Source organism: Rhipicephalus microplus, chromosome 2 (assembly GCF_043290135.1).
Source record: "Rhipicephalus microplus isolate Deutch F79 chromosome 2, USDA_Rmic, whole genome shotgun sequence".
NCBI classification, from domain to species: domain Eukaryota; kingdom Metazoa; phylum Arthropoda; class Arachnida; order Ixodida; family Ixodidae; genus Rhipicephalus; species Rhipicephalus microplus.
The window spans coordinates 143,705,186-143,777,274 of NC_134701.1; the positions used below are offsets into that span (position 1 = coordinate 143,705,186).

General features: G+C 47.5%; 2 long non-coding RNA genes across 3 annotated transcripts; one reads left to right on the plus strand and one right to left on the minus strand.

The window, feature by feature from the left end:
* Positions 1–15,148: 15,148 nt before the first annotated feature.
* LOC142796397 (uncharacterized) lies at positions 15,149–60,040 on the minus strand. 2 transcript variants are annotated; one of them, XR_012893813.1, is made up of 3 exons: positions 59,894–60,040; positions 28,082–28,207; positions 15,149–15,461 (listed from the first exon to the last, which is right to left on the minus strand). It is a non-coding gene; the product is annotated as an uncharacterized LOC142796397 (long non-coding RNA). The 2 variants fall into 2 exon arrangements; XR_012893814.1 differs by lacking the exon at positions 59,894–60,040 and adding an exon at positions 40,182–40,291.
* On the plus strand, positions 27,142–37,856 carry LOC142796398 (uncharacterized). Its single transcript, XR_012893815.1, has 2 exons — positions 27,142–27,781; positions 35,892–37,856. It is a non-coding gene; the product is annotated as an uncharacterized LOC142796398 (long non-coding RNA).
* Positions 60,041–72,089: the final 12,049 nt, after the last annotated feature.

Genomic DNA, 72,089 nt, shown 5'->3' on the forward strand with positions numbered 1-72,089 from the left:
TATCTATCTATCCAGCCGCTTACGTCTGGGTGCTCTTGTGATAGCGTGCACAAATATTGGTATAGGAGGATGAGATAATTTCCCGAATAGGACGCGATAGTCAAGACGTGAGTGCTTTCGTAATCCCGTCACGCGCGCCGTCAAACACCTTCCACTAGAGAGTGGCACAAACCTGCGGGCGGGCAAATGTCACTGGTATGCGGGTATGTGCCACAGGTTATCAACACTTAGAATCTACCCAGCAACAACGAGAACACCTAGGGGCAGTTTTCACACGTGAGCGTTAAGAAAAACTTGACATCGGCAACGTTGATCTGACAAAGGCAAAGAATAAATGTCAAGGTCTCAGCAGGAATCGAACCCAAGCATTATACATGGCAATCAAGCATTTCACCACAAAGCCACGCCAGGTGTCAGAACTATTCTTCAAATAGACCCCAATGTTCAAGAAATGTTCAGTGTGGTTGCCGTGCTGGCTATCCAATTATATCATGATAACATATGCACTCTGATGAAACAGCCGTTACGTCGAGTTAACGACAGCTGCAGTTAGTTGCCATGCGCTGAAGTCGATTTAGGTGAAAGCGTTCAGGGGTACGATCCTCGCGACAACAGCGCTTCATATTAGTTTAACGCTTCTGGTGTTGCTAATTCCCAGGTTCCCCGTTGACATCATCGCGAAAGTGCAAAAAAATCTGACTATACAAACATCCGCAACAAGTGTCTGTGCCTGCATGATTTTCACGCATATTTAGCGTCACTTCATGATGGGTTGCAATACAAAAATTGCAACATGGTCTCGTTCCCTGCGCATGCTTCACAAAGCGTCGTTTGGTAAGGTACGTACGGTATGCCAGTTTATTTTTTGAAAAAGTGTTGCGGCAGCCCAAATGGCAATTTTGTCGACAGCGCCTGTAAGTCAATATAAAGAAAACCCACAAAATTCCCGAACAAATAGGTGTATTCCTGTAATTAGCAGAAGCATAAAACAAAACTGGATTCTTTAATTGTGATTGATTGATTGATTGATATGTGGGGTTTCACGTCCCGAAACCACCAATTGATTATGAGATACGCTATAGTGAAGGGCTTCAGAAATTTTGACCACCTGGGGTTCTTTAACGTGCACCCAAATCTGAGCACACGGGCCTACAACATTTCCGCCTCCATCAGAAATGCAGCCGCCGCAGCCGGGATGCAAAGCCGCGACCTGCGGGTCAGCAGCCGAGTACCTTAGCTACTGGACCACCGCGGTGGGGCGATTCTTTAACTGTTTCGCTCCCAGAAAAGATGCATTCCGATTTTAAAAAATGCCAGCAAGCTCGTGCTTGCTAGAAAAAAAAGAAAACAGCCATTGCGCATGGAACCTTTTCTCAAATGCGCTTCATATGTTTACTGATCGGCCCCATACTGAGATGTTACGTCATTCTCGCAGGCACACTACTCTGCAACGACTCTGTTACAATAATACCATACGGCACTGAAGGAAGAAGAAAGACAGAAATATTGCAACACGTGATTTTCAGTACATTGTATTCTCGTAGACACTTGTATCTACGCTCGTAAAAATTACACTTGCAAGTCTTGCATAATTGGACTACCTCAGCTTTTTTTTCGCCCTTTTCATAAATACGCCTCCTGACCGTGAGCTTTTCGTCAGTTTCGCTTCGCAAAAGAGCGTGGGATAGCTAGCGTCATCATGAGGGCATAGAAAGCGAGCCGTTGAACACGTGAGTGCTGTGGCATTTGTGTTGGTGGCTGGTACTCCGTATCACCCGATGCAGTCGCACCGCTTTTTAGCTTGAATGAGCTCCTAGTACTCTCCGATAAGCTTTCTCAGCTGCTTCCGTTGCACAGTGAGCAATATTTTGTACCTTTCAACGGGTTTGATGAGCAATTTGGCTTGTTATGACTGGCAATTCATGGATCCGGCCTGCAAGAGACTCTATTCAGCGTGCGTCCCCGAAGCGGTCCGCGCCCTGCAGAACGCAGGAGGTGTCTGTGTGCGCTGCAAGAAACGAGCATCAGCGTCGCTGGGACACACAGCCTGCGTCGTCTGCTGTGGTGCCCTCACAATGGCAGCAGACTGTAGTTCACATCCGTGGCGCTAGGGGCGCCCTTTTAGATGCGGAGCATCTAATACTCGAGGCTTGTAGTGCGGCGCCGTCCGCAAGCTTCCTCCTCCTTCTTCCACCATCTGTGCATCCCTTCCTCCTCTACACACCGCGCGCGCTTCACTCCTCCACCATCTGTGCACCCTTCCTCCTCTACACACCGCGTGCGCTTCTCCTCTTCACGAACATTCGCTAGCTGTATAATGTAGCGCGCATGCACCGTCACGCTTCGAGAACATCGGCAGCTGAAGCGCGCGCATGCGCCGTTGCGCTTCTCCCCCTTCTCGAACATTCGACAGCTGACAGTGCATGCGCCGTCACGCTGTATATATACTCAAGGTCGGTGTTCGCTCGCTCAGTTGCCGCTCGTCGGTTGGTTTGTACGGCGCGTCGACGTGCGAGGTCGCAATGATCGACGTCCCTTCGACCAGCGCCGGCCAAAGTGTTGGCGGAACCGCAACCAAGTCGTCGTCCGAAGACAAGGCTGCGCGGCGAAGAGCTCGCGACGCCGAACGTAAACGTCGGCGTCGAGCGGAAGATGCTCAACTTAGAGAACGTGAAGCCGCTGAGAGACGTCAGCGTCGAGCAGCAGCACCGGATTCGGCCGCTTTGAAACGTAAGCGTCGACAAGAGGACCCGGACTTTCGACAACGGGAAGCCGAGTGCAAGCGTCGGCGACGAAAGGCTGATCCCGATGCTGCCCGCGAGCGCAAGCGCGCCGAGGTAGCGGCGTGACGCGCCAAGCAGTATGCCACGCCCAACGCTCGCTTCAAGCGCGACTTCCTCGACCGAAGCTTCGGCCACACCTGCAAGGTGTGTGATCGTCTTTGGTTCGATAACAACTTAACTCGAATTGGCAACATTCAGAACAACTCCAAAGCGTTGTCGGTTCTTTGCGATACGTTTGGAAAGGGCACCGACTATGCCGACTACGTCGTGTGTGCTACGTGCAAGCAGTCGTTGATTGCCGGTCGAGTTCCCTCGGCTAGCGTGAGTTACGCTCCGCATCCTCCTCAGTGTTCCCCCGAGGGAAGCTGCGGGTAATTTTTTTTTCGAAAAGGGTCTATAAAGGAAAGACTGCAGGCGTAGATAGAGGATGAGGGGGTGCTGGGGGAACTGAAGATTAGGTTTCGGAAACACAGGAGGTTGGAAGACAATTTGTTCTCACTGACGCAGTGCATCGAAATAGCAGAAAGGGAACTCATGCCCCTGGGGCTAGCATTTTCGGATATCAAGGGAGTGTACGATAGCATGGTTCAAGGGGACTTGTGGGGAATACTAGACACACTGGGTGTGGAAGATGGAGTCACTAATCTTTTAAAGGAAATGTATAAAAGTAACAAGGTAGCTACAAAGTGGGAAAAACAGGTATCCAAGCCCACAGAGGTGAAACGGGGACTTAGGCGGGAGTGCCCAATGTAACCCTTTTAAGAGTGAATACACTTTATAAGGGACCCCAAATCATCCAATGCCGTCGGCGGCGTCCGCAGTCTTCTCTTTATCTTTAAAAGAAAGAGGACTTGGCGGGCCGCAGCGCGACGCTCTACCGAATAAGCCACGGACGTGACGCTGATATAGGCGTCAGTAGCGCGCCTTATATCTTTAACGCTGCTGTGCGCGTATCCTTCCCCCTTCGCTCGCTCCTCCGCTCTCCTCGCTCGCTGCAGCTGCGCGCGCACCCCTCTCTCTCGCGCGACCGCCTTCTCTCTCAGTCTCCCGTCGAGAGCGGATCGTGCGATGGATGTCCCGGAGGCAACGCTACCATCAACAACGAATGCAGTACAACCGAATGCCAGCACTGCACCCGTCGTTGGAGGTTTACGGTACCGCGGTGATTCGCCGACGTTGAAAGACAAGGCGGCGCTGCGAAGGGATCATGAGACCGAGTGTAAGCGGGCGAAGCGTGCAGCGGATGCCGAACTGCGTGCTCGTGAGGCCGAGTGCAAGCGGGCGAAGCGTGCAGCGGATGCCGAACTGCGCGCTCGCGAGGTCGAGGAAGCGTGCAGAAGATGCCGAACTTCGCGCTCGCGAGGCCAAGAACAAGCGGGCGAAGCGTGCAGCGGATGGTGAACTGCGCACTCGCGAGGCCGAGATGAGGCGTCAGCACCAAGCCACGAACACGGCCCAAGAAGCGGAACGACAACGCAAGCGTCAGGCGGAGAAGGGCGATAAAGGCCGGCGTCAAGACGCCGCCCGCAATCGTCAACGGCGAGTGGACGTACCCGAAGCCGTTCGAGCCAGTGAACGTGCCGCGCGGGAGAAGGTGCGAGCCCTGGACTTTGCTCGTCCGGACGCGCGTTTCAAACGCGACTTTGTGGATCACAGCTTCGGTCACAGCTGCGCCGTGTGTGACCGGCTTTGGTTCGATAACAACCTGAGCTGCATTTCCGGCGTGAGGAGCGAGACCAACAGGTTGAACGCGTTTCGGGTTCTTTGGAACGAGTTCGGAAGACGGTCGGGCGAACACCGATGCGACGACATGGATGTGCAAGACCCGCGGCTGGGTCCCTTCGGTGCGTTTCGGGTGTGTGCGTCTTGCCGAGAGTCCCTGCTGGCCAGGCGGGTTCCGCCGTTGTGCAATATATTAGTGCGAATTAATAAATACCCCTCATAGCATCATCCCGTGCATTCGCACTTAACCATGTTCACCCTCGGGGAAATGCTTGGGAGTTTATTTTGCCGATGCCTTACCACAACACTGCGTCTCTCTCTTTTCGGGATAAAGAGACGCCGGAGTGCTGAAACGCACATACGTAACGTATGTAACGAAGTAACGCAGCGCGGCGCGCGCCTGTGAGCATATGACTGGGCCGGCGCCTGGCGTTGCAACGCCGGCGTCACGTGACGAAATGAACGCCGGCGAGCAGGTACACTGCGTCACGTCCAATTGTATTGGCGTCTTAACTGTGGCAATTAGTCATGTTCTAACATGACACGCATCTAACGATTATCATATTTGCACAATCATACCTTCATCATTCATTGGCACCACGTAACACCAAATTTGGCATATTTGGAGCTAGCGAAACGGCCGTGAGCGCATCATCAGAGTGGCATGTAGTCATGTTGTTACATGCCACGCATGTTGTGGTTATGATGTTTAGATGTGCCATTTACCTAAGTCTTCTGTTCGCACTAAGCTTGGTACATGGGAAGCTAGCAAAACGGCCGCGAGCGCATCATCAGCGTAGCATCTAGTCATGTTGTACATGACACGCATCTCATGTTTACCCCAGTATCATACCTTCGTCGTCCAGTCACGTCCCGTAATGCCAAATTTGGTAAAAGAGAAGCTATAGCGAAACGGCCGACAGCGCATCATTAGTGTGGCGTGTAGTCATGTTGTTACATATCGCGCACCTCATGATTATCATGTGTGCACCAGTCACTTACCTTCGTGATCTATTCATGTACTGTAGTACCAAATTTGGCATATGTGATGCTATTGAAATGGCCACGAATGCATAATGAGCCTGGCATGTAGTAATGTTGTTACATGACAAGCATGTCATGATTTTCGTGTTAGAATCTGTTGCTTTTGTTCGTCATGCAATCATGCCATACCATACCAGTTTCGCAACATACCACGTTAACAAAATCACCGCAAAAAGCTGCACTACCAGGAATCGTAAATCATGACATTCATGACATACTTGTCATGATTTTCATGTTATGACTAGTCAAACCTGCTCTTCGTACAGTTATGTTATGTCATACCAAGTTTGGTATCGAGACCACTATCGAAACGGTCAGGAGAGCTAAAAGTTGTAGATAGATAGATAGATAGATAGATAGATAGATAGATAGATAGATAGATAGATAGATAGATAGATAGATAGATAGATAGATAGATAGATAGATAGATAGATAGATAGATAGATAGATCGATAGATACGCTCAAAGTCGCCGAATTTCGCTAAGAAATGCTTCGCAATAAAAACGCCCCATTATACGGCTTGTCTTGGTTCTTATTTCTTGATGTTTTACTTGTAGCCGTTCGCGGCGCTCTGCAGGCGCGTTTGTGCTCGTCTCGCGCGAGTGTTTACAACGATGAATTCTAGGCGCAAGATGCGCGGTTACACATGTTTCTGACCGAACATCTTGCATAGCTTTCACAGCGTTGCACCTGATGTAAGAAACGGAGTATAGGTACATCTCTCAGCATAGGCGTGCCTACGAGGGAGACATGGTGGGCGCAACCCCACCCCCCTTGTCCACTAATAATCACTGCGTGAAGTCTGTCCGGTACTATAGTGCCTAGAGTGTGACCCATGCAATGCCTTGATAGAGAGGGGCTGCTGCTATAAACCATTGACTCCCCTTCGAAGGGGAACTCTCCGCACGTGTATGTCCGCCACACGACGACAGCGACGGTAAGATTATCAATGAGAGTTACGTAGCACCCTGGGGTCACTAAAGAGTGTTCATTGGGTAAGATATGTGGTCTAAACATCCAGTGGCTCCATAAAGTGAAGTTATTTGCTAATTCCTCTCTTAAGAATAGATGATCGAGTACTTGTATCGCAAATTGGGCACGTATTTAAACTTTTTAAATGCAATCCAAGTTTTAATCGTTTTCTGCTAGATCAGTTGCCATTTACTGAAAAAAGCAAAGTAGACTTTAATCGGCGATTTTCGAATGTACAATAGATGGATAGATGGATGTGGCGGTACCCTTTAGATCGTGCGGCGGCTAACGCCACCTAGCCGTAATACTTAGTGAAATAACCATTAGATTTATCTTTTTTCCCCTTTAAATAGTGAGGTTGAGGATTCGTACTTTACATTGCAGGGTTTAATTTTCACTCGTGCCTTGACTTTAGCCACCAAACAGATAACATCCTTCTAGTTAAGTCTACCCCCTTAAAGTCTATTGTGCCCTCCCTGTCCCTAAACCCCAGTGCTTTGAAAAACTCTGCGCCATCATCCTGAACTATAGGGTGAAGCCCTTTACAGAACACTATCAAGTATTCGGCAGTTTATTCTTCGTCTCCACACGCTCTGCATACTCTGTCTACTCCTTTGTATTTGGCCCGATATGGCTTGGTTCACAATACTCCTGTCCTGGCTTCAAACAGTAGAGAACTACCACCGGTATTATCATAGATCCTTTCTTTGGCAATTTCCTGCTTAAAGGTTCGATAGATCTATAGTGCGGACTTGTTAATCATGTCGATTCTCTACATGTCGGTCTCTGTTTCCTTCACTTTCTTCTTAACCGACGGTTCGTTTTGTTTTGGCCACCTGCTGTTTTCTATGTATTTACCAGTCCATTTCCTGGTTCGCATCCTCCATTTCGTATCGACATTCTTCATTTACAAGTTGCTGAAAACCTTCCTAGCCTAACGCTCCTCCCCCATTTCTCTCAATCGCTTCTCAACTTTTATCTTGGTGCCAGCTTGCCTGCCCTCAAATGATGTCCATCCCATATCACCTTGCACTGCCTAATTTGGTGTATTCCCGTTAGCTCCTAACGCAAGCCTACCTATTCCACGTTGCTTAATTTCTAATCTAGCTTGAACTTCTGATCTCATGCACAAAACCGCATTGCCGAACGTCAGCCCACGAACCATGACCCCTTTTCATATTCCTCTCACAACATCATACCTATTTGAATTCTACAGTGCCCTATTTTTCATCACTGCTGCATTCCTGTTACCTTTAGTCGTCACGTATATTTCGTGTTCCCTTAGGTACTCGGTTCCATTGCTTATCCATACGCCCAGATATTTGTATTTATCTGTTATCTCTAGCGTGACTTCCTGTATTCTAATCTCACTACCTTCATTATCATTAAAAATCATCACTGCTGATTTTTTCTTACTGAATCTAAAATCTAAACTATCTCCTCATTACCGCAGATGTCCATCAATCTCTGCCAATCTTCCTCGTTCTCGGCCATTAGCACTATATCATCTGCGTACTATAATGCTAATAGTGCCTGATCAATAGGTTTTCCTTGTTTGACTAGAGAGAGGTTGAAGCCATGTCCACGTCCCCCTAATTTGGCCCTAATCCTTGTAGGTAAATCATGGATAAAAAACTCCCAAGCATTTCCCCGAGGGTGAACATGGCTAAGTCCAAATGCACGGGGTGATGCTATGAGGGGTATTTATTAATTCGCACTAATATATTGCTCAACGGCGGAACCCGCCCGGCCAGCAAGGACTCTCAGCAAGACGCACACACCCAGAACGCACCAAAGGGAGCCAGCCGCGGGTCTTGCGCATCCATGTCGTCGCATCGGTGTTCGCCCGACCGTCTTCTGAACTCGTTCCAAAGAACCCGCCACGCGTTCAACTTGTTGGTCTCATTCCTCATGCCGTAAATGCAACTCAGGTTGTTATAGAACCACAGCTGGTCACACACGGCGCAGCTGTGATCAAAACTGCGATCCACAAAGTCGCGTTTGAAACGCGAGTCCGGACGAGCAAAGTCCAGGGCTCGCACCATCTCCCGCGCGGCACGGTTACTGGCTCGAACGGCTTCGGGAACGTCCACTCACCGTTGACGATTGCGAGCGGCGTCTGGACGCCGGCGTTCATCGCCCTTCTCCGCCTGACGCTTGCGTTGTCGTTCCGCTTCTTGGGCCGCGTTCGCGGCTCGATGCTGACGCCTCATCTCGGCCTCGCGAGCGCGCAGTTCACCATCCGCTGCACGCTTCGCCCGCTTGTCCTGGGCCTCGTGAGCGCGAAGTTCGGCATCCTCTGCACGCTTGCCCGCCTGTCCTCGGCCTAGCGAGCGCGCAGTTCACCATCCGCTGCACGCTTCGCCCGCTTGTCCTGGGCCTCGTGAGCGCGAAGTTCGGCATCCTCTGCACGCTTGCCCGCTTGCCCTCGGCCTAGCGAGCGCGCAGTTCACCATCCGCTGCACGCTTCGCCCGCTTGTCCTCGGCCTCGCGAGCGCGAAGTTTGGCATCCTCTGCACGCTTCGCCCGCTTGTCCTCGGCCTAGCGAGCGCGCAGTTCGGCATGCGCTGCACGCTTCGCCCGCTTGCACTCGGCCTCGCGAGCACGCAGTTCGGCACCCTCTGCACGCTTGCCCACTTGTCCTCGGCCTAGCGAGCGCGCAGTTCGGCATCCGCTGCACGCTTCGCCCGTTTGTCCTCGGCCTCGCGATCGCGCAGTTCACCATCCGCTGCACGCTTCGCCCGCTTGCACTCGGCCTCGCGAGCACGCAGTTCGGCACCCTCTGCACGCTTGCCCACTTGTCCTCGGCCTAGCGAGCGCGCAGTTCGGCATCCGCTGCACGCTTCGCCCGTTTGTCCTCGGCCTCGCGATCGCGCAGTTCACCATCCGCTGCACGCTTCGCCCACTTGTCCTCGGCCTCGCGAGCACGAAGTTCGGCATCCTTTGCACGCTTCGCCCGCTTGTCCTCGGCCTAGCGAGCGCGCATTTCGGCATCCGCTGCACGCTTCGCCCGCTTGCACTCGGCCTCGCGAGCACGCAGTTCGGCATTCGCTGCACGCTTCGCCCGCTTACACTCGGTCTCATGAGCCCTTCGCAGCGCCGCCTTGTCTTCCAACGTCGGCGAATCACCGCGGTACCGTCACCTCCAACGACGGGTGCAGTGCTGGCATTCGGTCGTACCGCATTCGTTGTTGATGGTAGCGTTGCCCCCGGGACATCCATCGCACGACCCGCTCTCGACGGGAGACTGAGAGAGAAGACGGGCGCGCCAGAGAGAGGGGTGCGCGCGCAGCTGCAGCGAGCGAGGAGAGCGGAGGAGCAAGCGAAGGGGGAGGGGGACGCGCGCAGCGGCGTTAAAGATATAAGGCGCGTTACTGACACCGATATCAGCGTCGCGTCCGTGGCTTATTCCGTAGAGCAGCGCACTGCGGCCCGCCAAGTCCTCTTTTTTTTAAAGATAGAGAGAAGACTCCGGACGCCGCCGACGGCGGTGGATGGTTTGGGGTCGCTTATAAAATGTATTCACACTTAAAATGCAGAATGTCGCAATTAGCTCCGGTAGCCGTCGGGCCGCGCTGACGAACGCTTGCCGCGCCTGGCGTCCGAATACCGAGTGAATGCTCGCGTTTTGCTAACGTAGCGTTGCTGTGCCCTGCGTGTGCGCGCGTCAACACTACATTGGAGTACAATTGACCCTTCAAGATGCGCTCGCGGCAATTTTGCTAGCTCCACATATACCAAATTTGGTGTTACGTGACGTTAATGGATGACAAAATTTATGACTGGTGCAAACATGATAATTCTGACACGCGTGTTACGTAAAAACATGACAACATACAACGCTGTTAGCGTGCTCACGGCCGTTTTGCTAGCTCCAAATATGCTTAATTTGGTTTCACGGAACTTGAATAGAATAAAAAGGTATTCCACACATCAAAACATGATAATTATGACACAGAAGTCATGTATGGCATCATTTAGCTTTACCTCGTAACGTTGGGCTGATTTTAAAGTGGCATATCAACATTCCTCATTCGTGCCTCGCATATGATCGATTGCCACTGTATGTGGAACATCATAATTTTTTGTCAGCGAGGCATAAAAACAGAAAAAAGAAATTAAATCATCAACATGTCTGCGATGCAAAAATAATCCTACTATTTCTTAGTGTGAACACATTCATTTCAAGAATTCTCGCTTGCCTTCACAGCGTTGCACTTGATGTAGGAAACGTAGCATAGGAAAAGACAATCGTAGAACACATGACCTTGGGCTCAGATGTATGAGTCTTATGTAGGGGCTGTCATATACTCTTATGATTATCAAATATGCATAACCCCCCTTTTTCCCGCCTAGCACTAAGAGGGACGCTGAGCTAGATATTGCTGAATTGGATTGGATAAACTTTTATTTGGTCCTCCAAAACACAGATCACTGTGCTGCGGGCACCACGTGGAGACTGAGATGCCAAGCTCCTCAGCCACCTCGCGGGCTTGGTGGACAGCCCAGAGCTGATCTGCCAAGGACGAGCTGCGGATTGCCGCCTCCCATCTGGCAGAGGTGATGTTTGATAAGTGAGCGAATTCGGTGCACTGCCAGAGCATGTGTTCTAATGAAGCTATTTCCCCACAATGTGGACAAAAAATACTATAGGTCAGGGTACATGATGTGTAACATTTTCAAAGTAGGGTACATCCGCGTTTGCAAAAGCCTTAATGTAAGTGCTTGGGGCCGGGTTAGATTTTCGTGAGGTGGAGAGAAAATCCTTCTAGACAGGTAGAAATGTTTAGTGAGCTCGTTATATGTTGTAAAACTTTCCGGTTATTCCCTTCACCGGTAGAACGCATCCCAGGCGAGGTGCGGTTGGAGAGTTCTCGCGCCTCCTCCTTTGCTGCTTCATTGAGATTGGGAGGGGAATCGTTGATTTGCCCAAGGTGAGCTGGGAACCAACTCAGAAGATGATGTGTTATGTTCTTGCCTTGCAGTATTCTCAGCGTTTGTTCAGAGACCGTCCCCTTGACGAACGCCCGTAGTGCTGATACTCGATAATCTGTGCGTTCGTGTCTATACGTGTCATTTGGAAAGCTGCTCTCGGCAAAAATGAAGAATTTCCTAAAGCAAACACTTCGTGGGGCCTTTATTTACCATGATTTAGGCAGTAGCACAAAGATGGTGAAAGCAAGACGGGAAACAGCGTGACCCAACAAATGAATTTTCCTGCGTCATCTCATATACTAGGCGGTCCACGTAAATCTCTTAAAACGTTTTAGAAAAACCACGGGCTTTAGGAGATTTAACTCCTCTATATTAGTGTAAATCATCTGTTCAACTGATCACCAACAAGGGGCACTTTATTTAGGTAACCCTTTCATTGAAGTAGGAGAGGGTGAAATTTTGCGAATAACCTCAGAATCTTCAGGTCATCTCGCGCTGAAATGTGCCTGGCTGTTTTAGATGCGGAGCATCTTATACTCGTGCCTTGTAGTGCGCCGTCTGCGCCGTCCGCACCGCTTCTCGAACATTCGACAGCTGACGCGCGCGCATGCGCCGTCGCGCCGTCGCCCACTCTTCCACCATCTGTGCATCCCTTCCTCCTCTACACACCGCGCGCGCTTCACTCCTCCACCATCTGTGCACCCTTCCTCCTCTACACACCGCGTTCGACATCTACAATTCTCCTGATTCTCCAGTGGACGCGCATGTGGCGTCGCGCTTCGAGAACATTCAACAGCTGACAGTGCATGCGCCGTCGTGCTGTATATATACTCAAGGTCGGCGCTCGCTCGCTCAGTTGCCGTTCGTCGGTTGGTTTGTACGGCGCGTCGACGTCCAAGGTCGCGGTGAAATGAATTCCAACGAATCCACAAACACAATGATCGACGTCCCTTCGACCAGCGCCGCCCTTTCGCATACGTGTTTACGTGTTCACTCATTTAACACCCCCTCCTACAACCACGTTAACCAATTAAGCCATCGACCCAAGTAAGTCGCAATTTAACACCCCATTTCACAACCACGTTAGCCAATTTAGCCATCGACCCAAGTAAGTCGCACTTTAACACCCCGTTAACCAATTATATGGTCCGCATCCTCCTCAGTGTTCCCCCGAGGGAAGCTGCGGGCAATTTTTTTGTAGCGTATGCTACATTGGCTCAGGTGGAGCAGTTTTGCGTGACAAGAAAAAAATGACGCACTCGCGCGACGCTAAATCAAGCCAGTGCCAAGGTCGCTACAATAAAAAGAAGGTTAGCGGCGATGCCAGTGCACTCATACGCCTGAAAATGTTTGGTTGATGTCATGTTAGATTGTTATTTCATGGACATGAGTGAGTCAGAGAGACAGAGAGAGTGTGTGTTTGTGTAAGTGCGTGCGTACGCGCGTGGGTTTACACTTCAGTGAAATGACGCCGGTTTTAGTCTGCCAGCTGTCACTGGGATGCCTTTTGTCGCGTTGCTGAAACAACGGCCACATTTGGCGGATAGTAAGTGAAAGACGCCGTCTGCGTTTGTCCTCCTTGGTTTTCATCAGCTGATATCCGCCACTTCGCACGACATACAAGACATGCGCGAGGCGGCGCTGACCATACTTGCGTGAGCAAATTCCTCGCTTTCTGCAAGCGTGGATAATTGGCGTCGTCAGGTGTCGTCTTTCGAACTATCGGCGAGGTGAAGGGAGTAGAACCGCCACCTTAAACGGACACGTGGTTGTGTGCTAGAACACCTGCTTGCACGCAGACAGTCTGGGCTTGATTGTCACTCACACGCAGAAAATTTTATTACTTATGTAGTGAACAAGAGGGGCCTCAGCGGTATTTCTCTGTTCCTCAAGGGCATCCCCATTAGCATAAGCTCGTGCTTGCTGCACTTGGCCAGACGCTGCTGGCTGCTTCGCCTTCTGCGTTCTGCTCTGCAAATAAACCCCGTGAAAGGGGGTTTATTGGCATGTCTTGCAACGGTGGGCCTACAATGAAAACACGATTGGGACAGATCAACGGTGAAGCAGATGCCGGCGACGATCATCACAAGGTGAGCGAGCAAAGTCCACAACCCAGTACCCAAGCGGTGGCGATGTTGCTTGCCAACTATGCATTTTCTTCTTCACCATTTACTAATTCACATGAGGCTTAGCGGTTGAGATTGGAACGATGTTCCCAAAGAGAAAGAAATTGGGGTCTACCAGGCCAAACGTGTTGGCCGGTTGTGCCCCAGAGCATGCCGAAGATGACAGCTAGGTAATCCAGAATGACTATCCACAATTGTCTGATGAAATCAAAGTCGAAACGTGGAGCCAATGTGGAGGCGTCCGCTCGTCTCGCTGCTCTCTAGCCAGCCCCTACCTAGAAACAACCTGCCGTTACCTTGTTAAAGCATTACCTTGTTAAGGAATCGCACTAAGTCCCTAGCCCGTAGAAATTCATACAATAATATCTAAAGAGGAATCTGGCGCTGCGATCGTGTACCACAATGGGAATTTTGGGAAGTACAGGTTTCGGATTAATTAGTGTTATGTAGTGAACTGTCTAGAGGTCTTTTTCTGCAGTTTCAGTTTCGTTCTTCGCACAGCGCGGGTAGTGGGGTGCGGTGAAAGACGCTGAAGCAGTGCCTTTGTTGTTTGAAGAGGCTAAAGAAAACTAGGTCTCTTGATTTGCTGCAACGTTGAAGCTTTACGAGTCGTAGTTGGCAGTTACCACGAAGCGTCGTCCACTCCCCACTGCGCATAGATGTAGTGTTTCATGCTAGTCCAGGATAATCCTTTGAGGTCATGCTTTTTTCCAAGCGCGTCGTGTCTAAGCTTATTCTAAACGACTGCAAAACGAAGGTGAACCAAAGTAGACGCACCGTCACGCTCCTTTGACTTGACATCACAACAAAACGAGAAGTACGTTTGGAGCAGAGTCCCAGCCGACCACTTGGACGGACGCACTTGGCATCGCAGGAGACACAAAACGTTATGTGTTTGTCACTTGATACTGTACTGTTACTTTCATAAATAGATGATGCGTACTTTTAAGGACAAAACAAGTATGTTTGTTTTCCAATGTTGTAAAAAATATTTCATTATATCTTGACGCTAAGTTTAGAACGCAATGACAGAGCAATGCATACCCTTGTGGCTAGATTTGTCCAGGTTTCACTTCTGCCTCACGGTCATAGAAACATATTGCAATAAGAATTACAAACAAAAGAAAGAAGCAATTTTCAAATAAAAACACTTTATATCCATTTGTTTTACATTCAGCAAACAAGCGTCATGAATCTCAAGAACGTAATCCATCTACAACAAATACGAAGCCTGTACTTCCCAACATTCCCATGGGTGTACACGCGCCAATGAAGGAGCCCACGTAGACACTACCGCCAGATTCCACTCTGGGTATTATTTTTTGAAACTCTATGGCCTAGACAAAGAACCTACGAGACTCCAGGTTTAACATCCGAACCATCCAGCTCCACCTAATCAAGCCTCGCACGGTTTAGTTCAAAATTCACACGTTTTTTTTGGACCAGTACAGTGTGTTGTTCACTTGGAAAATATCATTCCATCGATTGTAGCCACAAATTTGGCATTCAATTCAACATACATGTAAAGTAAGTGATATTACAATACACTTTAGCAAACAAAAACGTGTTCTCCAGATAGATTCTTTATTTATCCGAGACTGTTTTGAACAACGAACCTATAGACAGTGACGCACCGACATTACAATTTGCTCATTCTGTACAGCCGATATTCTTGCTCATCACAGGGAAAAAGTCGCCTCTGTGAAGTAGTTTAGAAAACAATGGTTAAGATCAGCAAGCTTATTTTCCGTGAGAGAGCTCCTCAGCGATCTACATACACACAGCACTTCAAGCGTCCAGGGCAGTGTGCTTGAGTATTTTCCAGTTGGCAATGCTTTTTACAGATACCACCAGCCAAAGCACACGATTTCATTTTCCCTGCGTTTTCACACACAAGAACAGAAATAGCAAAAGAGATTAGTAGTCGTTAATAACAACACTTGTACGACGATTTTCCAGCAAATAATGCAACAATAGCATATAATTAAAAAACCAGGTTCGGGTTTTTTTCGTAAAACTTCAATGGTGTAGAAATACGAGTGAGTTTTTCTTTGTAGGAGCCATTTAGTGGTTAGCCATATTATCCGGCGCAATGAATACTCAAGGCACTCTACTTCAGATGTCGCTTCAGTAACTTTGTGAGGCAATTTTTTTCTGAATAACTGGGCGAACACACTGTAGGTGGCGTTCGAGAGGAAACCTAACGGCCATTTCACTGGTGAGCGATTGCACCAAACTTTGCGCAGAATGTCAACAAATTGCCTGTGGTCTAAGTAAGGACTCATCCACGGAAAATGTAGAGGAGCGAGTCCAGGCACGTAACTGACAAATGAATCTACAGAGCTCAGGAGTATTCTAGATCACTCTAAGGGTCTCGCCAGGTGCGACATTACGCTTCTCATTCGACATACAGCCGCGCCCCAGCTTGAAACTGTTTTGGAAAACAACACATTGCTAGGGCGTCATGTAGGGCGAGGAATCATGTTAGCACATGTAATATGGCGTGGCAGCAGTGTAAGAGCGCACCAAGCATCACATCACGTCAACGGTATAGCGAGTAGTTAGTTTAAAACTAGCCGTGAAATATAGAATGCTCCACACAGCATATCATATCTTCTCCTCACGCCCACTTTCCTCCCCCATGTCCTTGCTACCATATACTGTACACGGCTGTGCTATGCTCTGCATGTGTTCGCAAAAGGCCTAGTTGTAAGGACGTGTTGCGCCAAGCTAGATTTCGCCAGCTAGCCACGCCGAAAAAGAAGCGAGCTGCATAGCGCACGATGCGCGAGACACGGAGAAACGAACAGCTAGGAAGGAAGGAAGGAAAAACTTTATTTGCAAGGGTTTGGGACAGGGGTCATGAGCTTGATGGGTGGGGCACCAAGTCCAGGGATCCACTGGCTGCTGCCGCCTGCCTGACGTGATGCAGTAAGTGCAAGCTCCACTTCTGGGTCAGAGCTGGTGAGCTGTGCCTCCCATTGCTCGAAAGTAGTACAAGGCTTGTACTGACCTAAAACGGTAACTAAATTTGGTGGTCGTTTTAGGCATCCACACGAAATGTGGTAGAGCAATGGCGAGCCGTTACACCACGGACACGCATGCCCATACAGCGTTGGAGAAATTTTGTGTAATCTTTGAAGATTGGGAAAGACTCCCGTTTGAATTCGGCGGAGGTAAATCGCGTCCTCCCCTTCTAATGATTTGTGGGGAGCGCTATATTTTTGTCGCATGCCTCGCTAGTTAGCAACAATTTCGCGAGGGGACATTCTGGATGGGTCATTATCCTCCTCGATAGCTTCCTCCTGGAGTGTTTTAAAGGATTGCATGTGCTGTCGAAGCTCTGCTCGGTTCGTGAGCCCTCGTGCACAAGCGTCGGAACTTTCGTTCCCCTCCAGGCCTGCGTGTCCTGGCACCAGATCTGCTTGTATTTGTTTGTTAATCTCCCGCCTAAGAATTTGCTTATTTTTATTGGAAGGCTGCCTCTTAAAAAGAAACGGCACGCTTCCTGCGAGTCGGAAATGATAGTTGCCTGTGGTTCATCTCTTAGTTCCTGCGCTTTGATTGCAAGGGCAATGGCAAAGCATTCCGCCTTGTCGATTGAGGACGTGCACAGCGTTGCACATGTCATCATGCAGTTGTCGTTGCTAAGTGCTGATGCAACTGATCATTTAAAATTGTACCTCGAAGCGTCCACACACAAAACGTTTGATTTGTTTTTTATTATTTTTCTGAGCCATCGCACTCTCTCCTCTCTGCGCTTTCTGTTTTTTTTACGTCCATGTTCTTGGGAAGCGGTGAGATCGAGATGTTGCTGCGGACGGGATCCGGGATTTCTACATGAACCTCGTCCAGGTTTGGGGGGTATGGCGGAAAGCCCACCTTAGCAAGTATCTCTCTCCCCGCTTTCGTTTGGCTTAGACAATTTCTCTGTGCAGTCAGTACCGCTGTCTTTAGCTCAGTGTATGTATCACATATACCGAGGTCCAAAAGTTTTTGAGTTGGTGTGCTTACCGGTAGCCCTATGGCCACTTTGTAGGCACCTCTAATTACACGCTCGATGGTTTCTTCTTCTGATTTGTTTAACGCGTGGAAATGAAGACTATATGTAACCTTACACAGTACAAGTGCCTGTACTAATCTAATTGTGTCTCCTTCCTTCATTCCCTGTTTGTGGTATCTTATTCCATGGATCATTCGTGCAACTTTTTTCATGGCTGATTTTACTATGTTTATTGTATGGTTCGCTCGTCCATTACTATGAACTCACTAACTCAGAATACTTGCGACGGTTACCTTGCGTACTTTCACACCTTCAATGCGTATGTCGATGCTTCCGTTACTGTTGTATGTTTTTCCATGTACCCTGATAATTTCATATTTTTCTGGGGCACAGCTGAGCCCTTTGCCTTCGCAAAGTTTTCAACTAGTGTTGCAGCCTGTTGAAGTGTTTGCTCTATGTTAGCCAGAGATCCACGCGTTGCCCATAGGGTGGTAACATGCGCATAGAGAGTGTATCCTAAGTGCGGAACTTGATCCAGAGCTCGCGTGAGTCCTAACATGGCCATAATAAAGTGCAGGGCAAAGAGGATGGCTCTTTGAGGGGTACCTCTGTATGGCATCTCAAAAGCATCTGATGTGACTTGTGCTACGCTTATCGAAGCCCGCCTTTCTGTGAGAAATGCCTTGATGTAATTGTAAGTGTTTGCCCCACATCCGATGTTGTTTATTTCTGTTAGACTGGCCTTATGCGAGACATTGTCGAATGCCCCTTTTAAATCAAGGGCTAGTATTCGATGTTCTCCTCCTGTAGCTATAAAGCTCAAAGCTTCCTCTTGCAATAGGAGAAATGCGTCTTGAGTGGAGTGGCCATTGCGGAAACCCAGCATAGTGGCTGGAAAGAAAAGGCCATTGTCTTCTATGAAGTTTTGGAACCGATTAAGAATAACCTTTTCAAAAAGCTTTCCCATAGATGATGTCAAAAATATGGGCCTGAGTGCATGCAGGGATCGCTTTTTTCCAAGTTTGGGTATCGTAATAATTTGGCTACTTTCCATTCCTTGGGTACCTTCCCTTTAAATCAATAGTTTTCTATAAAATGGTTAGTCGGTGCCTCTATGGCCTTATCGCTGAGGTTCCTTATCACTGCATTTGTGATTTGATCTGAACCAGGGGCAGAATTTCTTTTGGCTGCTTGGGCAGCCGCAAAGACCTTTTCCTTGGTGATTGGGCATCGAGTCTCTCGTTTTTCGCACCAGTGTACTGCATTTCAATATTGCAACTATCGGTATTATCTCCTATGTATCTGTATTTAGGTGCTTGTAATAACTCTTCCTCTGTGCCCAGAAAATCATGCATTTTTCGTTGTAGTGTTCTGTTCGTGGCTGATTTTGATTATGCTGGGTCAAGCATGATCCTTAGGATGGCCAAAGTTTTTGCAGTGATGAGAGTGTCCTGTAGTGAACTGCATAACTGCATCCATCCCTCAGTTGCAATTTTGTTAGCGTATTGATTTGCCTCCTCTCCTAAAGCAGCGATTCTGCGGATAAAGTTCTGGTAGAGTCGCTGGTTTTTCCATCTTTTCAGCATACGGCGCCTGCATTCCTACAGGTGGAGCAGGTGCCAGTCAACTGCAGGAGTCTCTTCTGTTCTTGCGATACGTTTGGATGTTTGTTTGTGAACTGAGATTATGTACTCTGACCAATCCCCAATCAACTCCGGTACAGAGTTGGGTGGGGGATCTCGTCGTCTGTACCTTTCAAAGTCAGTGATCACCACGTCTCCTATGACCCTACGTAGATTTAGTGTCGTTAATATTACGCTTGAATGTCTGATCTAGGAATGTGTCTCGACTTACGCTGTAACCCAGCCTCGTAGGTGTTGTGGGTTGAGTAATTAAGCTCAATCCTAGTTTGGATATGGCGTGATCGAGAAGCGTTTCCTTGGGGGAATCTCTTGAATAACCCCAGGTGGTGCTGGGTGCGTTAAAATCGCCCAATACTACAAATCAATATCTCGCCCCAGCAATTCGGACGACATCTTTAAGCAGTGCACCAGAGCCCTCGTGTTTATCTTTGGGAGGGCTGTATATATTTATTATTACCATTTTCATTTTGCCTCTCTTCAGTGGAAGGTGGGTGATTATCTGATTATTTATTCCCAAACTTTCCATGTGCTCAACCTTGGCTGCAATACTTTTGATAACCAGTGAGGCTACGCGGGGATAATTTGGATCTTGCAAACAATAATATCCCTGCAGTTTGATCATCTGAGGCCCAACCTCTTGCACGCATATTACGTCTGGCTGAACTAGTACCGAGTTCATGTAATTTTCGAGTGCTGCGGCGCGCTTGTGAAAAGTGCGACAGTTCCACTGCCAAATTTCTAAATGTTCTACACTTTTTATATTATTTTTAGCAAAGCTGCATGGTCGTATCTATGCTGTCGCTGCCCGCTTTTGATGGTTTGTCAATAACTGGAGCGGACAGGGAGCGTTTGGTTAGTGCCCTCTGCAAGCCTTCCACAGCATCGTTAACATACTGCTTCTGAATTTTCAGTTTTTCTACGACAAACGTTCTCAATTTCACCATGATATCAGCTAAAAGTTTATGTGAAAAAGCTATGCTTTCCCTCTTTGCTTGAACCTGCGTCAACACTTGCTTTACTAGTTCACTTCTTTTTGATTTAGTAGCGAACAAGTCTTCGTCTATCTTTTTCTCGCTCGTTTCTGCGCCATTATTTATGTTGGCTAGACGCTCTCGCGCCTGTTTATAGCCCTCGGTGGTGTTGCCTACCGACGCTGGGTTTAGTATTTTCCTAATTGCATTTTCTAATTCAATTTTTATTGACGAGATGGTCAGTTTATACTCTTTCCGCTCCACAGCCATTTGTTTTCTAAGCTGTTTAATTTCTTGTGTTAGGCTTTTGTTCTCTTCTAGAATTTTCCTATACTGGGGGCTATCAGTTACCAGAACATTGGGAGGCGCCAGACTCACCCAGCTCATCTTGTTTAGTTGGTTGTTTGTACGTCCTTCGTACTAAGGCGAGTGGTTGCTGCTGCTACTTTTTTTCTAGCATGGGTAGATCTTGGTTCCCAGCTGCACCCCGGTGTTTTCTTCGAGTATGGCTTGCTAGGGGCCTCCGCAGGCTTGCTGATGTTTCGCTGTTGCGGGGTCTTTGATGTTGATCTCGATCTTGTTCGTGATCTGTAGTTGCATCTAGATGTCTGTCGCTTCTGCAGCGTCCCTTCCTCTCGGTCTGAGCTGAACCAACGAGGAAGTTTCTGCTGGTGTTGCTCAAGTTGCGGTAAATCCTTCTCGGCGTAGGTACACTCTGTTTGTCTTCGAGGCGTCTCCAATCGTGATGTTCGGGGAGCCACGTTTTTCAGTTTATTTCTGCACGATTTGTCTCCTGTAGCGTGCTCTTCACCGCATATGGCGAAGTTCAGGGCACGTTCGTGTCCTTGAGTAGGATCACACGTCCCACACTTGGAGCACACGTTGGCGTTCGGAGTCAGACACACGTCGGTTCGGTGTCCAGTTGATCGAGAAAACTTGCAAACCTGTACGGTAGGCTTGTATGGATAACAAATGACCTCTGTACCCATAAAATAGACACACCTGGGAAGCACGTCACCCGTAAAAGTTATTATTGATGACTTCGAAGAGCCCAGCATTCTGGCTCTCTCTATCTTCTCCCCTTGTATGCGCATTCGTAGGTTGGCCATAACGTCAGCCTGAGTGGTTCCAGGCTGTAGTCCTCGAACAATGCCTCGCAGCACGTCTTTTAGGTTGGCCACGTACACATTGAAGGGGTGAATCAGCTCTCTGATTCTCAATTGGTTGATTTCTTTTAGTCTGCCAGCCACTTGTTCGTGTGGCGTGGGAAATATTATGATGTTCGATCCGAGGTGAACCCGCAGCAAAAAACTTTCTCCTCCTAAGCTGTTCCGGCAAGCCTGTATCACTGCCATAGAGAGCTCCGATCCAAATTTATTTTTCACTGTGAGGCCGTTGTGAAGTTTCAGGATAACCTCTATGTCTTCCTTTTGAAGGGACGTCGGTCCTCGGCAATATCTGCGCTGGAAATCTCACTTGACTTGGCTGTCCCATGCTGCGTCAACAGGTGGATGGCCTGCTGACTTTTCATTTTTTTTCTGTAGTCCCTTCTCGGGTTCTTTCTGGCTTTGTTTATGGTTCGTTTTTCTTCTGCGTGAAAGGACGGTGGGCAAGCCGTCCCCCTGTCTAAGTAATAGCCAGACTCACGTTGTCATCATTCTTGTTCTCGAGAGACGTGGCGCTGGGCGCTCGCGCGTCGTTACTTGGTTCCTATTTTGACGAGACGCTACTCGCGTCGTTCGGTTAATTTTCCGAAACCAGGTACGCGCCGGGAGGGTCTTTGTCGACGTCCATGTAGACGAAGAATTTCTAGGTGTCATTATGCATGCATGCTCAGTAGAAACAGGGAAATAGGCCGACCTTCCCTTTCCTCTGCGCAAGGCGTATAGTCCGAAAGGGAGGTTAAATGGCACTCACCTTTTACTTCTAACTCGGTCAGAAACTGTCGGAAAAAGTCGGTCGAATGGTTGTCAGCCAGTCGACGCAAGCACACCCGTCAACGCACCCTGCAGGGTTTACCGTTCCGGTGCCGCCAGCCGAAGCCGTTGATACGCTGAGCTGCGTTCGTGCTCGTCGTGTCTTCCAATATTGATAGTTTCTCGTGAAGCTGGTCCAGGTCCCAGATTTTGGTCTCCTTCGAATTCTCGCAACTTCACAAAAAAGATGACGCGCTCTTCAAGTAGACTTGAATGAAATGTCTACCTGAAAGCGTTTAATAAAGCGGAGAGAGATGTGAGCACGTCGTCACCACCCTACGCCACCTAGTGGACTTCAGAACGGCTAAGCACTTGGCCTGGCTGGACGCTGCAGTGGTGACTCCGTCTACGCTTGCATCCCAAATAAAGCTAGGACCTCGGCACGGACTCATCCCCACCGTCTCGTCTCCCGTTCCTCAACATATGGTGACCCCAGACCAACGGACAAGCCACTGGCTCTGCACCGCTACCTCTGAGCTTCGCGGCCTTGTTTTAGCCAGCTTACGCCTTGCAATCGCACTTTGACCCGCCTCTACCACCATTCCGCACCACCTACATCGAGTCAATGTTCCAAGACTTCGAGGATGCTCTGAAGATCAACAGCATCTGGCTTTAAGAATTCATGTTCGAGGTCATGGAGTGTGTTCTTAAACCTGACCTCAAATGACGCCTATTGCCGTTGGAGCCACTGCTCATATGATGGACTACGGGTTGCCGTGCCACAGTTTTATGATGCTCACATCACCTCCGACAAGCGGCCAACCACATGAAAGTGCTTCATCTACGCTCATCAATCCTTCCTCGTGGTTCCACTTGATCGCATCTCGTTCAGCGCTATGCCACAAAAAGGAGGTAGGTGACAGTCCTACGGCAACCGACTCCACTGACGTACTGCAGCGTACGCCGCCCGAAGATTGACTTTTGGGCCACCGTTCAGCGCCTGTGGACACGTTGGTGACCACGACGACTTCAGCGCCTACTGACGCAGTGTGCAACACCCAAACCGGCGCTACCTGTCACCTGTTCTCTGACACCACGTGTGGTACAGTAACGAAACCTGCTACCGTCTTCCACGCCAGCAGCATGGCAACGACTGCGGACGACGCTTCAGTTCTGCCTGCGGTGGAGAGAACCGATCGTGATCCACCGGCCACGCAATAATATTGTCAGCATGTCTTCCCGCACCCACGTTCTCCTGGGCTGGCTTAACAAAGGTGGTCCTATAGCTACATCTGCGCCGTCTCATGTTCTGCCACATCATAAGTCTATTGTGGATGCCGACTTGCTGTCGAACATCTCAGGGGACAGTGCTGAAGGACTTGAAACTAATCAGCACTTCCCACACGACAATTAACGACACAGTCGTCATCATAAGTGCTGCGCATATTGGCACAACAGAGATGTGCCAGCGTTGGTGCCATCCAGGTAAAGCAGGAACTCGCGCCGCCAGCCCATGTTTGTCAAACGCGCCTCCCTAACACCTCCACTACAGGGTTTCTGTGACCTCCAACCTACGTGCCCAAGCCCACACCCCACGCCGACAGTGTCAACGTCTCACCAACTTCTGCGCATGCGCCGAATACACAATAATATGATGCCTACCCACACGAGCCGTCGTCGACCCCCGCATCGTCTTCACTAAGCCATTTTCTCAGTGGTGACCGCTGGTGTCGTCGATGACCGTTGCCACAAGTGTGCCTCGAAGTGTCGCATCTCTGCTGCCCACATTATCTTTTCGGCGCGCTCCTCACCCACTCCATGGCTCCCACTGTCACCCACCGGAACTGTTAGAGGCCCAACGTTTTTTTCTCGATGACGACTCGGACTTCCCCTATGACAATCCACGGACTGTCGCTCATGTTCAGAGTATCTGTCTCTTTTGCTTTTACTTTTGTACATATGCCTAAAATGGCGCAAAGCGCTAGGGGGGATACTATCTTGCGCGACGCTAGATTTTGCCAGCTGGCCATGCCAACATGACAACATGGCGTTTGTAGGAGTTGTCGACACCACTACGATTTCGTGCAAGCAGAAGGAAGACAGTGAGTTGCCTCCTCTTATTGAATTTTTGAATGGCCGGACAACAACCGTTCCTAGAAGTTTTGCAAGGAGCCAGCCGTCAATCTATTTACATAGTGGTGTTCTCGATAAAAGAACTTTTCTCTCAGATGAAGCACCAACCTACTTGTCGTTCCGACGTCAATACGTGAGGAGATACTTAGTACTTGCCACGATGAGCCAACGTCCGGTCATCTCGGATACACACGCACATTGGCAAGAATCAAACAGAAATACTATTGGCCAAGACTTCCAGCTATCTTGAAACACTGCGTGCGCACGTACCTCGATTTCCAACGACGATAATCACCACCGTTAAAACCAGCTGGACTATTGCAACCAATTCAAGTGCCCATGGTACCTTTCGCCTCAATTGGAATGGATCTCTTTGGACCATATCCGACTTCCCATGCTGGCAACAAGTGAGTAATGGTCGCTACTGATTATCTTACGCACTACTCGGAAACAAAGGCTTTGTCAAGTGGCACCGCCGTTGAAAGCGGACAATTCTTCCCAGATAACAGAAAACAATTCTTCACAGATTCTTCACAGGTTTTGAGGCATGGTGCTACGACAATCATAATAACGGATCGAGGTACCGCTTTCACGGCTGCGCTCCTGAAGACAGTACTTGAGCTCAAGGGAACAGCCCATCGGAATTTCTCTTCCTATCATCCACAAACCTGGTTTAAAGTTCCCTACTGTTCTCTCCATAGGCCGCTCCTGTGTTGACCTTGGCTGGTGCTTCTTTGGCGGACTTCAGCCTTTCTCCCATTGCCCTCGTTTTCTAGTGCACTGTGGCCAACACAATCTCGAGCTCGGTGATTCTCATCAGCAGTTCACACAGGGCAAACATCATTTTCTCCATTTTTTCTTCGACCTCACATTGCGTACACTTCGCGTCAGCCTCTTTTCCGTCCGCTTCGACACTTGGGTCCACTTTCAAACCCACCCCGCATTCTGAATATTTTACAGTCGTTTTAACCATATCTTTCTAACACCAAATGTCCCTATGTTTTGTCTCACTCGATAATTACAAAACTCGAGCCCTGCCCTACGAAAAAGAGAAAGTCTGAGCTCTACTACAAGAATTTGCGTGTTCAATATACGTGCGCCTCCTCAGCGGGATGGCAAAAAGCATAAAAAACACGAAACTCAACACACACACACACACAAACTAATAAACACCTGGTGACTGACCCCTGAAAAAGCCGTACACAAAAACAAGTGCTACAAAGATTTGAACTGCTGCTTTATAATTATAAAGGCAAGCTCAAAACATGCAAAACCACTTATCTGCGCAGTCGATCAGTAGCGCTCAAAAAAGATGTCCATCCACCGTGACAGTCCGAACCGAACCCCCTTTCGCGCCGCGCCACCACCTCTTCCGCGGCCAGCCCTTCTTCCGCCACCCTTTCTTCTACGCCGAACCGAAGCCCCTCTTCCGCGCGGCGCCACCGCCGATTCGGTGAGCCCCTGCGCCGGTCACGCGCCGCCGTCGGATGTGAAAACACCCCCGCGCTGCCACCAGCGATTTTGGCACCGGCGCACAGGTCTACTCACCACTTGGGCATCATCTCAGCCGCTCCCCTCTCTACATCTGTCGGCGAGAAGTCGCCAACCAGCAGGTGCGTGCGCCTCGAAAAGCTCGTTGCAGTGACAGTGTGGACAGCGCGCAACGGCTTGCCGCACGATCGCGCCGACGGAATGGACACTGTCACGTCATGGCATGCTTCCCGCTACTGTGCGCGTACCTTTACCGGCTGTCGCCAGCGTTGCGAGGGTTGGCGAATCCAATATCGTTCACGATAGGCGACGTCCACACAGACGAGATGCTAGCCATGGAAGCTGAAACCAAGGGTCGGCAGTGAAAGACCAGCCACACCGAGGAGGCGCGAGTCAAGAATATTTGTTCGCGGTGGACTAGTGGCTAAGATACTCGGCTCCTGCAGGTCGCGGGATCTAATCCCTGCGGGAGCGGCTAAATTTTTGATGGAGGATGATTTGTGGGCTTTAACGTACCAAAACAACGATTTGATTTTGAGAGACGCCATGGTGGAAGGCTCCGGAAATTTTGATCACCGGGGGTTCTTTAGCATGGCATTTTCAATGGAGGCGAAAATGCTGTAGGCCTGTGTGCTCAGATTTGGGTGCACGTTAAAGGAAACCAGGGGATCCAAATTTCTGGAGTCCTTCACTACAGCGTCTCTCATAATCAAATGCTGGTTTTGGGACGTTAAGCCCCAAATATCTATCAATCAATCGAGTCAATAATATTGATCGCATTCAAGATGCGATCAATATTCAATATACAGCACGCGGGTAACACCGGCGAGACGTGAGTCAAAGAAGCCGAGTGCAAGCGTCTTCAACGCGTTCCGCCTGCTATGATTTTGTATGTTAAAAAACGTGTACTAGAGTAAACGTTACTCCGAGTTTCGCTTCAAACCCTTCTTCAATCATTAGCGTCACTGCCCATTTCAGCAGGGTGAATGCCGTGCGCACCGCTGCTGCTTCGCATCCCATCAGGGTTCCCTTCGAGAAGCTGGTCTTTCGAAGCACAAACAGTCTGTATTTTCAAACATATTTGGTGCTCATCGCGGCTCATCTTGACTAGTATCAGTGCTGCAAATTTTCTCCTCTTCTTCGATGGGAGTGTAACTTATGTAGAACGTTTTATTAGATACGAAGCAACTCTTTCATTCACGTGTTTAATGTCTTACATGCGTGCGTTCGTACGAACGCGCCGAAACGCGTTCTCTCACAACAGCTGTAGTTTTGCCAGGTAGGTCAAGTTGCAGCTGCGTATTGACGTCATGCTCTCCTCACAGTGCTCGCTCACGCCACACTCTCCCTCGCCTGCGCCGTGCTCACTGCAGCGCCCACAGCTGCTGTTCGCCTGCCACACTTGCCATTACCGCCGTTTGCTCCGCTATCACGCCCACCACTCGCTACACTGCTGACTTGTTGGTTGACGTGAGATGAACCTGATGCACGCCTAACTTATGCTTCGAAACGCGTCTTCACGGGTCATGAGACCTACGCCAGCTATTGCTTCAGATGAATCTTCCTGTGGTCACCGTAGCAGCCAAGTTACCACTGTTAAACTTGTGACTCCTGCCGTGCGCAGTGCTGCACCTTCGCATTCTATTATGGTTCCCTTTGAGAAGATGATGTGACTGCATGTTTTGTCTCTATTTCAGTCTACCTTATTAATTTGAAAGTCACCATTAGACAAGAGGCACTTAAGCCCCCACCTTAAAAGCCCATCCAGAAATTCTTACTTTCACTTTGTAAAGATTTTCAAAACTCGCCACTATATTAAACGAATGATACTGAAAAGCTGTGCAGATAGCAATCATCAAATTGGTGCATATCCTGTGCATCTTTCTAAAATCAATAGAAGTTTCTCACTACTTCCTTGTTTGTCTAGGTCAATGGTTGGCGACCACTCTTCATCGTCAAGAGAACTGTCCAGACCTTCTCTTGGTACTCCATATGTTTTAATCCTAAAAAGTACATGGGACCTCTGTAACCGTCATTTTTGGTAAGCTGATGATTCCTTAATGACCTTATATTCGCTGCTTCTTTCTTTTTGAAAAAGTGGAAGCAAATAAATAAATTTTCCAAGAGGGAACTCATGGCTAATAGCATTTCAATCGATTGCCGTCATAAAGGCAGGAAACATAGTCCCAAGAGGTAAAAGCAGTGCGTTGAAAATTGCATGTGCATTTGTGGCATGATGCATGAATGCTCATTTTAAAGAAACATTGTTTTCTTTTCATTGATATTGAGTTTCAAATAAATTGCTTTCGCTTGATATATAAAAACAATGAATTCATCATACTGAGGTTGCAGCATACAGCCCCTCGATGGCAGCCGCTATAAGTCGTCATACACGTTAAAGGACACTCCCAGAAGGGCATGCAGCCATAGCCATCGCCAAAGGGGCACCTTTTCTGTACGCATCCAGCTGCAAAGCAATATATAAGCAGTTTTTAATTATTTGTGGTGAAAGTGTATTTATAATAAATGCGAACAATTTCTTAGCGAACTTCGGCGACTTTGCACGTTGAGCGTATCTATCTATCTATCTATCTATCTATCTATCTATCTATCTATCTATCTATCTATCTATCTATCTATCTATCTATCTATCTCTCTATCTATCTATCTATCTATCTATCTATCTCTCTATCTAACTATCTATCTATCTATCTATCTATCTATCTATCTATCTATCTATCTATCTATCTATTTAGCTATCTCTCTAGCCGCTTACGACTTTTAGCTTTCTCTGGCCTTTTCAATATTGGTATCTATACCAAACTTGGTGTGACTTAAGATGACTGTATGAGGAGCATAGGTGACTAGTCAAAACATGAAAATTATTACAAGTATGTAATGAATGTCACGACTCGAGGTCTTGCTATATTGCGGTGGTTTTGTTCACATTAAATGTTTCGAAACTGGCATGGGATGACGTGACTGCATAGCAAACATAAGTGACAGACCTTAACGAGGAAATCATGACATGCATGTTACAATTTTCATGTTATCACAAGCCTTGACTACACCTCATGCTCTGGTGTGCTCGTGGTCGTTTCGCCCACTTCATATATACCAAATTTAGTATTACGTGACGTTAATAGATGACGAAGGTATATCACTGGTGCAAATATGATAATTACGAGATGCATGTCATGTAACAACATGGCTACCTGCCACGCTCATGATGCGCTCGCGGCTGTTTTAATAGCTTCACTTATAACAATTTAGATAATACGTGACAAGAACAAACGACTTAGGTAAAGTACACGTTCTAACATGATAATCAAGGCATGTGTGTCATGTAACAACGTGGCAACATGCGACACTCGTGATGCGCTCGCATCCGAGTACCTAGCCTCTCTTATGCTAAATTTTGTATTACGTGACGCGAATGAATGATGAAGGCGTGTGACTTGTGCAAACATGATAATCATGAGATGCCCTTCATGTAACATGACTACATGCCACACTGAAGGCGCCAATACACTTCGACGTGACCCAGTGCGCGCGCGCGCCGGCATTCGTTTCGTCGCGTCTAAAGCCCCTTGATCTAGTCGCGTCATGCCGGCCATGCCACGCAGGTGCCGATCTGCCAGCAATATACTTCCAGGCACTCGTCGCGCTGCGTTGCTTTGATGCATGCGCGTTTGAGCGTGCGCGGCATCCCTATATCACAAAGAGAGGCAGACGTAGTGTTGTCTGGGTAGAGCTGGGTAACGTCATAGGCGCGAAATGCAGCATGTTGCATTTCACGCTGGTTGCCGCTGGGCCGCGCCGACCGACACTGGTCACACCAGTCACACATTGCGTCCATTTTAGGGGCGACGCTCTTTGGAGCGCACCCGTTAATCTCTCGTAGCCGTTGTAGTATGCAACAAATATAACATTTTGACCTCCAATGTGGCGCCGGTGAGAGATTTCTTCTGTGCATTCTTGAACAATGAAAAATAGTGCTCAATGTACATGTCAACGGCTTCTAATGAATATGAGAGACAGGAGCATTTGGCGTTTCATGACGCGCACGCTGTGATCCCAATTAGCAGCTTTGGCATGTACATTGAGCACTATCTGACAAGAAAGGGTTGCTACGTTATACTCGCTGGGTGTAACCTCCCTAGTTTTACAAAGGTTTAGCCAGCGTTGAGCCGCGGTGCCATGAATATAATGAACTAGTATATAAAATGAACTCGAGGTGGTTAAAGGTGGGAAGTAGGTACGAACTGCAAGCCGTAAAAAAGTGAAAGCCGAATTCCCCTGCCTCTCATTTCCCATTAGTAGCCATTGGCATGTACATTGAGCACTATCTGACAGGAAAAGGTGCTATGTTATACTCGCTGGGCGTAACCTCATCGGTTTTAGAAAGGTTTAGCGAGCGTTGGGCCGCAGTGCCTTGAGTACAGAGAACTACTATATACCATAACCTCGAGGTGGTTAAAGGTGGGAAGTAGATACGAAACGCAAGCCGTAAGAAAGTAAAAGCTGAATTTTCCTGTCTCTCACTTCCCATTATAAGCCATTGGCATGTAGACTGAGCACTATCTGACAGGAAAAGGTTGCTACGTTATACTCGCTGTGCGTAACATCATTGGTTTTAGAAAGGTGTAGCGAGCGTTGGGCCACAGTGCCATGAATACAGTGAACTAGTATATACCACGAACTCGAGGTGGTTAAAGGTGCGATGTGGACCCGAAGCGCAAGGCGTAAGAAAGTGTGCGTGTGCTACCTCTCGTTTAGTCCTTTAATGTCCGCTGGATGGCGGTGCTTCTATATGGGAAATATATGATGAAAAGATGCGATATGGTGGTAGTTGGAGTGTTGAATAGATGGACGAACAGACACACTGACAGATGCACGGATGGAGGCATGAACGGACGCAGGGGCGGATGCTTGTACGAACGCAGGGACTCACGCATGAACAGACACACGGACGGACGGGTGGATGGACGTACGGACGCACGAACAGACGCATGCATGGACAGTTACACAGACGGATGCATGGACGGACGGAAGCAAGAACGAATGGACCGACGAATGCTACACCCCACTCTCCATCATGCACTCCGTAGATATGCTGCCAATTTTTTTTCTACCGCAGCACCGCTGCTTCTAGTGCGCGCTCGGCAACGTTACGTCGGAGAAATATGGGCCCTTCATGATGCGCTCACGGCCGTTTCGCTTGCTGTACATATTCTAATTTTGGCGCTACGTGACGTCAATAAATGACGAAGTTATGTGACCAGGTCAAGCATGATAATGATGACACGTGTGCCATGTAACAACATGATGACATACCATGCTGATGATGCGCTCGTGGCCGTTTCACTAGCTACGAAACTTGATATCACGTGACGTGAATGGACGGCGAAGGTAAATGACACGTCCGAACATTATAATCATGATATGCGTGTCACGTAAACCATGGCTACATGCTACGCTCATAGCATTTTGGCGGTGGTTTCACTAGCTACACATGCAACAAATTTGGTATTACGTGACGTGAATGGACGACGAATGTAAATGGCAGGTCCAAACATGATTATCATGATATGCGTGTCATGTAAGTACTTGGCAACACACCATGCTCATGATGTGCTCGCCACCGTTTCACAAGCTGCACATATACCAAACTTGATATCACGTGACCTGAATAGACGACGCAGGTAAATGACACGTGCAATTGTGATAATCATGAGATGGAACTCTTGTATGGCATAATTTGCCTGCGGCTCGTAGTAGTAGTGCTGCTTTAAAAGTGACATATCAACCTTCCTCATTCGTGCTTTGAATATAATTGGTTCCCACTGAATGTGGGATCTGCCATTTTTTCATTTATGAAAAACGTAGTTTAATTGAGGAACAATATTGTAGCGCGTAAAAGAGGCGAAGAAGGACAGGTATATACCTTCATAGCGCGAAATTTTGGGTACATCCTGCGCATTTTGCAGTTCGATGTAGCGCGATGAAGTAAATATCTAAGAGTAAGTTTTGCGTTCTTCACACGAAGTAAACTGCTTTGTGTAAGCGTTGGAACGCACAGGCACGTCTGCTACGCTATGGTACTTAAAGGGTGACCCATCGTTTGACGGGCCTATGTTTCGTTGAGGAAAAGAGCATGCTATGGTGCCATTGAATGCTCGAGAAAGAACGCTCATTGGCGCATTTCTGCTGGGTCTAGCAATGCCAAGGTATACTTTTGAGAGCCAGAAGCTAAGACAAAAGGGATGAGTTGTATACAAAGGAGGCAATTAGGAAAAGTAATATGCGAGTCACTACTCTGAGTTAGAAATTACATCATCAGTCAACAGAATCTAAAAAAAATTGGCAGCATATCCACGGAGTGAATGATGGAGAGTGGGCGAAACATTCGTCCGTCCATTCGTTCTTTCTTCCGTCCGTCCATGCCTTCGTTTATGCGTCCATGCGCCCGCCCATGCCTGCGTCCGTCGTGCGTTCGTCCATTCATCCTCCCCAGCGTCCGTTCATGCGTCCATCCATGCATCTGTCTGTGTGTCCGTTCGTCTATCTATTCAACCCTCCAAGTACCACCATCCCGCATCTTTTCATTATATATACTTTTATAGAAGCACCACCATCCAGCGGACATTCCATTGACTAAACGAGAAGTGGCACACGCTTACTTTCTTACAGCTTGTGCTTCGGGTCTACCTCCCACCTTTACCCACCTCGAGTTCATGGTATATACTAGTTCACTGTATTCATGGCACTGCGGCCCAACGCTCGCCAAACCTTTCTAAAACCAAGAACGTTACGCCGAGCGAGTATAACGTAGCAACCTTTTCCTCTCAGATAGTGCTCAATGTACATGCCAATGACTGCTAATGAGAAATAAGAGACTAGAGAATTCGGCTTTTACTTTTTTAGGGCTTGCGCTTCGTATATACTTCCCACCTTTAACCACCTCGAGTTCATGGTATATACTAGTTCATTGTATTCATGGCACTGCGGCTCAACGCTCGCTAAACCTTTTTAAACATAAGGAGATTACGCTCAGCAAGTATAACGTAGCAACCCTAACTTGTAAGATCGTGCTCAATGTACATGTCAATGGCGGCTGATGGGGATCACAGCGTGCGCGTTAACTAAAAGCCGAATGCTCCTGTCTGTCATTTTCTATTAGCAGCCATTGGCATGTACATTGAGTACTATATTTATTGTTAAAAACGCCCAGAAGAAATCTCTCACCGGCACCAGCTTGGAGGTCAAAATGTTATACTTGTTACACACTACTACAACGGCTACGAGAGAAAAACGGGGGCTGCTATGAAAAGCTTCGCCCCTAAAACTGAACTAGCATGCATTCTTCAACGAATCTAAAAAAAATGTGTGAATAAGGAGAACGTGGCACCTCGTACTCGCCCTCTTTGAAAAAGGCACACCTACGAAGCAGCCGCAAAGTCATCTCTGTGTGTTTATTCCCGACCACTGTAGATCGAAGGAGAACCTCATTTAGGAAATATGAAGCTGAGTGGTTCCCAAACCATTCACATGCAATAGTACTGAGATGTCGATAATAAGATACCAAATGATATCAGTTCATTGCGCAGGCTGTGCCCTGCAGCAAAATCGAAGGTCACTCGGGACTCTCGTATGGCTAAGAAGCCATTCATGACCAAAACATTGAGGGTGCTCCAGCTTTCCTTTCGTGAGTCGAGCGGGATTGCGTAATCGAGCTCGGTGCACGTCACCTTCTCATGTGTAGCCCCGCATCGGTTCTCGCGGACGCCTCAAACGTTCGGTAAGGAGACGAATGGATGTGCGTGAAACATATACTCTTTCAGAACTCTCCGAAAAACCAGACCTTAATTTTTGGTTTAGTAATTCAGGGAAGAGTGAACTTTACCTTATGCTTTACCTATAAAGAACCGACAAGCAACCATGCCACGAATATATCTGAATGAAAGGAAGAAAGAGAAAGCTCTAAGAAAAACAAAATTATGGGAAAGAAGCATAGTGAACAGAGCTAGGAAGTTTGCAGTTCAAGGCTAGCGGTGATTTAGTTAAAAAAAAACGACAAATGACTGTCACCGTTCTATAGCGGCACACGCCCACACACCGAAGCTTTATCCAAAGAGACGCAGCAGGACTCACGGCGCCATTTGAACGGATTTAAAGAATTTGCTGACCCAAGGTAGCGACCTTGCCGGCGTTTGTCTTCCGACGCTTGGACGTGATACCAGAGACGAGAATTGCCTTGCCATTGCCACACGACGAACAGCCTGGCATAATGCCAGAGGATGATTGATGCTCGGGAACACGTCCAGGTGGGAGCCCTCAGTGGCCTTGCCACAAAAACATAGCCGCCACTCACGCGTCGTAACTGCCTCCTCTTAGCCACGTCTGTCGTAGTCTTTTTAGGGGCGAAGCTCCTTAAAGCGGCACCCGTTCATCCCTCGTAGTAGTTGTAGTCGTAGTTTGTAACCAGTCTTATGTTTTGACCTGCAAAGTGGTGCGGGTGGGAGATTTCTCCACTGCGTTGTTGAACAGCGAAAAATTCGCTGCGTGCGCGTTAACTAAAAGCCGAATTCTCCTGTCTCTCATTCCCCATTAGCAGCCTTGGCATGTACATTGAGCACTATCTTACAAGAAAGGGTTGCTACGTTATACTCGCTAGGCGTAACCTTCTCGGTTTTAAAAAGGTCTACCGAGCGTTTGGCCGCACGGCTATGCATAAAGTGAACTAGTTTATACCGTGATCTCGAGGTGGTTAAATGTCGGAAATAGACACAAAGCGCAAGGCACAAGAAAGTGTGCGTGTGCCACCTCTCGTTTAGTCCTTGGAATGTCCGCTGGATGGCGGTGCTTTTTTATGGGGAATATATGATGAAATGATGTGAGATGGAGGTACTTGGAGTGTTGAATAGATGGATGAACGGACACACAGCCAGATGCATGGACGGGCACACGGATGGCTGCACGGACGGATGGACTCATGGACGGATGCAAGGGCACATGCATGAACGAACGCAGGGACGGATGCACAGATGGACGTGTAAACGCACGAACAGACTCACGCATGAACAGTCTCACGATGGACGCAAGGACGGACGGAAGCCAGAACGAATGGACGGACGGATGCTTCGCCCCACTCTCCATAATTCACTGGGTGGATATGCTGCCACTTTTTTTCTGCTTCTTCGCTGCCAGAGGGGTGCCTTTCATTGGGCAAGTTTTCTGACGTCACTTCAAGCACTTCGTCTGCACGTCGGCTTCCTTGCCGAGTACGCAAAAACGAGCTCGCATCCACACATTCAGTTGTCATCATCTCTTATCTTCGCTGATACACTCGCACACTTTTTGAACCACAAACTGGTTGCACGCACCCAATTATCACATGGTTCTACTAATTCACACAAATGAATTCGCTGTGGTGACTGTCTTGCAACAACACTTAACTCTACTGCATCGCTCATGTCGTCGGGAGAGGTCTATAGGACACTGCGAGATTGTTGGGCACACCATTTTGTTTTCCGTACTTTTGTGTAATGAACAAACGACATTAGTGCCTCGGCTTGTTGGTGTGTCCTGTCATCGTCACGGTATATCATTGGCATGTATGCGCAACAGAAAGTTAGCCGCAATCGCCACCACCCTGTAAAATGCATATCGTGTGTTGAAGATGCGCCGTCACTGCGTAAGAGAGTATGTTTTACTTAAAATCAGCGTCAGAATTCCTCACAGAATTTACCAAAAAACTTAAAGGTGCTTATCTATAACCAGAGACGCAAACATGCATCTCTACGTGGAAGTCGTCTATTCGAAACGTCAATTTTTAAAACATATCGGCAAAGTGTTGGTGCGTAGGTGTACTGATGTTGAACAAAGCAGTATAGAGTAAATATACGACAGTGGGAAACAACGACGCACTCTGCATGACTGACACTCACCAAATTTTTGGGTAAAAACGTTTCTTGTATTATTCTTTGCCGAAATTTTCTCTTTCTTTATTCTACTTTTCATACCAGTTTTCTGTTTTATTGTCAAAGCTTCACTGGTCCTAATCTTCGCGAGTGCTATACAGCCATGCTCAATTTTTCCAGCACTTTTCAAGAGAGGTATAATATTGGAACTGGCGCCACCTGATGCAGGTTGTGTCGGCCTCAAATCCCTGAAAACCCAAACTTCGACGAAGGCAAGGTGTCCTTGGCGAAGACAAGTCCACGTATAAACATCGTCCACGTGCGGTGAACAGTGGGGTTTACATTATACTTACTCCTGTTCATTTAGCAATCTCGGAGCCCAATTATACTAAAGGACAGCGGCAACAAAGAGAAACCCCCCGCAAGGAAGTGTCTTAGGTCCTTTGTTGTTTCTCATATATGTTAACGATATTGTGGATGTAATTACTGGCCCTGTTCAAATAAGGTTGTTTGAAGATTATTGCGTATTATTTAATGAAATAACATGCCGAGAAGACCAATCAGTATTGAATTCCAATCTTTGTAATTTATATGACTAGTGTACTAAGTGGAATATGTACCTAAATGCCGACAAATCAGTTTTTATGAAAATAATCAATAAGAAAAATTCTCTATCTTTCCTTTACAACCTTTCAGGACAGCCTTTGAACGAAGTTACAGAATATAAGTACCTGGTTCTTACCATAACAAACACTTTAAGTTGGAACAAGCACATTTCAGACATTTGTGCGTCATCCTTTCGTAAACCGAGCCTTTTAAGACATAAGCTCAAACATGCTCCTGCAGGTGTTAGAATGCTAGCCTATACATCTATTGTAAGACCTAAATTGGAGTATGCATGTATAATCTGGGGCCCTTACACAAAAACTAACATTCATGCACTTGAGATGATTCAGCATAAAGCGGTTCGGTTCATTTACTCTAAATACCGTTTGAGCGATTCCCCAACCCAACTCATGAGAGACCATAACATACCAACCTTATAACTAAGACGTAAAATCCAAAGATTAAAATTTCTTTATTTTCTCAAGAATAACAAATTGTCAATGAGACCAGAACAATACATCCAACCACTCACCGCTCGCAGAACGAGACACCGGCATGCCGACTCTCTAACGCCCTTCAATGCTAGAACTAACATTTTCAAATTCTCCTTTTTCCCGCGCACTGTAATCGAATGGAATCAATTACCAGCATTATTCATAAATAGCATAGGCTCAATTAACCATATTGTATCTTGACCTGTATTGTTAAAGTGTTAAATGTCTTTCTTATTCATTGTTTGAGTTATGTCCTTATTCTTCGCGCTTTTCATGTTCTTGATCTTCTGCTGTCCTTATTACGAGCTTTGTAAATACGTCCCTCCTGCTTGGGCCCTTCACTGGGCCTGCAGTATTATGTAAATAAAATAAAAATAAATATAAGCGGAAAATGACCAGCTCTCATGATTCCCCAATGCTCAGGTGATTCTAATGTGACCATCGCTGAAGCAGACCAATATCTCAACGAGCGCATAGCGCTGAGATACTGAGCTTCCGTGGTCTTCGTACCAGGAAAAAAAAACGTTTTAAACCAAGTTTCTGTGTTCTGTGCTTACACTCAGGAGTCCAGGGCATGGGAAGAGCGACTTGCGTAGACATACTCTGCTTGTACGTCGATGCGGAGCACAAAATGTGGACAGAATCATGCTGTAGTTGACAATTTTGTGTAAAACGGTGCGTCAGGAGCGTTTTGCACTAATTATAAGTTGAAAAGTAACAACAATACTTGATACTTCTAGGTCGCATGAGTGTGATGGTGTAAACACTAGCACTGCATATTTCACCAAGCGCCGAGAAAGAAGGACAGCTTCCCTGCGTCACAATAGAAGTACTTGACACCCAATAGTACAATTACCACCATCGAAGCATTGCTTATAAATATTGGGAAACAATCTGGCATTGCCCACTGCCATGCTCAAGTAGTTGTGATAATCAAGTGTTCTGACAAGCGATGGCAATACACGTTTGCACCACGTATTGTTGCTGTGATATATGTTGTATTTTGAAGACTGTATACCACACGCGTGTATAAGTGCAACATGAAAGCTATTTTTATTGCATTTCGAAGTAAATAAAGCTATTTTTGATGTAATATCAAGCAGATACGTGGCTGTGCAATAGAACCCCTGCTGGCCAAGTAAACGGCGGGGTTCAATCGTCATTATAAGCGAAAAAGTTTTTTATTGTTTGTTTTATGTACACCTGTATAAATTTCCGGTCACGAACCAAAAAACTTTTTCTGAGAAACGGCAAGCCTATACCGACGCTGACTCCAACGCCAGAATTTTAGCCAAACAAGCTCATTCACTTTGTCACATTAATACTGATGTTCTCGCTGGAACATCACCACGAACATTTGCGCAGATTATAACCTACCAATACGTAACTGTTATATGTAGTATTTCACCTTCTAAATTAACGATAAGATTAGTGACCACGCCTTAGAACTGGCTTGAAAAATGTTTGCCAACTGGCATTCTTTAATGCGAACTGACAACGCGCGCTACTGCCATGGCCTATTACATTGAGGTCAGCGTCTAAGCGCCACAACCACTGTATCGCAACTGGGTACAAGCTGCTTCTTTTGCGTCATTGTAATCGACGTTCACAGGTAACTCCGTAGTATGTGCCTAATCAGACTATATCCACAAGAACTGAAGATGCTTGATGTTTTGTGGTGCAAGAGCCATTTCATGGCCAAAGAGCGCCAGTTCATCTTACTAGAGATATGGACAATGATTGTGATAGGCGGCTGTATAAGGGCCGAAACATTTCTCGCTCTAAGGCGGGTAAAAACATATAAGTAATAAAATCATGACAATGCGGTGAAAGGAGTGTGATGGTAATGAATGACAAAACTTTGTAATAATAAAAACGATGGTGGACATGTATGTCATTAGCACAAGTGCCTCACTCGTTCACACCCTTGCGCCTACACTAAGGCAAAATTACCCGAAAAAGGCGTCACGGAGCCCTATATGTGCGCGATATCAACGGATAGACCATTGAGGAGCAACCACAGAGGGAAGTGTGAGGTGCGAAACCACTTAGTTTCCAAAGGGATGAACCGACCGGGGATTGCAGGCAGTTCGAAAAGCGTTGCCAAGCTGACTAGTCCTCCTTCTACACAGAACACATGTCCTTCTCCTCTTATGTTGGCTCAGTCTTTCCGCATATTTTGCCGGCGACGGTTCGCGTTGCGTCACGCTTTGAGTGCTCGACCACGGCTGCCTAGATTCGACCATCTAAGATTTACGACGTGGTGCTTGCGTGTACGCTTGGATGAGCGTGGGCTGCTGCTTTTGCGTTTCGCTGCACCCATGAAGTCTGGAGCAAGTCTCGACACGTCACCACCCCGCGCTGTATATCTCTGGCTTCAAGATACTCACGACCAAAAAACGACAGCAACAGTTGGGAAGGCCAATATTGTGGCCGAGAAGACAACAGGCATATCGAATATATACTTCAGGCTGACTAAGGGCAGAAAACAGCGCTGCATTCTAAGGCAAGTAGGTCATCATTCTTTATTCTACGCTACTTGTCGCGTGTGCGATACGGATCGTGCTTGCCGGCAACGGGCTTATTCGTGTTGTATATCGCACGCACGAAATGCATCGCGATGGTCAGCTACGGCGTCCGCAGTTCGCTTGTGCTTTGCGACCACCTAGAAATGGGTCGCCATTGCCGTCGGCCTCCCGAAAGCTCGCTCATCGAGTGCTCGCCTGTCTTCGCCGCCGCGATGAGCTCCGGGCTGACGATATTGAGTTGAGACCTCGTTGCTGTGTTGGCAGTCGTCGAGTTCTCGGGTTCCGGGTTCTCGTAAAGAGTTTGGTTGTAGTATTTCGCGCGCTGTAATTGCACCAGCGCCAGCTGGCGGGGATTTCGCTGGCGTCAGAACTCACTGAAAATTGGTCGCCATGACGGTCGGTCGCAAGCAGCTCGGCACCACCTGCTGGCCGCGGCGGCGGACTCGTGTTTCTGCGCTGCACTCGCTCGAGTTTGTGGGAAAGGGCCGCATTACCGTCGATTTCTTCGGCGCTAGCTCCAAACCAGCTCGGCGCTGTTCGTGGCGGCCACCAAGCGTACGCTCACTATCCTGTTCGAAGTTTGCTGGCGGCAGACACTCTGCGTGCAACGCCGTGTTTGGTCTCGCGTTCGCTTGCTCGAGCTGAACGACGTCGCTCGCTTAGGAGTCGCCCACTTGTTAGCGACACGCAGGGTCGCGGAGCCGTGGCTGCGGCCGCCGCTCCTAAGCTGTTGCGCTACGGGGACCGAAATGGGTTTTGGATGATGTGTGACATCATGGTGAAATTATTGTCATGTCATATCTCACGTATGTTTTCATTTCACCTTGCACGTATCTCTCATATGCATTTGTATTCATCCTCTGTCAGAAGTGACTCCCTATTTTACATACCTATTATGCAGCCGTGGGCACACAGTGTGCTGAAGACTGTTTGCGCTGGCGTCTGCGATGCTTGTCATCCCTCTCTTTTGTCAGAGCAGCTTCAGAAGGACTGCGCGAGCTGTGAAGGTAAAGTTATTTGAGTGTCATATTTTAACGCTTGTTTTTATAATAACGTGCACGTACTTGTCATGTGCGTGCATCTTCATCTAACTGTCACGTGTGTCTATTTTTACTATATGATTGTACGTGCAGCCGTGAGAACACAACAGGCAGAAGTCTGCGTGCGCTGGCGCCTGCAATGCCTGTCATCTATCGCTTCCGTCGGAGGAGCTCCCCAATGAGTGAACAAGATTTGACAATGAGACTGGACTTGTACACTTCACCTTGAATTCACTTAAAGGAATGGAGAAAGTTTATGTGTATGTAGAAAAATAAAAGATTTCGATGTCTCACTTTTGTCGTTCGTTGTTGCCTTGACTGCGAAAGCAGTTACACATAGGTGGCTAAATACTTTTTCGCGTGTTTTTTCCTGCGCAATTTGTTGCTCAGTGCGCAGACAAACAGGCGAAAAAGTATTAGGCCTGGCGGAAAGTAAACAAAAACAACGTTTGAACTGGGGACAAAAAGTTAATCCGAATTGAGTGCTTGAGTGGATCAACCGTTCGTCCAGCAAGGTGCAACTGTGAGAACTAACGGTTGCCTGGTAAGGTGTAAATGTGGGGATTCACAGTTTCTCTATAACGTGCAAAAGTGAGGACTAAATGCTCGTCCTTTGAGGTGAATTGTGGGACTAACGGTTACTCACTAAAGTGTAAGTGTGAGGACTGAATGTTAGTCACTTGAGCTCATCTGTGGGGATTAACTGTTAGACCCGGTGCCTTTAGTCCTTAAAGGAATTAATGGTTGTAGCAGCCCCATTATTCCCCGAAAAAACGAACCACACACCATTTTAACACCATTTTGTCTGAGAGGGCAACGGCCGTGAGGCAAGTGCTTTGTTGATCGTAGCCACCGCAGCGGAGACCTCTCTGGAGAAGTCGTGTGGAGAGGAATGCCTCGGTATATAACACTAAAAGTGCGAATTTCTTTTAAAAAAAATCTAACAATGATTTATGAGTAAAACGTGGTTCCCTACCGACGAACATTGAGGGATGAGTTGGTATCTGTTGTCGTTAGGGTAATGGAAAGTGTTGTCTTCTCAGCGTGTTTAATTCTTTACACTGAATTAGAATGCGAAGTACGGTGAGTGCTTCTCCACATCTATCATACGAAGGTGGGTCGCCCCCTGGCAAAAGAAATGAATAAGTTGTATGTGTATGCCCTGTTCTTAACCTTGTAAGGTTTACTTCGGTGTGGCGTGATTTCAATAATAGTGGCCAATGATCAAGTTGCGGCTTCATGACATGCAATTTATTATCTGTGTGTGTGTCCCATGTGCTTTGGCGATAGTCCCTGAGCTTTCGTTTTAGAAAAAGTTTCAAGTCTGGTGCAGGAACTAGTATCGATGTATTGCTAGGCGTTTTGTTGGCAGATCCAGCAAGCTGGTCCACAAGAACGTTGCCTTGTATTTCGCGGTGTCCAGGCACCCAGGAGACTAAAACATGCTGCTCGGATGAGTACACTGTGCATAGGAGTGAATAAAGCGAGACAAGGACGGGGTTTTTGTTGTTTTTAGGTGCTTTTAGAGCTTTTACTACGCTTAGGGAATCTGTATATATTATTGACTTCTGTAGTTTTGTTTGCATTATGTGTTTAACGGCCGCAAGTATGGCATTCGCTTCGCCGGTGAAGATGCTTGTATAAGAGAGCAGAACACCAGCTTCAAAAAAGAATGTGCTGACGGCTGCGTACCAGACAGAAGTGTTAGACTTTGAAGCATCCGTTAAGAACTCAGGACATGTGTATTTATTTTGTAGTTCAAGGAAGTATGTCTATATATGTGTGATTGGTGCATGCTTTGTAACATCCAAGAAGGACACGTCGCAATCTATCGCCTGCCACTGCCACGGTGGCAGGCATACTGCGGGAGCCATCAAGTGGTGTTCGAGTGGCACAGCGGTTTCTTTCGCTAGGCCCCTCACAAGGAGTGAGTAGGGCTGTCTCATAGAAAGTCGTTTTTCAAACACAGCAAGGCTTGACATGTCATTACTTGTGAAATGTGATGGGTTATTCTTGTCTGCGTTTACATTAAGATAATATTTAAAAGTCGTGTAACACCTCTGTATGTGCGGCGACTATTCGTTTGATTCCACGTACAAGCTTTCCACGGGGCTAGTGCGAAAAGCACCCGTAGAGAGGCGGACGCCTAGATAATGAACAGGATGAAGCATTTTAAGGGCAATAGGTGTCGCAGACTGATATGATATTGCCCCATAGTCTAGGAGGGTAGGTACGAGGCTTTTATACAAAGTTATTAAACACTTTTTGTCACTTCCCCACGTAGTGCAAAACAACACTTTTAGAACATTCAAAGCTTTTATGCACTTGTTTTTTAAATATTTGATGTGTGGTATGAAGGTTAGCTTGGTGTCTAAGATTGAGCCTAAGAATTTGTGCTCGGTATTAACGGAAAGACGTTGCCCATGCAGTTGAATATCTGGTTCGGGATGAATACATCTCTTCCTGGAGAACAAGACACGTTTACATTGCGTTGGAGGATGGAGCAAGAATATGGTTTGAGAACCACAAAGGGGCAATAGCGACGTGGGAAGACTTTCGGCAGCAGTTGCTTGCTGCGTATGCTAGCACAGATCGCCGGAAAAGGGCAGAAAATGTCCTTCATTCAAGAAACCAACGCACGAACGAGAGTGTCAGCAAGTATATCGAGAACATGACCCGCCTCTTTAAACGAGCCTATCCGAACATGACCGATGAAAAGAAAGTGCGCCATTTGATACGTGAAGTCGAACAGGACTTGTTTGCAGGCCTGGTTCGCAATCCTCCTCGTACAATTGCTGAATTCCGCACAGAAGCCACGACCATAGAAAGAGCACTGCAGCAGCGTGCCCGTCACTACAATCAGGATGCCGGTAGTGAGCCCGCGGGCGTCTTTTTGGCAAAGCGAGACAGCAGCAACGAGACGCTGAGGGAGCTGGTGCGTTCCATCGTCAAAGAGGAGTTTCGTAACATTCTCCAACCGCAAGTCATGCCGACAGTTTCATCCCTCACATCCGTCATCCGTGATGAAGTTCTGCACGCCATTCTTCAGCCGGAGCCAGAAGTGCAACCTTTTCGACTTCAACGACCCCTGCAGGAATGCCATGTATCAACGTACGCAGACGTTTTACGCCAACCTGCGATCCACAATGCCTCGTTCGCGACTCCCGGTGCTCGCCAGTCAGCTTCGAGCAGCCCACTTTTTCTTGGAGAGCAGAGACCACGGAAAAGCGATGTGTGGCGCACACCTGACAGGACACCGCTCTGTTTTCACTGCGGAGAAGCTGGACATCTTTACCGACACTGTCCATACCGAAGGGTTGGTCTGTGTGGGTTTTCTTTTCATGCTCCGTGCCCAAGTAATGGTGAAAGGCCGATAGAAATAGAGGAGTACCTTTCAAGGCACGGATCTCCAGCCACTAGCTTGCAGCACCAGCCAAGGTCACCAGCACCAAATCGTTATCGATCGCCAAGTACGCGGTGTTCAAGTTCACCACCAAACTCACGAAACCATCGGTTAACGAGCCCGCGTCAGGAAAACTGAATCCAGCGACCTGGGGAGGCAAGGCCGCTGATGTCCGACAGAGCAAAGGTCCTCCGTGAAGGCCCCAACGAAGTAGCAACGAGCAGAAAATGACGGCGAATATAAGTAAAGAAAAAATTTCTTCAGACTTGCGTGTTACTATGGATGGGCGGGAATTTAACGTATTGGTTGATACTGGTGCCGATTATTCTGTCGTAAGCTATGCAATCGTAAAAGATTTGAAGAACGTTTTGACACCTAAGAGTGGATTGAAAATACGCACAGCTGGGGGCCATCTGATAACACCTCTGGGAAGATGCACCGCCAGGATCGGCATTCAGGGTGCCACTTATGTCGCTGATTTCCTAGTTCTGCCAGAATGTTCGAGAGACGAGAAGACGGGAAGTTCTGCGTTGCGTGTTATTGACGGCGACGTAACCGTGCCACCACGATGCAGCATCCTGGTTGGCGTAAGGAATGACGCATTCGTCGACTCTGAAGGAATAGCGGATGGCAATTTCGAGCTGCTGCTAAAGAAAGGTATTGCATAGCTCGAGGCATTATTCGCTTACGTGGTGGGCTTGCCAACGTACTGCTCACTAATTTCGGAAATGAAATTCAGCATGTCGCAAAAGACACTGCCATCGCTTTTCTACACAGCTTTACTAAAGTTACCGACTTATGTGCCATTGCGTCAGAGCCGCCTACTTCGGAAACAACGCATGACCTTGGAACATCAGTTTCAATCAGCCGAAGTCTATCGCCAGCCTAGAGGAAAATCCTGGAAGACCTGATAGATGAATTCGCAGAATGTTTTTCCACCTGATCAAAAGTACGTCACACGGAGATCGTGAAGCACAGGATTATAACAGAGAAAACAACCAGGCCAGTGTATCAACACCCTTACATAGTTTCGCCGAAAGAACGAGAGGTTATAAAGAGCCAGGTGCAGGAGATGTTGCAGGATGATGTCATTCAGCCATCTAGCAGTCCGTGGGCATCGCTGGTAGTTCTCGTGAGAAAAAAGACAACACGTTGAGATTCGGTGTAGACAACCGGAAACTAAACAGCGTAACCAAGCGGGATGTATACCCCTTCCCGCGTATTGATGACACATAGGATCGGCTACGGCACACCAGATATTTCTCTTCGCTCGACTTAAAAAGCGCATATTGGCAAATCGAAGTTGATAAAAGAGACCGTGAAAAGACCGCTTTCGAAACCCCGGATGGCTTGTACGAGTTTAAAGCACTACCTTTCGGCCTCTGTTGTGCGCCAGCGACATTCTAGCGCATGATGGAGAGTGTCCTCACGGGGCTGAAGTGGCAGTCATGCCTAGTCTATTTGGACGATGTTGTGGTGTTTTCTGCGACGTCTGACCAATACGTAGAGAGACTGCGGTCAGCGCTTCAGGCTATCCAGTCGGCCGGCTTGACAATCAAACCAGAAAAGTGCCAGTTTGGCTCCGACAAGCTTCGTTTTCTGGGACACGTAATCAGCGCGGAAGTTGTTGGCCTTGATCCTGACAAGACTGCGGCGATCGCAGGATTCTGAAAGCCCAGAGACAAGAAAGAGGTGCGTCGATTTTTGGGCTTATGCGCTTATTACAGACGATTTGTAGAAAATTTCTCGAAAATCGCCGAACCTCTAAACAAACTCACAAAAGACGAAGAATCATTCACTTGGGGTGCAGAACAAGAAACAGCTTTCAACGAATTAAAGCAACGTTTGCAAATCCCGCCAATCCCTGCCCACTTCGACGAGACCGCTGACACGTAAATCCATACAGACGCAAGCAATATTGGTCTCGGTGCAGTACTCGTACAATGGCAAAAAGGAGAAAAAAAAGTGATAGCTTACGCCAGCAGAACCCTCTCAAAAGCCGAAAGGAACTATTCCGCGACAGAAAAAGAGTCTTTGGCAGTGGTATGGGCTATCAGCAAGTTCAGACCATACCTCTACGAAAAGCCGTTCCGTGCCGTCAGTGACCACCACTCACTTTGCTGGCTGGCTAACTTAAAAGACCCGTCGGGACGTCTTGCCAGATGAAGCCTCCGACTGCAAGAATACGACAGTACTGTTGTATACCGGTCTGGGCGAAAACACAATGATGCCGATTCCTTATAACGCTCGCCACTTGCCTCTACTCCTTCAGAAGACGACTCGTCAATTCTCTGTGTGATGGAAGCCTCAGATATTGCGGAGCATCAACGAGCTGACGCAGAACTGCTCCCATTGATCGAACAACTCGAAGGGCGTGCCGGCCAGGTCCCACGTGTATTTAAGAGGACATTATCTTCATTCTGTCTCCGTGAAATGTGCTATACAAAAGGAACTTCGGGCATAACAAAGAGAAGTTCTTACTCGTCGTTCCGTTAGCAATGAGACCCGATATCCTAGAAGCTTGTCATAATGAACCATCGTCTGGTCACTTGGGCGTCAGCCGGACATTTGCCAGAGTTCATCAGATGTATTACTGGCCCAAGCTGCTGGCGTCCGTGCAGCAATATGTGAAGACATGTCGCAAATGTCGAAGGCGCAAAAGACCACCACTGAAGACGGCCGGCCTGCTCCAGCCCATAGACCCGCCTGCTACCCCATTTGAACATGTTGGAATGGATCTTCTTGGACCTTTTTTAATGTCATCATCGGGCAAGAGGTGGATCGTAGTCGCCACCGACTACTTAACGCGGTATGATGAAACCAGCTGCCTTGAGCAAGGAACGGCAGCTAAAGTAGCCAAGTTTTTCGTGCACAGCATAGTTCCTTGACATAGCGCTCCAAAGGTAGTAATCACCGACCAAGGAGCAGCCTTCACGTCAGAGTTGATGCAATGTTTGATGATAATGACGAACACCAGCCATACGAAAAGCACTGCGTACCATCCTCAAACGAATGGGTTAACGGAACGCCTAAATCGCACGATCGCTGATATGCTGTCGATGTACGTGGACTTCGAGCATAAATCGTGGGATGAAATCCAGCCTTACGCAACGTTCGCCTATAATACGGCCCTCCAAGAGACCACCCGCGTCACCCCATTTCAGCTTGTCTATGGTCGCATAGTCAATTCAACTCTTGACGCCATGCTCCCAGTCGACAATGACCACTACGAGCCATCTGACATTGACGAATTTCTGCAGAAAGCTGAAGAAGCACGCCAGTTGGCAAGGCACCGAATACGTCAACAACAGTTCAAGGATGCGGACTACTTCAACCTGCGCCACAGGGGAGTCAAGTACCAGTCAGGTGATCAAGTATGGATCTGGACACCAATACGACGCCGCGGCCTGTCAGAAAAGCTCCTTCGATGGTACTTTGGTCCATACAATGTCCTTTGCCGGCTAAGTGACCTTACTTATGAAATAATTCCTGACGGACAAAAGCGCTCGAAACGGCAAAACCATGCGGAGGTCGTCCACGTTGTCCGCACGAAGCCATACCACGAAAGAGAATGAAACATCAACCCCTAGACCTTCCGAATTCACGCATCTAGACGATGTGCATTTGGGAGGGGGAGTAATGCCACAGAGATTGCTCCTACTAATTATTTTACAAAGAGGACCAACGGGACGCTATGTGAGCGTATACAGTGCCTCGCAACTACCGAGACGCTATGTGAGCGTCTACAGTGCCTCGCAACCAACGAGACGCTATGTGGGTGTCTGCAGTGCCTCGCAACCAACGAGACGCTATGTGGGCGTCTACTGTGCTTCGCGCCTGCTCACGCATCTTGGTCAGAGCAGCGCATGCCTCCGGTGTGCGAGCACAAGCCGGGAAGACTGACAGAGGAGTTGTTCAGAAAGGGACACGTACGCGGAACGCTTTTAGCAGACTCTTCTTGTGACATAGGTACCTTTCTGGGCACAAGTTCGCCCTCAATAAATCATTGTGTGTGTTCCCCCTCTTGTATTAGGTGACAATACTATATGAAAATGTAAAGCACTGTTAGTGCCTACAACAACTGTCACCCAATGGTGGATCCCCACTGGACAAAAGGTATAAGTGTGTAATGTATGTGTGCCCTTTATTGAGCCTTTATAGTGTTACCTCTGTACGATGTGATTTCGATACTGGCTTCCAATCACCAAAGTGTGGCTTAATAACGCGTAGTTTGGTTTATTCATACCTATCCCACTTGCTCTGCTAGTAATCCCTGGGCTTTCGTTTGAGAGACAGTTTAAGGTGAATGTCCGGAATGGATGTGAGTGTAGTGGCAGTACTTTCGTGAATGAATGCATCAAGCTGATCCGCCATCATGTTGCCCTGGCACCCAGCACACTACGACATGTTGTTTGATTGTGTAGAGTGTGCATAAAATAGAGTAATGTGAGAGGAGGAGAGCGTTTTTTGTTTTTTTAAGAGCTGGCACAGTTTTTGCCATACTGAGGGAGTCCATGCAAATTACTGATTTTTGTAGTTGTAATTGTTTATTGTGTTTAGCGGCCATAAGTATCGCGTGAGCCTCCACTGAGAATATGCTTGTATCTGGATGTAGAGCGTCAGCATCTGAAAAGGATGGCCCAGTAGCGTAGAACACAAAAAAGTCAGACTTAGAAGCAACTGGAAAAAACTCAAGACATGAGTATTTGTGTTGAAGTTCCAAGAAGTATGTGCGGATGTGGGCAATGGGTGCATGTTTTGTAACTTCTAGGAAGAACACATCGCAATCTAGAATCTGCCATTGCGACGTGAGACGTCTCGTAATACCTAAAAGCGCCATGTAGTGTCATAGTCTTTATTTCTTATCGAAAAATACCGATAGGAAAATTGCTTGGGGAGGAAAGTATCTCGGATCTGTTCCCCGATGCATACCAGGTGGTCAATGGTATATCTTCCTTCTCGAAACCGGCATTCGTATGAATCAAGCAGGCTGTTTGTTTCAAGAAAGCGTACGAGTCGGTGATTTATCATCTTTTCAAAAAGTTTAAAGGCAGCTTGTCATTGCTATGGGCCTGTAACTCGTAACAGAGGATGTATCCTTGCCTTCTTTCAAAATAGTAATGCAATTGCCTCTTCTGCAGCTCCAAAGAATGTCACCGGAAAACCAGTACGGCAATGTGAAGGTAAAGTATTTTGCATTTTGAGACGTAGGTACTTCAACATATCATAGACTACACGATCACATCTCGTAGCAGAAGTGTTGCAGCAGCCCATAGTTCAGCTAGGGAGAAAGGTTGGTTGTATGCCTCGTATTTTCTACATTTGGTATCTAGTTTCTGCTTCTCCACCTTTGCCTTGTATTGTTGACTTTTGAGAGTAGTGTGATGAGCTGAAAACTTGCTCGAAGTGTGTTCCTGGGTGGTTTGCCTGGTTTTCCAAACTGTCATAATCTGTGTCCGCGAGAGGAAGTGCATATGCTTGTTTTTCTTCCACACTTATCACCCTGTTCTTGACCTTACCCTCATGTGTGTACGAAGTGATGCCAGAATAAAATTTGACCAACTTTCTCTTCTTGCCTGCCTGCACGTCCTTCTACCCTGGCATTTTATGTTCTTGAAATTTGTGAGATTTTCGGCCGTCGGTAGTTTTTGAAGCAATCTCCACGCTTTGTTCTATTTTCACGCACTTTTCGACACTGGTTGTTACACCAAGGGACACGTTGTTTGCCAAATAGTCCACTTGTTTCTGGAATACGCTTGATGGCTGTGTCAATTAAAAAGGTCGTGAAGTAGCACCCAGCAGCCTCTATGCTTAACGAACATAAGTCATTCCAGTTTAAGGGAGTATCTTTCCAAAACTGTTCCCAATCGGCTTTTTTCTGTGAGCCATTCGGGTACTCTGAAGAGCATTCATATAATGTTGGTGTCCTCAAAGTTACCGGGGAATGTTCACTACTGTAAGGATTATTTATGGTTTTCCATTGCAGTAGGGGTAGAAGTGATAGAGATGCAATGCTTAAGTCTATGGAGGAGTAGGTATTGTTAGCAAGGCTGTAATATGTAGGCTCTTTACGATTCAGGAGACAGGCTCCGGAAAAGAAAAGGAACTATTCAATTGGGCGACCTTGCGCGCCGCAACGAGATTCGCCCGATAGACTGCTATGCGCATTAAAGTTCCCTAGGACAAGATAGTGTTCGAGAAGTTCATTTATCAAGCACTGGAATATAAGTTTGTGTAGTTGAAAATGTGGAGGTATGTATATAGAGCACATGGTGACGAGTTTATTAAACAGTACCACTCGAACAGCCACTGCTTCAGGGGACGACCGAAGCGGTAAGTGCGTGCATACAATCCATTGAAAAACAATATTAGCTACACGTCTAGATGATGCCATTGCATAATCGTGGTCCTTCCGGAAAATAATGTAGCTACAAAAAAGTTATTGCGTTTGGACATTAAGTGTGTTTCTTGTTGTTAATGTTTGTATAGGAGTTCTTGGACCTCCTCAAGGTTATTGAGAAAGCCCCTGATGTTCCATTGTATAGGTTGTGTGTTCATGAGAGTGAAGTAGTACTGTGTGTACGAGAAATAGGGATTAGTTGTTTAGATGGAGGCCTCGCCGTGGTGGTCTAGTGGCTAAGGTACTCGGCTGCTGACCCGCAGGTCGCGGGTTTGAATCGCGGCTGCGGCGGCTGCATTTCCGATGGAGGCGGAAATATTGTAGGCCCGTGTGCTTAGATTTGGGTGCAAGTTAAAGAACCCCAGGTGGTCAAAATTTCCAGAGCCCTCCACTACGGCGTCTCTCATAATCACATGGTGGTTTTGGGACGTTAAACCCCACATATCAATCAATCAATCAATTGTTTAGATGGAGATCCGAGTTTAGGCAACAGAGCCACCATCGGGCCCTTTTATTGGCGTTTTTGTCTTCTTGGCGTGCTCTGAGGAGCCACGCTGATCTTTCGGTACCAGGGGTACGGTGGGGTCCATTGCTTTCTGGGAGGCAGTGGGTGCCCGCACGCATAGTCCGATGGTTCGGGTTTCGGAACTAACATGGTGACACGAGGCCTTAGTAACTGACGACCCTGAGGTCGCTGGTACCTGTTCGTGAGCTGGCGGTATAGACTGAGCTGCTACCGCCAAAGAGACAGGCGCCACAGCCTTCGGCTTAATATGCGCTGGTTGAAGAAGTGGCTGGCGCTGATGTGACCTTGCCCCCTTTGGGTGCAGCATCAGCGTAAGGTGTTGTCTAGAATGGCACGCATCTGTTACGGGCTTCCTTTAACGTGATATTTTCTTTTAATTTAAGCGTCATAATCTCTTTTTCTTTCTACCAGTTTTGGCAGGAATGAAAGTGCGCTGCATGATCACCATCCACGTTGACGCAGTGAGGTGTGTTCATACACTAATCAAAGGTGTGCCTTTGGTCTGCACATTTTGCGCAAGTGTCTTGACCTCGACAGCTATGCGAGCCGTGGGCCAATCTCTGACATTTGTAGCAACGTCTAGGATTCGGAATATAAGGGCGGACGGAGAGTTTGATGTGACCTGTCCCAATGTCTGTAGGTAATACACTAGATGCAAATGTTAAAAGGAGTTGCTTGGTAGGTGTTTTCTTGCCGTCGAGTCTGATGATGATCCGTTTAACTTCAGTTACATTCTGCTTTTTTCAACTTTCATAGAGTTTCTGTTTGGATAGCCCGAAGAGGTCTGCTTCTGAGACGAATCCACGTGAGATATTCATCGACTGGTGAGGCAAAAACGGATTTTGGGATGCTGCCGAATGGTGTTGGAATGTAAACTTTCTTGAATTGTTGTCGCTCAGTTCAAGCAAGAGGTCACCAATTAGCATATCAGTTACCTTGTAACCTTGTCCTAAGACTTCGGTCAGCAACTTTGAGACAAGAATTGGAGAAAATGATCTTGCTTGTTTGTTCGGAGTTTCACAGTAAATTACCTGTAGGTTTGGCAAGGATAGATCAAAGCGCTTGAAGCATGCTGGTCCTTTGGTGCGCACTCTTTTTTGAGAGAAACGATCAAGCAGTCAGGGAAATGCAGGTTTTCCCATAGTAGTTTCGTTGATTTGGCAACAATGACGGCCACCTCCATGCAGCCCAACTAGGAGACGCTGAAGCTCTTGTATAGAACTGCAGACACCAACCGTACATTGCGACTATAACCAAATAAAACTGCCCAATGTTGAGCACTACACAAGGTTAACCCTCGACGCCAAGAAATTAGGAAGTAAATAGAAGAAAAAGATGACAGGACACATATAAAGTAGGAGATAAAGGTGAAGATATAGGGAAATAAAGGGATAGGAAAATGCGACTGCCGATTTCCCCTGGGTGGCTAAGCCCAGGGGTGCCATCTACGTGAAGCCGGGACCAAAGAGGTGTGTTGCCTCGGTCGGGGCGCCTTAAAAGTGCAAGCACCCGGCGTCGGCTCCACCCCCAGGAGCCCCTTTTTTCCCAGACACGGCAAAATCTCGCTCGGCTAGGCGTGAAAGGGAGTCGAAATCCCCCCGTTAGCTCGGATCCATGGTGTCGCTACACACCAAATTCCTGCTTACGCAGACGCCCCTGCGGGTTTAGCAATGCCTATAGTTGCCAATTTCGCAAGCACCAGTGCTTCATATCAATTTATTGCTTCTGCTGCTGCTTATACACTCTGGTCAGCGTTGTCGCTCAAGTGCAAACAACTGGCTATATGCGCATCTGCGACTCTTCAAAGTATGTGCGTGTGTGGAACACTTATACGTATATTCACCGTCAGTTCATGACGTGTGGCTCAATAAATAAGCTACAACACAGTCACCTTCTCTCTGGATGCTTCAAATAACGTCGATTCCCAAAGTACATGAAATAGGCCGATATCTTAATTTGTTTTCTTTTTTTTCTTGTTTATCGGTTACCTGTTCAAGTATACCGGTACTTGGTTTATGCCCATCCCCTTCAATGCAGGAACTGGCGCCTAACAGCTGCGCTACAAAAAAGGCAACAAACGATGCCTCCAAAGATTTATTTGGCCTAATTGAGAGTTGGTTTTTTAAGAAATAAACGAGTCCTTAGAAGAATTATTTTCTTCTGCACATCCATAGTGAAGGCTTCCAGCATGCAGACATGATGCTTTTCGTTGCATCAAAGGGTTTACTGGTCAGCTGCCTCCTCGTGTAAATATTATGTGCTGTGGTACTGTAAAGCAGTTAAGGGGAACTTGACGCACGTAACTATTGCGCAAGGTGGGCAAGGAAGCATCCTCTCTCCTCATTCTTTAGGTGTCGTGATGTCGTATTAACGACAGAAAAAAACAGGAACAGCAAATGATGTAAAAAATATCGACAGAACCCCCTTACATTTGGAATCGATTTTATGCGAAGCCTGAGAAAAAAGCTGGCTGTGTCGTAATGTAAATCCATAGGGTTTTTCTAACAGATGTTAATAATGACTAGCCTACATGCACGAATCAGATGACCTGGCTACAAAAAGCACACCAGGTGTAAAACTAACCGAACACGTCCATCAACTACCGAATGGAAGCGGCACGATCGTTGTCGTAGAAATTCTTCCTCCCTAAGGAAGAAGAATTCCTCCGATATAAACGATAGAAGTCAAGAGTATAAGCGCTCGAAAATCGGAAAGAGAGCATGACGACGATGACCAACTGCACCGACATTGCACCTATTATGCCACAAATAAAAAGCTGCCGTAGCTGTTATAAGGCGTGCGAAGCGACTACGGGAGCATTGACCAGATGTAACAAAGCGATTAACACTTAGGCCCCAGAAAGCACAGTTAACGGTTTTTCAAAACACCTTTACAATGACACAATGCTGCAGCACGTGCTAGTTAGACTCCTGTAACAGACAGTAAGGACAAGTGAAAGATGAAACAATGCCCCTTTTCTCTAGTCCGTCCTGTGTTTGGAGTACTCTCCATCCGAGACGCCACATGAAGTAATGGAGATGAGCAGGCAAATATGATGCGGTTATCGTGCTGCATGAGACGTGTCTCGATTGTGCTATACGGATTGAAAGATCCAGAGGAAGCAGAAGAGCCGCGGAGGTCTCTGTGGTATGGCTTTCTAGAATGTCCACATTGGGACAAACGTGCTGCGCGTGGCGTCAAAGCGCTACTGCCATGGAGTGAAATTCAGCCACGCTAAGTACTAGCGGTGCAGAATTGAGCCTCTAGGATATCCCTTCTCGTTATTCATTCTGTCTCATTAGACATGCAGGCTCTGAATCCGAAAGTTTAACACCTTTCTCAGCAACCAGCCATCTTCATCAGGTTTTTGCACACATGGGCGCTGACAATGTCTATCAGTAAAAAAATATTACGCGTACTTTGACGCAACACCAGTACGAGATCATTAGGTGGTGGTTACTTCATTCGTAAAATGCATTTATATGTAATAATGAAGACCGCAGTGCTTCATACGTGGCACTTGCCACGCGATGCTATGGCCTACAAAGCTGGTATTTCCCACGCTTCACTAAATCTACACGGTGCTGCAAACTGCCCGTGACCATGTGTTCTAGAAGAACTCCGTGTCTTCAAATTACTGCAAGACGGCACCCATATCTCACGCATGGCCTGTTCACCCATTTTTCTCGCGCAGAACGCGCAATTCACAAATTTCACAGATGGTGGCGCCACCATGCGGTATCTGTCGTAACTGTCGTTTAGCGGATGTCTACGCAGCCAGCCCATGCCAACGTTCAGTCGGCCTCACTTTGGCGGCTCGCTGGTGCTTTACATTTTGTCGCTTGCGACTTCTACTTCGGTTATTCTGAAGTCGCACAGGTACTGCGGGCCGTAGTAGCAATGATTCACTCTTGCTTGTTTGCTTGCTGAGCTAGAAGAATCACGAAATATGTTGGATGCCGCAGTGCAGACGCCATGCAGTCAAAGGCGAGGTTTCCTGCTTTGCACGAGTGCGGCTGCTCGATCTCCCCCGGCTATGGCATGAGCAGCGTTCACAAAGCTGTACGTGCATTCCTTCACACCGCAGCAGAAAATAATGTACGCAGCGTTCAAAACTTCTTTTCCTTCGATATACGCCGCACATGCGTTTATCAACACGCAGTGTCGAATATAATACATGCTAAAGTCCATGACCTTATCAGCAAAGCCTTGACAACAAGGAGGCTGCAGCCAAAAATACTACGCAGTTGGAAGTGACAAGCACACCAGCGGCTGCCGGCGTGCCGGCTTCATGATCCCCAAAACGACAGCCACGTTGGGCTTGCACTAGCGCCCCCTCTAGGCAGTGAAAGTTGCGAATAAACGGTTTATTTTCTCTCTCAAGACTATAAACAATCGTCTTCTGAAGACTTTAGCCAGCAAAGCACGCGGAAACGCCAACATTTTTTTTTTACTGATGTGAACGTCATCTGCCTAACTGAGCATCTACTGCAACTAGGAGAGCATATAGAGATTGCTCGCACATGAGGGTGTATAATGCGGCGTTTATAGTTGTGTCGTGTCATGCGCTGGCACCGAAAATCAAGACTCCTATCCGCTCGAGAGGCGCCGCACAAAACAAAATGGCAGCATATCCACGGAGTGAATGATGGAGAGTGGGGCGAAGCATTCGTCCGTCCATGCGTCCGTCTGTGTGTCCGTTCGTCCATCTATTCAACACTCCAAGTCCCACCATCTCGCATCTTTTTATCATATATTCCCCATATTGAAGCACCACCATTCAGTGGACATTCCAAAGACTAAACGAGAGGTGGCACACGCACACTTTCTTACGGCTTGCGCTTCGGGTCTACTTTGCACCGTCAACCACCTTGAGTTCATGGTATATACTAGTTCACTGTTTTCATGGCACTGCGGCCCAATGCTCGCTAAACCTTTCTAAAACCAAGGAGGTTACGCCCAGCGAGTATAACGTAGCAGCCTTTTCCTGTCAGATAGTGCTCAATGTACATGCCAGTGGCTGCTAATGTGAAATGAGAGACAGGAGGATTCAGCTTTTAATTTCTTACGGCTTGCGCTTCGTATCTGGTTCCCCCCTTTAACCACCTCGAATTCATTCATGGTATATACTAGTTCATTGTATTTATGGCCCGGCGGCTCAACACTCGCTAAACCTTTCTAAAACTAAGGAGGTTACACCCAGCGTGTATAATGTAGCAACCCTTTCTTGTCCGATAGTGCTCAATGTACATGCCATTGACTGCTAATGGGGATCACAGCGTGCGCGTTGACTAAAAGCCGAATGCTCCTGTCTCTCATTCCCCATTAGCAGCCACTGGAATGCACATTGAGCACTATTTTTTATTGTTAAACAACGCACAGAAGAAATGTCTAACCGGCACCACCTTGGAGGTCATATGTTATACCTATTTCGGGTATGTGCCACTGGTGGTTACGTACTACGACGGATGCACAAGCCACGCCATAGTTGTTTTATATGATTTCATTTGTTGCATATCGTGTTTCATTGCATCTATTGTATCGTTATACCATTGTATCATGATATCGCATTGAGTTCTTGTGTACATATATGCCAACATTGTGATGTATATTACAGCAAATGTCTTCCCTGTAACGTAGTGATGTTAGTCGTGAAATATAGATGTGCCGAGCTGTATATGCCCTGTTACGGGAATGGTATGAAGCCTTTGTGTTCTGTACATGCTGTAAATAATTTTTTCTAAACAAGGAGCTAAGGAGTGTAATGTAATAAGGAGTGTAATGTATGTTGTGCTTTGTCTTTTGTTTGTTATTGTGCCTGTTATATAGACGCTTGTCCCTTAGCTTTGTTGCGTCCCATGAGAGAATAAACTTTTTCTAAACAAGCAGCTTCGCCCCTAAAAAGAAAGAAGACGTTCTTGGTAGCTGGGGTTCTCTTGCGTGTCTGTTCGAGCACCAACCACAGTATTTAACCTCCTCCCGCGTATGCAATAAAGCCTCTTCTTTTCAATCACGAGAAGATCACGTCGGTTTACTATACGGCCTGTCGAATTGGCAATTGTGTCACAAGTCAATGCAACCTATATCCAAACATTTAGGATATACCTTGGTCGCCATAAAAAACTAGTGTGCCTATGCGGGTGTGCTTAAAATCTAGTGCCGGTTTCGGTATCAGTGGCCTTGTGGAGAACGAAAAATAACGATGATCGCTCAGAACAATATCGTTCTTGTAGTCGGAATAGGAGCCATACAATGTGCGTGGCAGTGAGCTAAATTACCATTTATAACAGATCGCCCCAGGTACTTGCGACTGTTTCTGAAAAAATATCATGCCCAGGTGTTCGGTATGGGCAACGCCAATTGTTCTTACACGCTTGGCTGTCCAGTTTTACAACAATGAATAGACAATAAATAATAAATCATGTGACAGAGCGAGTTATAGTCTATTGTTGCTGGAAGCCGTAGAAACACGCCGGTAAATTCCAGTGAACGCACCTTTATTGTGCACAATATTTTAAAAATTGGGGCATCCTTGAGCTTCTCGTTCAAGAGTTGAACGCGATTACGATATCATGTCCCTAGTGCGTACTTAAAAAACTTAATTCACGCTTCTTCAAGTATGATCTTACTCGAGAAGTTCAAATTGTGGCTTGCTACACTGTGATTGGAGAATTTGAAAGTGACGTGTGTCAGTGTAGGTTTTGTATGTGGCTGCAGCGTCTGTAGTAAGCACCATGCTTTACACCACGAACAGTTATGCGGTTGAAATATTTTTAAACTTGCTGTGCAGCCACTACGTGGTCTTAAAAAAATTTGTGATGTTACGTGTGTGCCTTCTATAATGGGTGGCTGGCTTCAAACCATGAAGTCATTCTACAATTCAGACGTTTTGACGCATGATGGAGTTATACGCTTGCACCACGCAATGTTACTGTAACATTACATGATCTATTGTGAAGCCTGTATTTCGAATGCGTGTGTTTGTAGAACATGAACGTGACCTTCATTGATTTTTCAAGTAGATGAAGTCAACAATAATTCAAAGCGGACGCGGGGCTGTGTAGCAGAAGATCCTCTCGCCACGCAAAGGGTCTGGGGTCGATCCTCACTCGGATCCGGAAATTTTCAATATTTATTTTCGTTGCATCTGTCTTTATTTTCGATTCCACCCAAGCTGATAATATTTCGCTCCCAACCAACGACGATAGCATCGAAACGGACGCCAATGCCAGAATTTACACAAAACAACCAATTTAATTGAGTTGATACTGACACTGTCACCCGAACGTAACTGCGTGCGTTATCACATATCATGACGTACCATTGAATAACTGGGATATGTATGCATTCATTCTGTAAGTTCATGATGAGATTATTTGGCACGTCATAGAGAAAGACTCTAGAAACGTTGACCATTGAGTGTTTCTTTAACTTGCACTGACATTGAACGATACACCAACACCCATTTATATACGACTGTCATGGACTGTAACTTTCATGTGAGCAGCCGAGCGGCGTAGCCACTAGATGAGGACAGAGCACAAGCTGCCCCTTTTGCGACAATGTAATAGACGTTCACGGGTAAGTCTGTGGTGTGGGCCTAATTAGACAATATTCACAAGGACACCTTTTTCCATCACGACGATAAGCTCGAAGAAAACGAAACATGAAAACAAGAAAACTTCGTGCAGGCAGCTTCCGTCTACATTGTATGGAATGGACTCCCACAATGCGTATGATATGCCACACTTTTTATATTTAGAAAGTTGTGCTCTCAGGCCTCCCTGGCTGCCTACCCTTAGGTTTGCTGTTATTACGCCTCGATCAATCGTGCTTGAGTAGGCACGTTGTAACTATTTGTCGTTGACTGGGTTTTAATCATGGAAGTATTCGGATATTGTCGAAGCATAGTTTTAACAAAGATACTTTGTTAAATGCTCTATCTTATTTATGAAGGGCTTCTTGCAAGCTCCCCCGCTCCATTAGGCGCAAATATCTATCTATCTATCTGTCTATCTATCTATCTATCTATCTATCTATCTAACTATCTATCTATCTACCTACCTACCTACCTACCTACCTAACTACCTACCTACCTACCCAACTACCTACCTACCTACCTACCTACCTACCCACCTACCTACCTACCTACCTACCTACCTACCTACCTATCTATCTATCTATCTATCTATCTATCTATCTATCTATCTATCTATCTATCTATCTATCTATCTATCTATCTATCTATCTGTCTATACAAGACTACTTTTCATTAACATGACACGCACCGAAATACGTCTATATCATTTGACTTCATGGCGAAGATAAACGAGAGTTGATGCAATAAATATTGTGATATGGATGCCATCTTTGGTCTCAGTTACATGCCATTACTTCGGTTTTGTCGGCACTTTTTGTAAACCTGATATACACCGAAATCGGTATGGAGTGACATGAGCTTGTATGGACGATAAACATCAGGTTGCGACATGATAATAAAGACACGCATTTCATGTGTTGCATGTTTCATAGGACACGTTGTCGAAGCATTCGCGACTTATCAACAACTGGCTATACGGTTGTAATTTTAGGCGTGGCTTGAATATGTGGAGTACATCTACTTCGTAGCATGCAAACAATGGCATTCATTTTATGTGGGCATAAGTTACATGCCAAATTATAGTTGCTCTCGCAACTGTTTTTATAGCTGCAATGTAACAATACTTGTAGAATTTTAGTTTCCCGAATTACTTCCACTTGTTAACAGAGCACAATAAGTAGATTTCTATCATTTTGTTGACTCTGTCGAAATATGAATGCTGCCCCTAGAATAGAACTCGCGACATACACCACAACTAAGAATCGTCGTAGAGATATCAGTGAAGGTTTAATTATGGCACAATATTTACCAGCGCCTGCATTTTCTTTAAATTTGAAGACGCAATGATTGCTCCTCACGAAAGGGTTCAATTATCTTCTTCGGCCCGGAAGCTCGTATGCTGTACCTATTAAATAATAATTAATCTATTGTCTTGCTCCAAAAATTGCTGTCTCCATTTACCTTTAGGTGCCTGCGGCTACAGACAAAAAGTATGAGGGCAGCGTGGAAATATTTACTTTCGTTCTTTCCCTAGGAATTTCGGACTAACTTCTTCAAACATACTGCATATCATAAAGTTCATTTCGCAACCTTTTTGCCACTATTTATTACATTATAACGAGTGCGCACTTACCAAGGACCTTTGAAGCAAAACACAGCGCAATTAACATCGGTAGCAAATGCATGCCAGCACAAATACTTCTTTCCGCTCTGCTTCGCGCTTTGTTGACAGCAGTTATGGACGTAAGACTATTTTCTGCTTGCCCGTAGCTCTTTTCGTTAGTTGCCTCTAACCGTACAATAGATGGAAAGCTGAATAAATTTCAGCGACTGACGTCGTTGCATATATCGTGTTCTTGCGATTGGGCAATGCAAGCACTCTTATTTTAAAGCGAAAGCGTTAAAGGGCTCGTTTCGCAGAATTTAAAGTGTCGGCATCAGCGTCGTTGATTGTGGGCAAAAAATCATCTTATGCCCGATCAAAAAATTTAGAACGATGCAATGAATAAATGAATGATAAAAAATCCTGGACCAGAGTGGAGACCAACCTGCAGCAGAGTGGAGACCAAAGCAGGGTCGTTTGGATCCAGGTAGTAGGGATGAAACACAGGCCGTTTGCGTGGCTAGCAGATCTTCTATCACATGGCCGCGCCTGTGCTTGCGAAAACAGTGAATGTAACTTCCTTTTTTTGGAAATGCAGTGAAAACAGCTTTCATGCTGCACAAACACATGCATCCTCTATACATACTTCACAATACAACATGAAATATTGCTGTAATAGAGCGTGGTACAAGCGTTCATTTCCAACTGACGTCAGAATATGTTATTATCATAATGGCTCCTGGTTGAAAGCCGGTACCCCACAACAAAAGCGCCTACTGCGCCTATTCGTTTAAGGCCACGTAGGGGGGGGGGGAGGGCCTAGCAAATTTGAAAAGCTTTCAGTTACCAAGTGTCGGAAGTACCCACTTGAAACAGGACGTCACTATCGCAGTCAACCCCTAAAGGCGAAGCTTTAGTGTCCCCAATTTTTATAATGAAGGTTAAAGAAGGAATTTAAGCATGGTTATCCCGATGAACATAAGCCTCATATTGTACGTTAGGACTATTGCGGAAAATGGCAACACAACACTTGTAGTATGTAAGCACTACATTGTTAATATTCTTGCAAGGCGGTCTTCCTAAATTGCGAAGATTAAAACGAAAACTAAGTGGCTAACCAATACTCTTGCGAGGAACAACGTTAGTAATACCCGGCGTGTTTTTAGTGCATACAGGCTTGACCGACAAAGACTGTTGCTAAGGCAAGGAATAGGCAGCGCAACAGTGTTTGATTGATTTGATATGAGGGGTTTAACGTCCCAAAACCACCATATGATTATGAGAGACGCCGTAGTGGAGGGCTCCGGAAATTTCGACCACCTGGGGTTCTTTAACGTGCACAAATATCGGAGCACACGCGCAGCAGTGTTTGCGAAACCTCGCGAAAACTTGAGGGCATTCCGTGGAGATCGCGCGTTGGACTCGAATAGTTTAGCTTACGTGGCCACTAGCGATAACGCTAAAAATTTCGATAACACATGCATAAAAGCTCCCGCGCTGTACTGCTTGACGAATTCCTCGATGCCCATGATTGTTTAAGTCGCTATCACTTTGGAGTATAAATCGCATGTACCTGACCTTTCATTTTATAGGCAGAGGTTTACCCTAATAATCAGTTTCATCCTAAACACACCAAGAGCTGTTATCGTCGACGTCACGTCTTCGTGACATATGGTGAAGATGCAGTTTTTTTATGCTCCGGACGCCCTCGTCGAAATGTGAACTCAATGCGACATGAACAAAAGTTATCGGCGCCAACCATGGCCAGTGCTTGCCACGAATAACTTCTTTTAGGCTTGCCACCCAGAGTTAGCTCAACCACCAGTGTACGTTCCTCTACCCAATAAAAGCTGAAAAACGAAGGCCGTGACTACGACGATGACAGCCGCTGCGCCACCACCCGTTATTGGGATGTATTATCTAAGAGAGCCACAGATTCTACAGGGATTATCATGTGAAAAACCTAAAAAGTGATCTGAGTCATACGGAGCTGCTGCGACCATGAACAACCGCAAATATAACGACAGGCTGCACTTTGTGTACTTCGTGTTAAAGGACACCGCTAGGACCTGGTTCCAGATCAGAGAGTCCGCCCTGACAATGTGGAGCTTTTTTTTCTGGACGGCATTCATCGCAGCGGTTACAAGTGTCGTTCAAAAAGAAAGGACTGTCACTGTACTAGAAACACGAACGCCGCTCACGAAAGTAAACATGACAATTTTTGTGGAAAGGCGGAGGATACAACTTCACTGTTCAGCCCCGCAGACCCTGTATGACACAGTAAAAGATAGTCTGTTTCTTCAAGCAAAGAGAACAGCAAGAATTCTTCACAAGACTGATGCGGAAAACGCACAAGACAATCCCAGAATTTATCTGAGAGGCGACGAGAACCTAGAACACTTTGGAAACGCTAACCCGGTAATACATTAGCCGTTCAACCAAAGACAGTGCGGCTTCTCAAGCCGTCAGCGTCGTCTACTTCCGGGGAACAATTTCTACCATAACACGTGAGTAGCTGCGGAAACGATTTTCTCAATCGTATATAGCCCTAAATGTAGTCAGCTGCTGCCATTGTGCGTAATGAAATTGAGCAAACACTAGGCGCTTCGAAATCACCGCAGGATCAGCCATATGCTACCAGTTCTACTGCTTTAGTGCGTCGTAACACTCACCCTCCTCGCGTGTGTCGAGATTCCGCAACACCGCAGTTCCACCGCCGGACACCAGCGTCGTCGCCACCAACATGATACCACCCACATATCACTTAGCACTACACCCACCCCCCAGAAAAAAAAACTCTAAGTTTTCTGCACCTCCGAAATCCACTCGTGGCACTACCACTGTGAAGAACTAGCCACAACTACCAACGCTACCAGTATCATGAAATCCGGCAGCGTGGTATCGCCGTGTATGAGCAGCATTCGGTGCTAGGTGAAGACCTCGCAGCATTGCCAACTTCATTGCCAGCGTAGGTCGTGGCAACACGACGGCAGGAGAGCTTTCCCCCTCTTTCATGCTACCGAACATGCTTCGATGAATTGATGTCGACACTGACCATCGCCAGGCCGCTACACTTTTTCAGCAGTACGCTGGGCCGACCCAGAGCCGATCTATCGGTGCCTGTAGGGAAAACTAGGGATTTCAACCGATGGAGGGGCGCTTGATATACGAAGACAAGCTTAATATCCTCCGCCGCCCTCGACAACGTTTCAGAAATTATCGGACATCAGCTCGTTGCCTAGTACGCAGGGATTTCCTGAGATCACTTGTTCAACAACAGAAGACCACACGACGTATTCTAGCAGAATCACAGCTAGTCGATGCAACTGGCGCCTACGCTACAACATAACCCTAGTGCCACATGACAAATCACAAACCTGGATGTGCTATCGATGGCCACAGCGTCGCCGCAGTGGTCGACACCGAAGCCGACTACACCATCGTAAGTGGCCCGTTCATCGCCAAGACGAAAAAGGAAAGACCGCTTAAAAGAACGCCAAATTCGGGCAGCTGGAGGCCATATATAAAAGCAACTGGGATCTGCACGGTGTTATGCCTGCGAGTCCACAGCGAACGTCCATGCCTCTGAAAAAGGCAATCTCTGTCAAGGCCAGCCCGCGAGCCGCCTGACGCGATCAACAACTCAACGGCGTCATCACGCCACGGCGCCTTTCTGGCGCGCACGTGCAGTGAGTCATCTCAGCCGCGAGCCCGTCGAGTAAACAACCGGCGTCTTCCTGTCTGGCGGCTGACGCAATGCGCGGTGACGTCACTCTCCTTGGGTGCAGCCACCTGCAGCGCAGCTTCTCGAGATTCGATGAGAAAGAAGGACGCGGCCCAGCGGCAACCCCATTGGAGGATTCTGACCTCGCGACCAGCGGCGCTTCTGGTTAGACATTTGGGTTGGACCCGGGGCATATAAAAGAAGCCTTGCGGCGTGTCGAAAGGGACCCCTTTGACAGGAGACCCATTTGAGAGCAGACCTATGTGTAAGAGAGGAGAGCTCGGCTCTTCGAGTCTCTATCGGCCCCAGTGCCGAATTCGTAACGTCTTTGTATATATGCTGTACACAAACCTTGTTTAACTCACCGTCGTCTCGTCCACTCGTCTATCAGCTCCGCGCAGAAGCAGTCGCGAGCTGAGAAACCTACGCTACCAAACTGCTGGTGACCTTCCCGGTGGAATTCGAAGCAGTGGCGCCTTCGGGACTGTGTTGGCGTCGCCGTCTTTCGAAGCAGTGGTTGCAGCGGTGAGATTTCGAGGCGCCCTTCGTAACGTCGTCGGAGGCGCGCGTCGCAACAGTGGTTGGCAGCTGCGGGATCGGCCGGCGACAGCGACATTGATGCAGTGAGTGCCTGATGTTTTCCCCTCAGTTCACCAGACTACTCTAGCTCAGGTTATAGTAGTTTAGAGAAGGGCTGTTTGAAGCATTGAAGTGAGCTTTGATCGTTTCAAGCAAAGTCGAAGTGCTTTGAAACCAAAGTTAATGCGGAGGGGGTAAACACGGGAGTGTGAAAAATTGCTTGCGCGTCTTGCTAGTTGACTTATAGTGGGTACGGCAAGTGAATTGTTAGCAGGGGCAAACAGCAAGAGGCTAGTGTGAACGATGGAGAACCTTAAAGTGAAGGAACTCATCGAAATTTGTGAGGAACTCGGCATTACTTTGGGCCGTGCGAAACGAAAGCAGGTGATCCTTGAGATCATGAAGGATGAGGGAGTGTCGGCTGAGGAAGTCGATGAGGCCTGGGTGGATATCAAAGCACGCTGCGAGGAGGCTTAAAGGCGAGAAGCTCGCGAACGTGAAGAAGCTGAAAGGCGAGAAGCTCGCGAACGTGAAGAAGCTGAAAGGCGAGAAAATCGTGAAGAAGCTGAAAGACGAGAAAATCGTGAAGAAGCTGAAAGACGAGAAGCTCGCGAACATGAAGAAGCTGAAAGGCAAGAAGTTCGTGAAGAAGCTGAAAGGCGAGAAGCTCGCGAACGTGAAGAAGCTGAAAGGCGAGAACGCCGCGAGGAAGCCAAGAGACAGGAGCGCCTCGAGTTGAAACGAATAGAATTGGCAATACTACAGTGTTCGCAGGCGCCTAGCGTAGCTTCTCCAACAGTTCAGGTCAGTGGTTATAGAATGCGGGACCAACTGCACCGTTCGTAGTAGGCGAGGACAGGGCGAAGTATCTCGTCAAGTTTGAACACGTCTGTGAGCGAAATGCTTTGGAGCAGTCTCTTTGGGCGCAGAACCTGTTAGCTCTTCTTCCCGGGGAAGTGTCCGACGCGATAACTTGCTTGTCGAGGGACGCGTTTGAGAGCTATGACGAGGTTAAGGAAGTGCTCTTGAGACGTTATAAGTTGTCACCCGAGGCTTTCAGGCAAAGGTTCCGGTATGCTAAAAAGGGGAATGAGTCACACATTGACTTCGCGTTTCGTCTTAAAGCCGATTTAATTGAATGGCTCAAGGGCGAAGGTGTTTATGACGACCGGGATAAAGTGGTGGAATGCGTTGCATTGGAGCAATTCTAACGCTGCATCGAGGAGGATGTCAAACTTTGGCTGCAGGACAAACTTTGTGAAGTACAGCTAAACAAGGCAGCAGAGTTAGCTGAGGAGTATTATACTCGCCAAAAGTTGCATAGCAGGGCAGTGCGCGTTGAAAAGGATGAAAGGAAAGAGGGCTTTTCGAAGAAACCTGATCAACGGAAACCCGCTCCGCACCGTAATTTCAAGAAGGACCCGTCTCTTACAAAGGACACTGTAGGGGAAGGGCAAACGGAAGCGGAGAAATCGAGTGAGGTTTCTAAACAACTCACTGATACCACATGGGCGTTTGAATTACGGAAGCCACTAATCTGCTACAACTGCAAAAAGGAAGGGCACAGCGCGATAAACTGTCAGCAAAAGTTTGCAACTATCCTAAAATCGGAAAACAAACGGAAGCCGCTAATCTGCTACAACTGCAAAAAGGAAGGGCCCATCGCAATAAGCTGTAACCAAAAGTTCGCTTTTGCAACAATCCGAGCATCGGAAAAGTACATGCGGTTGTTGGAGCCGTATATCCAAGAAATTAATCTGAATGGAAAAAAGTGTCGAGTACTTCGTGACTCAGCGGCAACCATAGATGTTGTCCATCCTTCATTGGTGTCTCAGGATGATTTTGCAGGAGAGTGCGCGTGGATCAGGCAAGTCGCCGAGGAGCAGAGTGCTTGCTTACCAATCGCCACGGTTGTCATTCAAGGCCCGTCCTGTAAGCTTCGCACCGAAGCGGCTGTGTCTGCCGCGCTTCCCGATAGTTTTCTTTATCTTTTCTCTAACAGCTCAGAACAGCTTCTCAAAGAGCAGGGTAAATCGTTCTTCCCCAACCTAGCGTACATGGCCCTCACGCGATCGCAAGCGCGGAAGCTTTCGCGGGAGCTTGATCTTGTTCTGTGTGGTAAAACAAGTTCAAAAGCAGCATATCTGTGTGATCTTAGTGGCGAGTCGACGGAACCTCAAACACGAAATTCTTCGTGTGCGTCGTTTGAGCAGTCACTCGAGCGGCCCGTCGCCGAAGCGACCGGCGCGGTATGCGTAGGGGGAGACGACATGGCGCCATTGAGTCAGAGCGAGAGAAGCGCAACGCTCTCGCCTGTATCGGAAAGTTGGAGCGAGCTGTCGAGGGTTGACTGAGAGACGCTCATTCAAGAGCAGCGTGAGGACCTCTCAATTAATGCGCTAGTGGAAAGCTACATGAAAGCTGCACAAGTGTTGTCGAAGGAGTGCAACGACAACTCGGTGAAGAAGCGCGCTTTTAAAGTAGGAAGTCAGGTAGTGCTGCTGCGGCCGTTCAAAAGGAACAAGCTTGAGAATCATTGGGAAGGGCCCGCCAAAGTAATATCTAAGCTTTCCGATACGAATTATGAAGTGAAATTAGGAAGGCGGCCGAACAAAATTTACCACAGTAACTTGAAAGCATTCGTAAATCTGCTGTTAAGTGCTTCAGAGAAAGAGGGAGCAGAAATTTTGAGTTCTAGTGATGTAATCGAAAGTGGATCGGAGGTAATCTTGGAGCAGTTGAAACTAGAGCCTAGGATAAGTGAAGTCCAGGAGGAGGACTTGAAAAGGATTGTTTCCGAGTTTGGATACGTGTTTTCGGACCGCCCGGAGACACGACGGCGATCGAACACGATATAGAGCTAACTTGTGAGGAGCCAATCTCTAGCAAACCGTATCGTTGTTCCCCCGTGCAACGTCGCAAGTATGAGCAGCTCTTGGTACCGCATAGGTATCGTCGCCTAAAAGTGGCCGGTTACTGAGATGGAGCGTGATACTCCGACAGCGCAACTTTGACGTTGGCTAAAAGAAAACAAAGAAAAGCTAAACGCTAATGCAGACGCATTGAGCCGTGCGTTTAGTTATTACTTTCTCCACCTTTCGGTTTCTCGCTGGCGATTCGGGGCAAAATTTTGACCTCATCACGACCTGAGCTGAGCGCTCTCGTCCAGAGTGAGCTCAAGGAGCCAACATTATGTTCTATTCTAATTCGTTACGTTGTTGTACATGTAAAAAAATTGAGCTCTCATTTTAAGAGTCTTGTGTCCCACATGTGACTCTTGATGTAGAGGGAACGAAATACCGATAGACACGTAGCTAGGTATATGTTGTACTATACTTTGTCTGGTGTTCTGTCGGGTGACTGAGAGCGCTTGCTTGTGTCGTGTGTTGTGTGTTGTCGAACCGTTCTTGACAAGTTGCAGAACCATTGACAAGTGCTGAAACCAAGGATAGTCAGAAGAGACGAGCGAAGCTGGCCGACAAGTTGTGTCGGCAAGCCAGTGGAGCTGGGAGCCGTCCTCAAGAATGGGATGTGTTCCCGCAACAGAGTCTGGAGCTGTATTCTCCCCATGGCCCTGGAGGCGAACCTAGAGGAACCTGGCGAACGAGCTTGCCTGACATACGAGCCACGTGGAAGCAGCTCGTCTTTCCGGCGCATTGTCTGGCGGCGGGGTGCTGTTATGCCTGCGAGTCCACAGCGAACGTCCATGCCTCTGAAAAAGGCAAAATGTGTCAAGGCCAGCCCGCGAGCCGCCTGACGCGATCAACAACTCAACGGCGTCATCACGCCACGGCGCCTTTCTGGCGCGCACGTGCAGTGAGTCATCTCAGCCGCGAGCCCGTCGAGTAAACAACTGGCGTCTTCCTGTCTGGCGGCTGACGCGATGCGCGGCGACGTCACTCGTCCTTGGGTGCAGCTACCTGCAGCGTAGCCTCTCGAGATTCGATGAGAAAGAAGGACGCGGCCCAGCGACAACCCCATTGGAGGATTCTGACCTCGCGACCAGCGGCGCTTCTAGTTGGACATTTGGGTTGGACCCGGGTATATAAAAGAAGCCCTGCGGTGCGTCGAGAGGGACCCCTTTGACAGGAGACCCATTTGAGAGCAGACCTTTGTGTTAGAAAGGAGAGCTCGGCTCTTCGAGTCTCTGACGGCCCCAGTGCCGAATTCGTAACGCCTCTGTATATATGCTGTACATAAACCTTGTTTAACTCACCGTCGTCTCGTCTGCTCGTCTATCAGCTCTGCGCAGAAGCAGTCGCGAGCTGAGAAACCTACGCTACCAAACGACTGGTGACCTTGCCGGCGGAGTTCGAAGCAGTGGCGCCTTCGGGACCGTGTTGGCGTCGCCGTCTTTCGAAACAGTGGTTGCAGCGGTGAGATTGCGAGGCGCCCTTCGTAACGTCGTCGGAGGCGCACGTCGCAACAGTGGTTGGCAGCTGCTGGATCGGCCGGCGACAGCGACATTGATGCGGTGAGTGCCTGATGTTTTCCCCTCAGTTCACCAGACTACTCTAGCTCAGGTTATAGTAGTTTAGAGAAGGGCTGTTTGAAGCATTGAAGTGAGCTTTGATCGTTTCAAGCAAAGTCGAAGTGCTTTGAAACCAAAGTTAATGCGGAGGGGGTAAACACGGGAGTGTGAAAAATTGCTTGCGCGTCTTGCTAGTTGACTTATAGTGGGTACGGCAAGTGAATTGTTAGCAGGGGCAAACAGCAAGAGGCTAGTGTGAACGATGGAGAACCTTAAAGTGAAGGAACTCATCGAAATTTGTGAGGAACTCGGCATTACTTTGGGCCGTGCGAAACGAAAGCAGGTGATCCTTGAGATCATGAAGGATGAGGGAGTGTCGGCTGAGGAAGTCGATGAGGCCTGGGTGGATATCAAAGCACGCTGCGAGGAGGCTTAAAGGCGAGAAGCTCGCGAACGTGAAGAAGCTGAAAGGCGAGAAGCTCGCGAACGTGAAGAAGCTGAAAGGCGAGAAAATCGTGAAGAAGCTGAAAGACGAGAAAATCGTGAAGAAGCTGAAAGACGAGAAGCTCGCGAACATGAAGAAGCTGAAAGGCAAGAAGTTCGTGAAGAAGCTGAAAGGCGAGAAGCTCGCGAACGTGAAGAAGCTGAAAGGCGAGAACGCCGCGAGGAAGCCAAGAGACAGGAGCGCCTCGAGTTGAAACGAATAGAATTTGCAATACTACAGTGTTCGCAGGCGCCTAGCGTAGCTTCTCCAACAGTTCAGGTCAGTGGTTATAGAATGCGGGACCAACTGCACCGTTCGTAGTAGGCGAGGACAGGGCGAAGTATCTCGTCAAGTTTGAACACGTCTGTGAGCGAAATGCTTTGGAGCAGTCTCTTTGGGCGCAGAACCTGTTAGCTCTTCTTCCCGGGGAAGTGTCCGACGCGATAACTTGCTTGTCGAGGGACGCGTTTGAGAGCTATGACGAGGTTAAGGAAGTGCTCTTGAGACGTTATAAGTTGTCACCCGAGGCTTTCAGGCAAAGGTTCCGGTATGCTAAAAAGGGGAATGAGTCACACATTGACTTCGCGTTTCGTCTTAAAGCCGATTTAATTGAATGGCTCAAGGGCGAAGGTGTTTATGACGACCGGGATAAAGTGGTGGAATGCGTTGCATTGGAGCAATTCTAACGCTGCATCGAGGAGGATGTCAAACTTTGGCTGCAGGACAAACTTTGTGAAGTACAGCTAAACAAGGCAGCAGAGTTAGCTGAGGAGTATTATACTCGCCGAAAGTTGCATAGCAGGGCAGTGCGCGTTGAAAAGGATGAAAGGAAAGAGGGCTTTTCGAAGAAACCTGATCAACGGAAACCCGCTCCGCACCGTAATTTCAAGAAGGACCCGTCTCTTACAAAGGACACTGTAGGGGAAGGGCAAACGGAAGCGGAGAAATCGAGTGAGGTTTCTAAACAACTCACTGATACCACATGGGCGTTTGAATTACGGAAGCCACTAATCTGCTACAACTGCAAAAAGGAAGGGCACAGCGCGATAAACTGTCAGCAAAAGTTTGCAACTATCCTAAAATCGGAAAACAAACGGAAGCCGCTAATCTGCTACAACTGCAAAAAGGAAGGGCCCATCGCAATAAGCTGTAACCAAAAGTTCGCTTTTGCAACAATCCGAGCATCGGAAAAGAACATGCGGTTGTTGGAGCCGTATATCCAAGAAATTAATCTGAATGGAAAAAAGTGTCGAGTACTTCGTGACTCAGCGGCAACCATGGATGTTGTCCATCCTTCATTGGTGTCTCAGGATGATTTTGCAGGAGAGTGCGCGTGGATCAGGCAAGTCGCCGAGGAGCAGAGTGCTTGCTTACCAATCGCCACGGTTGTCATTCAAGGCCCGTCCTGTAAGCTTCGCACCGAAGCGGCTGTGTCTGCCGCGCTTCCCGATAGTTTTCTTTATCTTTTCTCTAACAGCTCAGAACAGCTTCTCAAAGAGCAGGGTAAATCGTTCTTCCCCAACCTAGCGTACATGGCCCTCACGCGATCGCAAGCGCGGAAGCTTTCGCGGGAGCTTGATCTTGTTCTGTGTGGTAAAACAAGTTCAAAAGCAGCATATCTGTGTGATCTTAGTGGCGAGTCGACGGAACCTCAAACACGAAATTCTTCGTGTGCGTCGTTTGAGCAGTCACTGGAGCGGCCCGTCGCCGAAGCGACCGGCGCGGTATGCGTAGGGGGAGACGACATGGCGCCATTGAGTCAGAGCGAGAGAAGCGCAACGCTCTCGCCTGTATCGGAAAGTTGGAGCGAGCTGTCGAGGGTTGACTGAGAGACGCTCATTCAAGAGCAGCGTGAGGACCTCTCAATTAATGCGCTAGTGGAAAGCTACATGAAAGCTGCACAAGTGTTGTCGAAGGAGTGCAACGACAACTCGGTGAAGAAGCGCGCTTTTAAAGTAGGAAGTCAGGTAGTGCTGCTGCGGCCGTTCAAAAGGAACAAGCTTGAGAATCATTGGGAAGGGCCCGCCAAAGTAATATCTAAGCTTTCCGATACGAATTATAAAGTGAAATTAGGAAGGCGGCCGAACAAAATTTACCACAGTAACTTGAAAGCATTCGTAAATCTGCTGTTAAATGCTTCAGAGAAAGAGGGAGCAGAAATTTTGAGTTCTAGTGATGTAATCGAAAGTGGATCGGAGGTAATCTTGGAGCAGTTGAACCTAGAGCCTAGGATAAGTGAAGTCCAGGAGGAGGACTTGAAAAGGATTGTTTCCGAGTTTGGATACGTGTTTTCGGACCGCCCGGAGACACGACGGCGATCGAACACGATATAGAGCTAACTTGTGAGGAGCCAATCTCTAGCAAACCGTATCGTTGTTCCCCCGTGCAACGTCGCAAGTATGAGCAGCTCTTGGTACCGCATAGGTATCGTCGCCTAAAAGTGGCCGGTTACTGAGATGAAGCGTGATACTCCGACAGCGCAACTTTGACGTTGGCTAAAAGAAAACAAAGAAAAGCTAAACGCTAATGCAGACGCATTGAGCCGTGCGTTTAGTTATTACTTTCTCCACCTTTCGGTTTCTCGCTGGCGATTCGGGGCAAAATTTTGACCTCATCACGACCTGAGCTGAGCGCTCTCGTCCAGAGTGAGCTCAAGGAGCCAACATTATGTTCTATTCTAATTCGTTACGTTGTTGTACATGTAAAAAAATTGAGCTCTCATTTTAAGAGTCTTGTGTCCCACATGTGACTCTAGATGTAGAGGGAACGAAATACCGATAGACACGTAGCTAGGTATATGTTGTACTATACTTTGTCTGGTGTTCTGTCGGGTGACTGAGAGCGCTTGCTTGTGTCGTGTGTTGTGTGTTGTCGAACCGTTCTTGACAAGTTGCAGAACCATTGACAAGTGCTGAAACCAAGGATAGTCAGAAGAGACGAGCGAAGCTGGCCGACAAGTTGTGTCGAC